This window comes from Podarcis bocagei (assembly GCF_964188305.1).
Source record: "Podarcis bocagei genome assembly, chromosome: 2".
Taxonomy (NCBI): domain Eukaryota; kingdom Metazoa; phylum Chordata; class Lepidosauria; order Squamata; family Lacertidae; genus Podarcis; species Podarcis bocagei.
The window spans coordinates 35,416,080-35,488,168 of record NC_138126.1 but is presented as its reverse complement, the minus strand read 5'-3'; the positions used below and the strand labels follow the sequence as shown (position 1 = coordinate 35,488,168).

General features: G+C 42.4%; 1 protein-coding gene across 1 annotated transcript; it reads left to right on the top strand.

Moving 5' to 3' along the window:
• Positions 1-14,035: 14,035 nt before the first annotated feature.
• Positions 14,036-67,211, top strand: RYBP (RING1 and YY1 binding protein). Its single transcript, XM_081184372.1, has 5 exons — positions 14,036-14,749; positions 16,075-16,200; positions 58,476-58,652; positions 59,101-59,199; positions 62,953-67,211. The coding sequence occupies exons 1-5, from the start codon at positions 14,718-14,720 to the stop codon at positions 63,203-63,205; spliced, it is 687 nt and encodes a 228-aa protein (XP_081040498.1). The 5' UTR covers positions 14,036-14,717; the 3' UTR covers positions 63,206-67,211.
• Positions 67,212-72,089: the final 4,878 nt, after the last annotated feature.

The window sequence follows — 72,089 nt, the reverse complement described above, 5'->3', positions numbered from 1 at the left end:
TAATAATTAAGATAAATAAAAATAAATAAATGCTCTTGTGTCTTTATGCAATGTACGCGATTCTCCCTCTCGTTTTATCCTCGCTGCAATCCTATGAAGATGATTAGGCTCAGAGACGGTGTCAGACCCCAAGGTTATCCAAGCCGTTTCACAGCTGAATGGGGAACTGAACCCAGGTCTCACTGGGCTTAGTCCAGCACTTCGCCACGCTGGCTGTCCAGTGATGAGGAAAACCAAGTTCCTGGATGGATCCTCAAATTTCATTTAAGCAAACGTTTAGTGAGAATACTCACCTGCCAAATCCCTCATTAGCAGCTAGAAAGATGGTGTTTCTAAGAACGCGTGACAGTCTAAGGCAAACATGGAAGTGGGGCTTATATTAACCACATTGGCCAATGAAGCAAAGTGTTCCAAGCTAACATTTATAGTTGGCATCAAACTGCTTGCACAAATACTGGCATTGATTCCTTATATTTCATAGGAGTTTAAAATAGCCTGTGTGGGCAGTCCAGGTGCAGGTAAATAATCCTCGGATCTCTGCAGTCCTGTGCTGGTGAGAATCCAGACACAACACAGAAGCAATTAGCTTGATGTTTGCTTTGAGGAAAGCATGTTTTGAAGGCAAAGAGAAGCCCCCTGTCTGCTGCATTTTCCAGAGCCACATACATTAGACTTGGGTTTTATTCCATCTACTTAGAAGCTGTAGCAAGTGCTATTAGGTGAAGGGACATGAAAACCATGCATTAAATTCTGGGGTGGTGGTCACTATCCTCACATGCTCAAGGAACATTTCCATAATACTGTCCACATGGATCATTGCTAAATGTTGTTTAGTCGTTTAGTCGTGTCCGACTCTTTATGACCCCATGGACCAGAGCACGCCAGGCACGCCTGTCTTCCACTGCCTCCCGCAGTTTGGTCAGACTCATGTTTGTAGCTTCGAGAACACTGTCCAACCATCTCGTTCTCTGTCGTCCCCTTCTCCTTGTGCCCTCCATCTTTCCCAACATCAGGGTCTTTTCCAGGGAGTCTTCTCTTCTCATGAGGTGGCCAAAGTATTGGAGCCTCAGCTTCACGATCTGTCCTTCCAGTGAGCACTCAGGGCTAATTTCCTTAAGAATGGATGCGTTTGATCTTCTTGCAGTCCATGGGACTCTCAAGAGTCTCCTCCAGCACCATAATTCAAAAGCATCAATTCTTCGGCGATCAGCCTTCTTTATGGTCCAGCTCTCACTTCCATACATCACTACTGGGAAAACCATGGCTTTAACTATACGGACCTTTGTTGGCAAGGTGATGTCTCTGCTTTTTAAGATGCTGTCTAGGTTTGCCATCGCCTTTCTCCCAAGGAGCAGGCGTCTTTTAATTTCTTGACTGCTGTCACCATCTGCAGTGATCATGGAGCCCAAGAAAGTAAAATCTCTCACTGCCTCCATTTCTTCCCCTTCTATTTGCCAGGAGGTGATGGGCCCAGTGGCCATGATCTTCATTTTTTTGATGTTGAGCTTCAGACCATATTTTGTGCTCTCCTCTTTCACCCTCATTAAAAGGTTCTTTAATTCCTCCTCACTTTCTGCCATCAAGGTTGTGTCATCTGCATATCTGAGGTTGTTGATATTTCTTCCGGCAATCTTAATTCCGGCTTGGGAGTCATCCAGCCCAGCCTTTCGCATGATGAATTCTGCATATAAGTTAAATAAGCAGGGAGACAATATACAGCCTTGCCGTACGCCTTTCCCAATTTTGAACCAATCAGTTGTTCCATATCCAGTTCTAACTGTAGTTTCTTGTCCCACATAGAGATTTCTCAGGAGACAGATGAGGTGATCAGGCACTCCCATTTCTTTAAGAAATTGCCATAGTTTGCTGTTGTCGACACAGTCAAAGGCTTTTGCATAGTCAATGAAGCAGAAGTAGATGACTTTCTGGTACTCTCTAGCTTTCTCCATAATCCAGCGCATGTTTGCAATTTGGTCTCTGGTTCCTCTGCCTCTTCTAAACATTACTAAATACTAAATTGTAAATGTGTCAGATGCTGCCCTTCTAGTTTGTCTGGAAGGTTGTTATGGCATAAGTAATAGCAATATATAATCACAATGATCTGAAGAGAAGTGAGATTCATTAAAGCGATCCCTGACCGTTAGGTCCAGTCGCAGATGACTCTGGGGTTGCGGCGCTCATCTCGCTCTACTGGCCGAGGGAGCCAGCGTACAGCTTCCAGGTCATGTGGCCAGCATGACTAAGCCACTTCTGGCGAACCAGAGCAGCACACGGAAACGTCATTTACCTTCCTGCCGGAGCAGTACCTCTTTATCTACTTGCACTGGTGTGCTTTTGAACTCCTAGGTTGGCAGGAGCAGGGATTGAACAATGGGAGCTCAGCCTGTTGCGGGGATTCGAACCGCCAACCTTCTGATCAGCAAGCCCTAGGCTCTGTGGTTTAACCCACAGCGCCACCCGCGTCCGCGTTGTTAAACTCCTAAGCCTAGCAAACATGCTCCTGCCAGTAGAAATTTGACTGATGAAACACATCACATGCTCACTTATTTTGTAGGACTAACAGCACATTACATAGATAAATTTCAGTTCTGGTGTGTGCTTAATGTTCCTATTTCTTTGCCTTTGTGGAGAAATCATTTCCTTAAAAAAAAATCTCTTTATTGGAGCTGGGTTTTGTTTCGATACAATGTGTGGAAATGAGGGTAGGGGCATTGTAAGAAGTCTGGTCTGGAAAAACTGGGTTCTTTTAAGTACGTACTGAGATAGTGGGTTGCAAAATCACACTTTTGATTGGTTTCCGGGTAGAAATTGTTGGTCACTCATTGGATGGGGAAAGTGGTCTGTGGGGGAATTCTATACCACTCAACTCTGATTGGTTGAAGGATAGAATCATAGAATCATAGAATCATAGAATCATAGAGTTGGAAGAGACCACAAGGGCCATCAAGTCCAACCCCCTGCCAAGCAGGAAACACCATCAGAGCACTCCTGACATATGGTTGTCAAGCCTCTGCTTAAAGACCTCCAAAGTAGGAGACTCCACCACACTCCTTGGCAGCAAATTCCACTGTCGAACAGCTCTTACTGTCAGGAAGTTCTTCCTAATGTTTAGGTGGAATCTTCTTTCTTGTAGTTTGGATCCATTGCTCCGTGTCCGCTTCTCTGGAGCAGCAGAAAACAACCTTTCTCCCTCCTCTATGTGACATCCTTTTATATATTTGAACATGGCTATCATATCACCCCTTAACCTCCTCTTCTCCAGGCTAAACATGCCCAGCTCCCTTAGCCGTTCCTCATAAGGCATCGTTTCCAGGCCTTTGACCATTTTGGTTGCCCTCCTCTGGACACGTTCCAGTTTGTCAGCGTCCTTCTTGAACTGTGGTGCCCAGAACTGGACACAGTACTCCAGGTGAGGTCTGACCAGAGCAGAATACAGTGGCACTATTACTTCCCTTGATCTAGATGCTATACTCCTATTGATGCAGCCCAGAATTGCATTGCCTTTTTTAGCTGCCGCGTCACACTGTTGGCTCATGTCAAGTTTGTGGTCAACCAAGACTCCTAGATCCTTTTCACATGTACTGCTCTCAAGCCAAGTGTCACCCATCTTGTATTTGTGCCTCTCATTTTTTTTGCCCAAGTGCAATACTTTACATTTCTCCCTGTTAAAATTCATCTTGTTTGTTTTTGCCCAGTTCTCTAATCTGTCAAGGTCGTTTTGAAGTGTGATCCTGTCCTCTGGGGTGTTAGCCACCCCTCCCAGTTTGGTGTCATCTGCAAATTTGATCAGGATGCCCTTGAGTCCATCATCCAAGTCATTGATAAAGATGTTGAATAAGACCGGGCCCAAGACAGAACCCTGTGGCACCCCACTAGTCACTCTTCTCCAGGATGAAGAGGAACCATTGATGAGCACCCTTTGGGTTCGGTAAGTCAGCCAGTTACAAATCCACTGAGTGGTAGCATAGTCAAGACCGCATTTTACCAGCTTCTTTACAAGAATATCATGGGGCACCTTGTCAAATGCCTTGCTGAAATCAAGGTAGGCTACATCCACTGCGTTCCCTTCATCTACCAGGCTTGTAATTCTGTCAAAAAACGAGATCAGGTTAGTCTGACATGACTTATTTTTCAGAAATCTGACATGACTTATTTTTCAGAAATAAATTTCAGAAATTTATTTTTCAGAAATTTTCAGAAATTTTCAGAAATTTATTTTTCAGAAATCCATGCTGACTATTGGTGATCACAGCATTCCTTTCTAGGTGCTCACAGGATAGGCTGGCTGGGATATAAATAAGCCTCTTCTGCTACTGTTAGGAGAGACCAGGGGATAGAGGGAGCCAGAGTTGACAAAGTAGAGTGAGCATGGCTAGGAATAAGGTGAGGGAGAAGATTGGTGCTGGAGAAGAAGCAAGATGGGCAAAGGGCTATCTGAGGCTAGGGAAAAGCCTTTCAGTATAGTCTGCCCAAAAGAGCTAAATTGCTGTTTTAAGCTCCAGATTAGTAGTGAAGCCATATAAGGGTGTTGAGCAGTGAGGAGAATTCACTAAGAAGCTTCTGGAGCTGACATGAGTGAGAATTGCCTGGAAGTTTAGCTCCAAGAAAACCAGCTGAGCGGCACAGTACTTGGTAGTGAGATTATCATAGACCCATAGAATTGTAGAGTTAGAAGAGACCCTAAGGGTTGTCTAGTCCAACCCCCTGCAATGCAGGAATCTCAACTAAAGCATCCATGACAGATGGCCCTCCAATCTCTGCTTAAAAACCTCCACGGAAGGAGAGTCCACAACCCCCCGAGGGAGACCATTCCACTGGGAAGAAGGACTAAGGATAACTGGCATATAAATCAAATAGGGTTAGGGACTACGTTTTATCAGCCAGCCTTATATAAACCTTTGTGACTATTGTTTAAAGTTACAGTAACCTTTTTATAGTAAATCCAAGTAAGGCTCAAATAATCAGTAAAAAATAGAAGTATAGTATTCACCTTATCATACCCTTATTGTTTATAATAAAGAATCTATTATTATCTTTAATTATAGAAGCCTGGCTGGCTGCCTAAATTGCAGCAGCTACTCGGATATAGCTAAATACATTGGTAAACAAAAAAAATACTTTTATTTGGTGGTAGTAGTTAGAAGGTGAATCAGCTGTGATAAATAAATGCTGGCTCTCCATGTATAAAATAAAAGGTGGACTTGCTGCAGCCCTAGATGTGGCAGAAATCTTACAAGCAGTGACCAGGGTGTCTAGATTTCAAAAATAATCTTTGATAGGTAGCCCAGTGAGTAAGAAAAATATGAGACTCCTGTACCTTTAATACACGTGTAAATAGGAAATTTCAGCATGTATAGCTTATATGATAAGCAACACTTGCTGAAATTACCTCTTCTACACATATATTAAAGGTGCGGGAACTCTGTCATTTTTCATCTGGTCATTCTACTTGGGGCAATATTCACCAATTGATTGATTTATAACCTATCTCATCCCCATATGTTAATTGTTGAAATTAACTATATCTGAATGTTAAAACCTTTCATTGCACTGATTATGCCCAACTTCCCCTATAGTGCTGTATCTCTGGCCACTGAAAGCCCATTTAAATATAAATATATTACACTGCTTTCAGAGAAAGGGTTGGAGGGTAGAGATTAAGAATGCCACTCTGTTGCCCACTTGCCCTGACTAGGTACAAAAATAATAAACGTACGTAAGCAACTGTTCCATATCAGTCATAACAGATCATATGTGCTTTGAACAATACATGCTGAAACAGGGGGTTCCTCTTTGGCTAGGAAGACAAGAAAGGAGATTCTGACTAAACATCAGGAAGAACTTTCTGATGGAAACAGCTGTTCAACAGTGAAACAGACTCCCTTGGAAAATGGTGGACTCTCCTTCATGGGAGGTTTTAAAGCAGAGTTTGGATGGCCAACTTTCATGGGTGCTTTAGTTGAGATACCCATATTTCAGGGGGTCCCTTCAAACTCTACAATTTTATGATTATTGGGTCAGTGGTGTTGTGAACTGACCCAGAAGTGCAGGTGCACTTTGGGACAGACAAAAAAGAAGGTGTTGTAGAGGTAAGCCTGGAGAAAGCTCACTTGTGATACATTCTGAAAGCATTTTGGTGGCTGCCAGGAATCTGCTAGGAGGGCGCAGTCTATGGGCCCAATACTGTAACATCTGAGATCATGTATGGATGGATTCGCACTAAACATACATGCTAGTATCCATATCAGTGCAAGCTATTCCATTAAGCATATCTTTAGGATTTAGGTGCCCAACCAAGATCTTGTCGGTCCTTTTTCATGCTTGTATGATTCCATCACACCCTGTTAGTATCCTTGTATTTATTTTTTACATTAATATTGCCCTCAGCAAGTAAGGAAAAGCACTTGCATGAACTTTGGCAGAATAGGGGAAGGGTTTAAAAGGTCAGCATAAATCAGCAGGAATGGCAGCACTTTATAGTATCCTGTAGTAACTGAAAACTACTGATGCAGAAGTGTGACCTTTGATAACAGCCACATGAGATCACAACAGACCACCTTATACCAGTCTAAGGTCTGTTCTACGATTGCTGGACTTAAACTTACCTGATCAAGCTACCAGTTAAGAAAACAATACCCAGATGGAATGTGCTAATTACACATTTAAAAAGAGCATTTCATAAACAGGAAAATTGCCTAGTTCTGTGCATGTTTTAACATTACACGAAATCAGACTGGTGGGGTGGCTTGGCAAGCTTTCTGTGTGTGACATTATAGTATTTGCTAAGAAACCAAGAGGTCCAGGGAAACTACATAATTCATCTTGCAGATTCAGGGGAGGAAAGAGAAAACTGTGAATTTTGTAGGAGAAAACATCAACTTTTGAGAGAAAAATTTTTTCTTCAAAGCATCTTTCCAGGCATCTTAGCGCTTATTGCAGTTGCATTGTTTTTGTACAGACTGTCATTGAATATAAAGGAGAGTGTAAGTTACATTTTTAGCTAGCTTCCACCCCCTCATTTGAACAAACAACTTGACATTTTTATTGTTAGAGTGATTCTGTCCAGATCAATTACTGGCTGTGCATTCTCATTGGCGTTTTTCTCTGTACTATTTAGGGAATTTCTTCCTTCTGGTGAGAAATTCAGTGGACCTTATCGGAGGTCAGTATTCTCCAGAGGACAGACCTGTGGTGAAAATATGTTTGTTTGTTTTTTACATCTTTATGGGCCACTGAAAATAACATTGGGGTAGCAACCAAAGTGCTATCTCCAAAGCAGAATCAGTACATGGCTTGGATTGTTCCAAGGTCTGTTTATTTCAAACTCCAAATTCTGTTTCGTACAGTGGCTTGGCCACCCAGATGCCCATGAAAATCTTATAAGCAGGACACAATCAACCGTCTCCTGTTATTGGTTGCAAGGACTGACTGGCTGAAGTGTCCGGTCTCCGAATGTGGCTTGAATAGTTTGCTAGAAGTCTGCATGTTTGTTCTAATGCACTATTAGTCCCAACTCCAGAATTTGTGTGGGGGTGGGGGTGGGAATAGAAGTGCTAGACTCGGTGCAAATCATATTGCAAGTGATGCCTTTTAATTGCTCATTTATGGCAACCACTGCTTCAATACTATCCAGGTAGAAGATCTCTTTCAAGGTTCATCCTCATCTTTTCCACTTCTAGCACTTTCTCTGCTTCTCCTTCCCGACTGCTCTGGCAAACAACCCTCACCCCAGCCCATTCAAAGCAGCTTGCAAAATTAGCTGCATAGATACGAATAATAACTTAGCTTCATACACATAGCAGGAACGTTGTGCTTCCAAATGATTTAAAACATTTGATTTACAGTGCAAACTACTTGCAGTGTTTCTAGTTGAGGTCTCCAATGACTTTTTACTGCTGGGCCAATCCACCAGAATTGTTCCAGGCACTGTTCTCCATAGCTGTCAACTTACAGATTTGAAAATAAGGGGCCAGCAGCCTCGAAAATAAGGGATCAGCAGCCAAAATAAGGGATTTTAGTCAACCAGCTGAAATACGAAGTTAAAAGGAACCAGATAATTTTGGAAAGCAGCGCCGGTTTTTAGCCCTTCATTTCCATAGGTTGCTGCTCAAGACACCAGCTGATGAAACACTGCAATTAAATAACTACAAGCAGCAACCAATTTTCGCGCAAAACAAAGTCCAAGCTACGAAGATGCTGCTGCAGTTCTGTATCTTTTCTCTCGTGCTCCATCTGCAGCTCTCAGTTCCATCAGGCGGGGCAGGAGGAAGAGAGGGGGTGGGAAATAGCGTCCGAAGTAAACCCGCAGATCAGACCATCTATGCTAGTCTACCACTACAAATCTATGGGAGAAGCGCTTGCGGTCCTTCCTCCGCTTTCCCCCTCTATGGTTAGCCCTTGGAATACCTGCCCATGCCGCCGCCGCCGCCTTCCCCCCCCCGAACTGCTTTCTCTATGGTTGCCCTCACTCTCCTCTCAAGGCTTCTCAGTCCTGGCGGGGAAGGGCTCCCAGGGGCCGAGGCTGGTGAGAGGAGGGCAGCCAAGCAACCCAGTTGGAGCCTCCCTCCTCCCTGGGTGGCAGGAAGGGAGGGAGAGGAGCTGCTTCCTTTGAAACCCGGGAAATTTAAGGGACATCATCAATAAGGGACAGCAGCGGTACATGGCGTTGGGATAAGGGAGTTTCCCGCCAAATAAGGGACGGTTGACAGCTATGCTGTTCTCCCATCTTGGCTCCCTCTCTTGTCTTGGATGACCCAACCCCTCTCTTACCCCGTCTTCCTTTTTCTTGCCCCACACCATCTCCTCTTTGATAGGTCTTCTACCTTTACTTTTTCTTTCATCACTATGATGACGCTGTTCCAAGACTCTGGGAGCCCACGTGAGAAATCAGGTCCTCTGAGGATCAGTCAGAAGAACTAGCTATATTTAGCCTGGAGAAAAGAAGATAAAGGGCTCTTTGTTGCCCCAGAGGAGCAGAACTAAAACCAATGGGGAAAAATCACAAGGGGAAAGCTTTGGGGTTGAATTTTAGGAGAAAATTCCTAACTTCCCAAGAAATGCCTGACAGGGAAACAGAGTGCTTTGGGAGGTGGTGGGCTTTCCTTTGCTGTAGGTACTTAAGCAGAAACTGGATGTCCATCTGCCAGGAAGGCTGCAGTTGCAAGATTCCTGCACTGAGAGCAGGTGAATGGACCAGATGACCTCTAGTGTCCCTTCCAACTCTAAAATGGTGTGAATCTAGGACTTTGACTTGCCTGCACTAGTCTGCAGCATAAGTGAGCAAGCAGACCAAGGGCTGCCTGGTATGTTTCTTACAAGCAGGTGCGGTGAATGAGTAAACAGGTTTTGCTCTTCCTCATGCTCACTTTCTCTCTCTCTCTCCTCCCCCCATCTTACTATACCTCTCTTCTCTCGTTCCTCCTTACTCATCACCATGAAGACACTTGAGTTATTGCATGCCAGGGCTGTGGCAAGCCAAGCAGCCTCCAGAACTTTGCTAGAAACCAAATAAAATTTTATCACGGGAGGCTCAGAAGAGAGGCTTTGTTTTGTACTCAGGATCTAGCTGGTTCTCATTTTTGTGGGTAGGAATAAAATTTCTCACAGATCAGATAGGTTAGTGTGTGGTTTGTTCCATTTCTTTGCATCACGAGGCCTATTATTAAATTTGAATCAGGAAGGTACTTCTAATATGAGGCATAATTGTTTACTCTTTCTCTGTGCTAGGAAAGTGCATGCGGCTTTTGAGAAATGTAAGTGCACAAACTGAGTCATTTCAGATTCAGATGCAAGCTTGTTTTCGAAGGCAGGTATAGAGCTTGTTAGCCAGCAACTGCCCTATAATTATTTATTACATTTCTGAGTCACATTTTCCAAATTTTTTCCAAGAGTGCTCAAGGCAACCTGGGCATCTTAGGATGGAAAGGGATAAATGCAATGACGCTAACTACCTTATTTCTTCCATATGTTCATTTTAAAAATTAGGAAAAGCAAGATAGTACAGCTATAGTACAAGATCTGAGCTTGGGTCTGCCTTTCTTCCTAGAATCATAGAATCATAGAATCATAGAGTTGGAAGAGACCACAAGGGCCATCGAGTCCAACCCCCTGCCAAGCAGGAAACACCATCAGAGCACTCCTGACATATGGTTGTCAAGCCTCTGCTTAAAGACCTCCAAAGAAGGAGACTCCACCACACTCCTTGGCAGCAAATTCCACTGTCGAACAGTGGAATTCCTGACTGGTTACACTAACTATTGCAAGAGGAAGGGGAGGAAATGATTGAAGCTTCTTCTTAAAGGAGTTATTGAAACATCCTTTGAAAAATGGGAATCATTCAGTTTTGGGACAAGAGTGGCTCCTGTCCTGTTAGCACTTCAAACGGGATGCCTTTTCCCCATATTTGAGCTCCTCCTCTTCAAAATTCTGCAGGTAGAGTTCAGTGGAGAGCGAGAGTTCATTGGTAGGTGTCAACTGCCTCCCTTCACTGTCCTCATCACTACTCCTCATCACTACATCCTCCCAGGGACGCGGACTTATAAAAAATATTGGGGGGGCCCGGGAAAGCTCATGAATAATAAATAAGCTCATGAATATGCAAATAAAGTGGCGCCACCTCCTTGTGAGCGAATAGGGGAGAGCGTGCTGCGCCTATTAATCAGCTCCGAAGGAAATTGGGTGGAGCTTTTGCTCGGGAGGGAGGGCAGGAGGCATGCAGCCCGACCCTGTGCATTTTGGGCTGGGGGAGGGGCGGCGATGGCGCTCTGCTGGAGGGGCGCCGGAGATTATTGGGGGGGCAGAGCCCCCCCAAACGAATTTTTGAGGGGGCTCGGGCCCCCTCAAGCCCCATGGAGTCGGCGCCTATGCATCCTCCCCAACCCCAGGAGCAGTCCCTCCATTCCTTGACACTATCAGGCGTGAGAAGGAAGCAGTCAGCCCAAAATGGTGGCTGGGTCACTGTTGGTGTGACTGACGAGGAGCCCAGTCCAGTGTGAGTGACAATAGAGAGAAAGGGGAAGAAGCAACTCCCTCTCTTTCCCTCACCATCTCCTTCCTTCTCTCTTCTCGCTGGTGCTCCTCCTCAGTCATCGCTGCTGCTGGTCTAGCATGGTGAGGGTCCACCACTGCTTGAGCCCCTCCGCCACCCTGACCTGACCTCTCCTCCCTCCTCCTCCACGCTTGAGTCTCTTCTGCCACCAGCATGGTGAGTCAAGGGGACTATGTGAGTCAAGGGGAAGAGTAGGGCTGGGGTGGTGAGGGAGGCTGGATGTGGGGAACCCCCCTCCACAAACTGGAGATTTGGTGTCATGGGAGTGTGTGTGCCCTCCAATCTCCAACCCTTCCGACCTGTCCTGTATTTTGCCCGACCAAAGGTGGCAACCCTAATTCACTACTCTTTTTTTGACCTGGTTGAGAAGCCCAGTTTAGGCATCTTACATAAATTAAGTTTCTTAGTTTGGAGTCCTACACACAACTATTTTGTAGTAAGTCCCACTGAATTCTGTGATATCATGTTTAGCATTGGGATGCATTGAGTTTTTTGGGAGGGAGGGAGATTCACTTGCATTTGTTTTACTTGAGGGGAGTAGGTGGAAGGTATAGATAGACCTGAAAAATAATAAAATGATTATTTCTCCCTTGGTCATCCAAGTAGCCATTTTTCTTTTTCTTTCCAAAAGATGTGAGTCAGTGAGGGAGACATGTCTGCCTGTACATGTCTGCTACTGGATCCCACTTAAAGCAACATTTGGCTGTGGATCTGTGGTCTCAGCCTGCAGCAGAAGCAGACTGAAACCTGAACTAGCCACTCAAACCAAAGCCAAAGGGTTCTTTGGCAACCTCAGAAGGTTACCATGGTGTAGGCCAAATCAGATATGCACAGAAGCCACATATACTGGAATGATGTTGCGCTGGCACAGGAGGCTGTGGGCAGCCTACAGCAATGAGAAGTGTCCAGAGCTCCTGCAACACAGTGGGATTTGGCAATTTCTGGATATGCTGCTGGTGAAACTCTGACATTTGGTGGGCTTACAGGTGCCCTTTGGATTAATCAAGCCTTTGTGCAGCAGGGGTATGGAGCCATGTGGTTCCTCCCACCTCCTACTGATTTGTGGCAGAGTATCAACCATTGCTTTGTGTAAGTTGTGCACGGACAAGACATATTTTCTTCTCCACAGGAAGAGGATTGTCTCCAGGGTGCTTCAATATGTCTCTAGTGGTCCTGTGCTTCTCTTCTTCTAGAGGGGAATAATGAAAACCGTATTAATATTGGAATGGGAAGCGTATTCCTCAGTCACTGGGACTTTCAGAGGATGAATGCACTTTTCAAAATGTGGAATGAGCAGTGATGTTCATTATTTCAGCTTCTGGTGATTGAATCAACCTACATATCTAAAAGGAACACAGGCTAGCAGAGCAATCATGTGCTACACCTTTCACTGTCTTTTGCTAAAGGGAAAAACAATTTTAGGATGTAAAAAGGAAGTGCACTGGGGGAGTGGGTATGCGCACGGGGAGAATGTCTGGAATAGTATTTTCTTCTGGGGATGTGTAGCTCACTAAGAAAACATGACACCTGGTGATAATGCTCATTTCCTGTTGGGTATGAAATATACCCAGTGAGTATATCACATTCTCCACTTGCATGTACTGGCAGAAAGGCAGTATATAAATGTGGTAAATAAATACCCATGTATATATTTAAGAGAAGTGGCCCAAATGCTTTGGGAAACTGAGAAGCATGCTGTTCATATGAGATGCTAGCTTGATGACACACTTTTTATTTCATGTGTGATTTTATGAGGGTTAATTAAGTAATGCATGTAAGTGGCACATTCCTCCCGCAATAGGTGGCAGACTGAAGGGGTTCTACAAGATTATATTTTGGGCATGGGGCAAGTCTCTCACTTACACCTACTTGGTGTAAAGAGAGACATTTCCTATGTCCAAAGTATCATTATCTTGTGTTAACAAATCTATAATAATTACTGCAGCCTGGTACCATCTTCAAAATCACTAGTCATGGTTAGAATCCATTCTTCACCTATAGGCCTTAGTCTGAGTAGGCACATGTGATCTCCTTGCTTGGGGCAATCCTATTTTGGGGGCCCAAAATAGCTCCCTGGTCATGACGACAAGGTTGTTTGACTTGTTTGTCCAGAATAGGGCTTGTAATTTTGAACGCCACCACACAAACTTCATTTGCAGCAGCTTGCAGTGGTGTGTAAAAGTGCAGGTTTTGCTCAGGATGATGTCCACAGGTTTTGCAGGCAGAAAGAATACTCCTGTTAAGCAAACTGAAGTTGGGAAGGGTGGAGATTTATAACCCTTTAACCACTTCGGGAGTGCGACAAGATGCTTCAATGGTAATTATTCCACATGTCTGGCGCACAATCCTGGGAGGGTTTATTTAGAAGCGAGTTCCGCGGTATTCATAAGAGTGCTCCCAAAGTGTGTTCAGGATTGCAGCCCAGGTAACCTTGAGTGTGCGGCCTCCTGAGAGTGACACACGGAAGGGCAAATGTTGACACGTTCTTCTTGCACTTGATAAGTGGCTGAAGGGACATAGGCTGCTCCTGTGGGTGGCTAATAGACCCCCCTACACCGGAGCATCGCTACCTCTCTCCCACTTCTTTGTGGGCGACTGTCTGAGGGGAGGAAGCAAGAGGCCTGCAGGCGGACCCAAGTTTCACATCGCACACCCTCCCCATAGCCTGTGTTCTCTTTCCCTCTCCGAAGGGGAGCTGGGCCATTTCCTACTGCAGTGTGGGTGACGTTATTCTCTTTATTGGACCCCCCCCCCGCCGCCACCTCGCTGTTCAGGGGGCGACTTTGTTCCCCCAGAAAAACAACCAGGGGGTGAAACACTGTGCGGTTGACAAGGGCGGAGCAGACACGGGGCCACCCTGACAGGCGGGCGCCACATTTCGCACTCCACGCGAGTGGGCGAGCGGCAACTCGGGCGGCGCGTCACGCTTCTCGCGCGCCCACCGCACCCCACCCCCGCGTGACTAATCCACTTATATGCGTGTGTGTGTACACGCACACGTCTGAAAGGGGGGCCGCGCTCGACGCGAGCAGCTACGACCGAGGCGGGGTCACACGCTGGCCTTGTGGGTGGCCAGGCGCCGCCCAGCGACGGCGACACGCTTCCCTCGCTCGCTGGCTTCTTCCACCGCCAAGCCTTGGGAGGGAGCGGCGTCCCTGCAGCCTTGCCCTCGTCGCCGAGGGAGCCGATCCTCCTCCCGGGACGGAGCGGGGTGTGCGTGCGCTGTGTGCACCGGGGGGCTCAGGGGTGGTGGGTGCTTGGAGGGAGCGTGTGCGTGTTTTGGTTGTGGGGTGTGTGGGGGGGGGGAGAGAAGCTGCACGTTCCCCTTCCCTCGCCCCAGCGGAGCCCAAGGCCGGGCTGCCCGGATTGGCCGCGGAGGGCCGCCAGCTCCGCCCGCTGTAGCCGTGCTCGCCTTGGCTGGGAGGAGGAGGAGCAGCAGCGGCGGCGGCGGCGGGGGGAAGAGGAGCCGAGGAGCCGAGGCTGCGCTCCGTGCGCTGCCTAGTCTGGAGCGGGGGAGCCTGGCAGCGGCAGGAGCGGCGGCGGCGGCGGCGGCTCAGGAGCAGCCCGGATCCTGCTGGTCTTGAGGAGGAGCCAGCCCTGCGAACCCTCCGCTTCTTGCGCGCGAGGCAGAAGAGGGGGCCGCCACCCCCGCCGGCGCCCCAACCGATCCATGACCATGGGCGACAAGAAGAGCCCGACCAGGTAGGAGAAAGCGGGGCCAGCGAGGGGGGGGGGAGTCGGCAGAGGAGCCGAGAGGAGGTGTATGGGGGGGGGGAGAGGCTCCCTTCCCTAAGATGGAGACGAGGGTGGCGGTGGGGACAGGAAGGAGCGCGCCGCGCGGGTGCCAGCCGAAAGCACCCACCACCACCCACCCCGCTTTCTTAGGCTCGGGGGAGGGGGGGTGGGGACGGCTAGGCCCCGGGGTGGCGGAGGAGGTGGTGGTTGTAGTAGTGGTGGAGGGAGGGGGCTTTTTAAGATGGAGGAAGTAGGTAAAGAAGGGGAGAGAGAGAGAGCTTGTTTGCCTTGCCTGCCTCCCAGCCAGGTACAGAAAACTCCTTGTTTTTCCAATTGTGCTGGGAGGCGAAGCTGTAGGGGCAGGAAAGCCAGAGAGAGCTCCTTGTGTGGCTAACTGCTAAAAGGAAGGGGGGGGACGGGAGGTTTGTGTGTGTGTGTGTGTGTTTGTGTGTGTGTTTGCTCTGTTTTGTGCCCAGGGTGGCTCTTAAGATGGAGGGAGTGTGTAGAAGCAAAGAGGAGGAGGAGGAGGAGGGCGAAGTGTTTGTGTTTCTCTCTCTGTTGGTGCCAGGGCTAATCTGGTGTTAGAGCAGCTATGGCGGCTGCTTCTCTCTCTCTCTCTCTCTCTCTCTCTCTCTCTCTCTCTCTCACACACACACACACACACACACACACACAGCTCCTCGTCTCCTCACACTGACTTCTTCCAGACAAAGGGAGATTTAACAAGGTAAAGGAGACAGACAGACAGACGAAGGGGGCGCATGGAGGGACACGCCTACAATCCTTTAAAGTACAATCAAGCGCACACACACACACACGCACACCCCAAGAGGGAGGGTAACAAGCTCGGATACCTTCCACCATCGCCTTTTCCCTGCCCTTCCAGATTCAGTGGGTAGTCGTTGTTGTGTGAAAATTGATTGCCTTGAGATTGAAGGTTGGAGGGGGAAATGCTCCCCTTTCCTCTCTTGCTACGACGGGGGTATGGCATGGTATGGTGTTGGGGGAAGGTTGCGGGGTAAGGCATGAGAAACGTGTGTGGTGAGAAGAGAGAACAAAGTCGGATTTTTGGCTTGATGGGTGCTTTGTACGCTTTCCTCACTGCTCCATCGAAAATTTGATTACTTTTTAGGCAAGGAGCAAAAAAATAAATAAATAAAAGGCAGGCAAAGCAAAGCAGAGCATAGTATGAAACAGCTTTGCTTTATGATCTCGTTTCTAACATGTTTTATTCTTTCTTTTCCTCCTCCTTCTCTCCCCCCTCCCCTTTCTTCCTACACATACTTCTCAAGGCCAAAAAGGCAAGCAAAACCTGCAGCCGACGAAGGTTTTTGGGATTGTAGTGTCTGCACCTTTAGGAACAGTGCTGAAGCCTTTAAATGCAGCATATGTGATGTCAGGAAAGGCACCTCTACAAGGTACATTGTTCATATTCTAATGTGCTACTCGTCCCTTTTCCTCCTGTAACTAACTGTAATGCTTCTGACTTGTTGATTTACCATGGCGGTGGGAACGAGAAATGACTCCCTTTGAAAGAATGTTTAAACCTGTGTTTTGTGTTACAAGTGTTCATGTACACATTAAAAACAAGTGTTTGTAGGTACTGTATCCTGTATAATAATTATTTGATGCTATTTGCTGTATGTCATGTTTGTAGGCAAAAAGAGGCCTCTGGGACTTTCAGATCAGTCAGGTTTGATTGGAAGCTGGTTTTTTTCTATGACATAGCCTTTTGGCTATAGTCTGAGGAGTGCCTTTTTTGTTTTCTGAAGGTTGATAAAGAGGCACAACAGAAGCGCAACTTCAAAGTCCAGCTTTGTTCTAATAATAATGACTTATTTTATGTAAAATAAAGGAACTTTGGAAAACCGGTTTCCTGAAGAATACTATGGGTTATGCATACTTGCAGAGATGTTCAAGTTATGTGTAGGAGTGCTGCCATATGACATCTAACACATGGATTTATGTCACAGAAACATAGCAATAATGCAGATTTATGAGATCCTGAGATAGCTTTTTTGATTAACTTGTATGTATTAGTGATGGATTCCCCCCCCCCCCAAAAAAAATGTTTAAAGTGTTAAGTATGAGTTAGGTAATTCTTTCAAAGTTTTAGGCTGACAAGTTGTCTTAACTGAATTGGGTGTTCTATTTTGTATGCTCTCCTTAGTACTTTTGGAAAGTTAATCAGCTTTGTCATATGTTGCATGCTTTTTATGTTAGAATAATCACAGAATTTTACCATGAATAGACTTTCTAATGTGAAGACTCTGCAGAATGGCAGACAGCAGGTTGTGTTGTTGATTGGGAGCAGTTGGTAATGTATTCGTTAAGTATTTTGAGCATGGCAGAGTGAAAGCTGAAAATGCATGCCTCCAGTGAGAAAAACTTTCTGGATCATTGAGGCTTCTTGTGACATGAGCGAGTTAAGTAGGTGTCAAATGTCCACTCGTGTACATACTGTGCATGTATTTTGAGTATTTCTACACTTTGTACTGTTTTGGAGGACACTGATTTTAAGTCTAATATATATCACGGTCTAGAACATGCGTTTGTGTGTGTGTGTAGACTTCAGTCACGTTCATTTAGGCTTTAGTATTGTCAGTGAATCCACCTGTGGCTCTTGCATACAAACCTGTTGATTTCTTTTGGGGTTGTATTGTTCTATACCTACTTGTAGCATCAGCATATTGTAGATTGTGTTTAATAAGGATGGGCAAGATGTACTTCCTGTGTCAAATTTAATTTAAGGTGTAGTAAAAAGTTTCCCACCAGTTTCATTCTTACAGACTAGAGCAATGTTTTTAAGTTGCATGAAGTAAGCTTTGAACTCTTTCTGATTTGTGTATATGTAACATTTTTGTTGTATATAATGCTTGAGATCTGTAATTGGGAAGGCCTGACTGTTAAGAGTAGACTTTATTGGGGAGCTGTTGTAGTGCTCATGAGGGACTCGGTTTTGTGAGGCAAAATTTATTCCAAGCCTTCATTTTACAGTTTTCAGAACAGTCCTCACAATGGATACAGACGTTGTGCATCCCCTTTGTGTAGCGTAATTTGATTAGTATCCTTATTTGTTAAAAAGCATATTTTTGTCTCTTAAGGAAAAACAACCTGTCCTGTAACATGGGTTATTGGGGAGGGGAAGAGACAATAATCTTAATATGGAAACCTTATCCCATTTAATTACATATTAAATTATTCAATTAATAATGGAAAACGTTCAGCTTAGGCATAGTTGTCAAGTGAGCATTAGAATTAGAAAAATGTTTCGTTACTTTCTCATTATGTGTTCCCTGCAGCAGAAAGCTTATGTTGACCTCTTGTTAGGTTTCTAGCTATATTTCTGCCTCTATGAGTGCGGTTTCACCAAAGTCAGTATGATTGCATTCACTTAAGATATAAATGGGAAACTTGTTGCTCTTCAGTATGTTGGAGTTGGACCATCAAGGCCAGCCAGGGAGACGGAGTTTAAATTCAACAACATATGGAGGGCTACTAGTTCCCCACCCCATATTTAAAGTACGCTTTCAGTATGTCACTATATGCTTTTAAAGTAAGTGCTTATCAATGATATTTCATAATAAATATATAATAAAAATGCATATTTAAGTATTATTTATAAACCAACTCAGTATTGGACATAAATTTGTAAATAACTCAAATGATAGTAACTGAACACTATCTAAACTCTGCAGTGAGTTTTGGTTGTGGCTTGGGAGTTACTGTATATGACGCATGTTGGTGTTTCAGGAAACCACCTGCATTTTTTTCATTGACACTTAATGTACAACAATTCTATGGTTTATGGTTTGCTATTACTCAGAATATTTGTATCTGATGATACGATCAGTGTGCATGCTTGTATTGTAGAAAATCTCAGTTGCGAATATCTACTAGGATTGCTTAAGGACCAGTAAGTCAGTCCTCCTGAGTATCAGCAGCAAGATACCTGTTTTTGAGTGATACTGTTAGGGATAGAGACATGAGCTGGAATGTCCAACAACAGAAAGCATTTATTATTTATCTAAATACTTGAATAGGGAATGTAAGCTCTCTTAAAGATGATTTGCACCACCTTCTATATTCCCTCGCCTTACCTGCTCAGTCCAGGGCATCTAAATATTCTAAGAGTATTGAAGGATTTAAGCACTCATTCTGCATTATGTTCTAAGCTAACCATATGAAATTGTTAGGATAGGATGGTAGCAGTAGTCTTGGTGGTTAGGTTTATTTTTGATCTGGGGTTCAGAATATGTCTTTTGTGCACCAGCTAATAGATTTTGGGTTCAGTTATAAAGGTTAATGTGGATTGTGAGCTGATTAATCTTTGAGATATTGTGTTTTGGGGAAGGAGGTAGGTGGTCATGACCAAAAGTGAAAGTCTCACTTGGTTTTCTCACTCAAGAAATGATTCTGCTGTTTGAGTTATTTTCACATGAAATAGTGAATGATGTGGCAGAGGAATAAAATTTACTTGAAGCTGCACCTGGAAATGGTTTACTGAATGTACCTGATGCACTTTAAATTTCAGAAGCATGGCTTGGCATGTGAAAAGGATCTTGGGATTGTAGTCAAGCACAACCTGAACATGAGTCAGCAATGTGGTGCAGCTGCAATAAAAGCTAATGCAATTTTAGTCTGCATTAATAGACTCAGTTTTCAAGTCATGGGAAGAAATAGTTCCATTTTGTTTATTAATGACACTTATATGCTATCCCATAACATAAAGGTATCTGGGCTGTTTACAATAATTAAGAATAAAAACAAATTATATACAAAACCCCCATAAAATCAAAAGTAACGTTATTTTGCACTAGTCAGATCTCATATGGAGTGCTGCCCAGTTCTGCACACTGTCTAGGCAAACAGGAATGAGTAAAGAGGAGTCAAGATGGTAAGTGGTATGGAAAGTAAGTCCGATGAGGCAAAATCAAAAGGAACTGAAGGGTGATGCAAAGAACTTTTCAAATACCTAATAGTCTGTCTCACAGAACAGGGCAAAACCTTTTTTCCTGCTCTTCCAGAGGGCAGGACTGTATGTTAACAGGCTCAAGTTGCAGGGGGGTAGATTTTGGTTCAACATTGGGAGAAACATTGGGTAAGAGCATTTCGAACAATAGTAGAACCAGTTACAGTGGTGAGGTAGGCTCTGAATAGCTGAGTCAAGGAGCAAATTCTTAAAAAACTAAAATAAGCAACCTTAAAGGTGTGACTTGCGTAAACTCAACAACTCAGTCAGTTTTAACAACAGTTCACATCATTCAAGGAAAAGTAGGCTCTCTATGGAGTTACCCCAATAATTTTATTGTTTTTCATGTATTTTGTTTTGCCTTTTCATATAGCATTTTCTATACCGCTACATACAGTTCAGAAAAGTTATACTGCAGTTCTGTACCACAGATTTGGAAAGAAGCTCCCACTGATTTCAGCGGAACTTATTTCTGAGTAAACTCATACAGGAGTGCTACTTGTGACTAAACTTTTGCTTCTATCTTTTCAGCATTCAGTTCTTGTTTTCTTTAAACTCCTTTATTGACCACATTCCTATTGTTAACGATAACTGCAAATTGTTTTCTGTGATTAGTTTTAATAGCTTCAGCTTGCTTTTTGTGCAGTGTGCATGTTCTTGCTTTTTGTGTGATGTGCGTGTTCTTGCTGTCATATTGTCTTTTTCCTTGCAACCTTATCTTTTGAGCTATCTTGTTTGTAAATTCAGCTCGGTGGTTCTCGGTTGACACCATCAGTGTAAAACTGAATAGGATTCTTGTGTTCATAATTAGTTTCGTATTGCTATAACTATACGTACCGGGAAAAGTGGCACTTTGCAGTTGTTTTTAACTCTGTAGTCCAAACCAGATGCAACATCAGTGGACATGTTAATTTAAATTTAATAATTTAACTAAAGCAGGAGTAAGGTACCTCTAGTCTGCTGGCAAATTGCTGCCTTCTAGGTCTAACTGTTTGTTCCTTAGGATTCTCCCCAGGCAATGCCCCTCATCATTCTGCACTCGCCTGAAGTGCTTTTGCCTAGCCTGCAAAACTGGGCAGAGCAACAGATGTGATTCTTACCTTTTACATTCCAGCCATGCAGAAGCTACAAGTTTCTATACATCCCCCTCCATTTTTCCATCTTTCTTAAAGAGAAGCAAAGAGACAGAATAAAAATTCGAGGGCACATTCCAGTTTGTAACAAATGAGACCTATTTCCCATTTTCCTTCTTCTACATCTTAACCACCTTTTGTCTTTGACCTGGAATGGTTAGGCATTAATTTCCATTGAGTGAATTAAGATTTTTTTGGAAGCTGATTGAATATGCTGAGAGACCTGTCCTTAAAATGGTTGTGACCAACTTCCTTGGTAAGCACAATGTAAGTAAAAGTAAAGTACAGTGCTACTTTAACAATCCTTTCCTTTTTATATAATACTACAGTGGTACCTCGGGTTAAGTACTTAATTCGTTCCGGAGGTCCGTTCTTAACCTGAAACTGTTCTTAACCTGAAGCACCACTTTAGCTAATGGGGCCTTCCGCTGCTGTGCGCGATTTCTGTTCTCATCCTGAAGCAAAGTTCTTAACTGAGGTACTATTTCTGGGTTAGCGGAGTCTAACCTGAAGCGTATGTAACCCGAGGTACCACTGTATAATTGATTGCAGCACAGTTTGCCAATACAGTTGAAAGCACAGAACTCAAGTTATTCCCATGTTCTTGGTGTGTCTTGCATTTTTTATCTCTATAATCAAGACTTCCAGATTATCTTATGTGCACATAAGATAGTTATGTGAACAACTATCTTGGAAATAAAAATTCAAAGGTGGAAAAGCATGAGAGAGTAAAGAATTGGATTTTTAAGCGTGTGGATTTCCCCCCGGAATAATCCTTCTATATTCTTAATAATCAGTAGGCAAGAATGTCCTTTTTGTTTACAGCCTATCTCTGCAAAGCTTGCATGCTCCCCCCCCCAATAGTAAAATTTAAGAGCATTCCTATGTGGGGGGAAAAATACTTTTTAGAATTGGGCCATAACTTGACTTAGGGAAAATAGGCAGAAAACCTTTTGCCTATTTCTAGAATCCTTATGCCTCTTTTATGGGTTTCTTTTTCTAATGAATTTCCCTACACCTTAGATCAGTATTAGAAACTTCCATTGTTCTAGGGGCATTTTGCAACAGAGATTTTAATAAGCGTGAGCAGTTTTTGAGCTCTGGGCGCAGTATTGCGCTTAAGATTTCAGGTTAAAACTGCAAAGTGGAAGGAAAAAGGAGCTTTTTCTGCCTCCCCACTTCCAGCTACTGTCTGAAGACTGGAGAATAGACTTTCTGAAGAATATTATGGGGGTGGGCAGGGGAAGGACTAGACCATGTAAAAAATGAACATAATATTTTAGCTGCCATTCATTCATTTTCAGCTTTGTATTCTATTCTTGTTATTAATCTGTTGTTTGCGCCTGTAACCTAGGTTTATTTTAGCTCCTAGCTTTCATATCCCATTTTCTAACACTGCCTTAGATGGGGCAGTGTTGGAAAGGGGAGGGGGAACTACCTCAAACAACACCTTGGTGTCCAGCGAGGCTGCACTGTCTTGCACAGGAGGTTGGCAGAATGAGTATCCAGAACTACATAGCTCTTTTGGAAGTTATAAAGGGGTGTGTGCTTGACATTTTGCCCCTTCAGATAGCTTTGGAAATAAACCCCAAATGCCTTGGCTGAAAGCTGTCATGGATTAAATAAAGGATTTCAAAGTTGGAAAGTCTTGAGTGCTGTAGGAGTGGTGTTTTCTTTTATGGACATAAAGTACGGGCAGTTCATCCTTTTTGCTGGTAGTCCTTGTTGGTAGGCCCCTAAATGAAAACAAACTCCTGTGCGTATCTTCCTTTCACTGTTCTGACAGTTTCATTGTTCAGTAGGCTAGTCAGAAAGCCATAAAATTCACCTGTGGAGAACTTAGGTCTAAATAGTCTTTCACTTCAATCCTTTTTTAAAAAAGGAAAAAGAAAAATGGAAGCCGGTCATGTGACTTAAAAGATAATAGCTTTTTGTTATGCAATTTGGTTAAAAAACTGCTATATCACTGCATGTGGAGATCCCCTGTGATGTGTGTTTGTCTTTAGATTTAGTGACTGTGTGTCTCTTTCAAAGTGTAATGCTTAAAAACAGTGAAACCCAGTGACCTACTTTATGAGGTTTCATATGGTTCTGTAGGTCAGTGGGTCTCTTTGCAGAATGTAGGTCATTTGGAAAGGTGTGTGTTTCTTCCATAACAAGTAGCTTTTGACCTGCCGTTGAATTTACACAGGTTAGATGTGCAGCTTCAGGGTTCTCTCCCCCTCCCCCCATAGAGATATTTTTGACTCTGGTCCTGACATGTTACTCTGCTGTATGGCAAATAGTTTGGATGTAATTGGATGTATTTTTAAAAGGTGACATGTTCTAGACAAACCAAGAGAACCTTTATGTGTCTATATTTTGCTCAGTAATAAACAGAAAATATATAGGGTCTGTTATACAATATCCTAAGCAAATGCCCAATGTATCTGGGAAGGGGGGGGTCAATGATTTTTGTATCATTAGGTTTCCAAACTTCCTGAACAAATAAACATTGAATCAAATTTGTTATAATCTTCAAAGCAGTTTTCAAGAAAGCATAAAAATGTTAATTCAGTTTAAACAAAACCTGATCGGTAAAACAGCAATAAAAATTAACAATAAAACCTCAGAGCAGTAAAAATATCAATAATCAAGGAATAGATGACCAAATTCTAACGAGATTTAGGAATGCCTGAAAAAAACGTTTTCCTTGGTGCTGAAAAGATGTACAATGGGCCTCACTGAAAGGGATTTTCCAAAAATAGAGCACCACATCGGAAAAAGATTTCTTCCTTCAAGTCTCATGTCTAATATCTGAAGGCAGGGCACCAAAATCTTGGCATATAGGCAGGCTCTTTAGTTTAAGCTTATTTTGCATTGGAAAAATTATCACCTACTAACCTTTCTAGTGGTTTAAAGAAGTTGAAGAAACATGATCTTGTTTCTTTATGATTATTTGGTGTCTTCATCCTTCATGGATCTGGAATTATACAATGGAGGAAGTCAGGTGAAGAAAGACAGGACATGAATGCAAGCACAGTATAGTTTAGTTTAATTATCAAAGAAAAGCTCCTGTTGAACTTTGCTGCAGTTCTAATTTGACTGGAAACCCCCCCCCCTCCCATATATTTGTGTCCTGTGTTTCTGGGCTAAGTTTCATAAGTTCCTGTATAATATTTGATAAGACCTGGAGAAGTCTAGTCAATGGGCCTTAATTTTGCTTACCACACTCATAGGTTTCATGTAAGAGACACCAGGACTTAAACTGGAAAACTTAACCTTGGCAGTGTTTGGTAGCTCCATTGTAGGTTAGGTTTGACTCTAGCAAGAGGGTCTGATGTGGTGACTTTTATAATATCCATATATCACTCTTGCTAGATATAAACTTCAGCAACAGCAGTTTGGAGATCCTTGCCTAAACAGTACAGTAACTTGGCTTCCGGCTGCCACTGTTTCTTGCCTTTTTACACCAATCTCAGTCCATCTTCTGATTGTGTTTTTGGCTTATCTATGCCTGCCTCCTAATTCCTTGTTTCATCCTGCTTTTTGACAGATTCTATATCTATGCTTTCATTCTTTGATTCTTGTTTCACCTCCCAAATGAACCTATGGCTATTGGTTTTGGTTCACCCCAACAGTCTCCTAATCTGTTGTTAACAGACCGTTTGGCATCTGACTCCTAACTGCATGGATCACATATTGTTCCTCTCCTCAGGTGTTCTAGAATAGCTCAGTTCTCAGATTTTTGTTGACAAGCATGTAATAGATTTTAGTGGCATTTAGTGCCATGGATTCAGTCTGAGACAGACTGATGTTACCTTTTAAAGATATATCTGCATTGTCCCCTCCCAAATACAGTGGTACCTCGGGTTACATACGCTTCAAGTTACATACGCTTCAGGTTACAGACTCCGCTAACCCAGAAATAGTGCTTCAGGTTAAGAACTTTGCTTCAGGATAAGAACAGAAATCGTGCTCTGGCGTTGCGACAGCAGCAGGAGGCCCCATTAGCTAAAGTGGTGCTTTAGGTTAAGAACAGTTTCAGGTTAAGTATGGACCTCCGGAACGAATTAAGTACTTAACCCGAGGTACCACTGTACTTTGAGTTGTATTTAGCGTAGCGCTAACCATGTAATTCTGCTTGCCCAACAGAGCTTCCCCTCTTCCCCTTGCAGGTCTTCTGAATCTGTTCCAGGGACTCCTCCAAGTTAACTTGGAACATAGTACAGTATAGATTGAATAGTTTGAGTGATAGCCATTGGTGGTCATACCGAGATTTCAGTGAGTAAATGTGATGAAACATTGGATGTCACCCTTTGTGTTGTCGTTTGAGGGCTACTTGTAATTCTGTAAAGCTCAGGGGTCCAAAAACTTAGACGCATTGTTCTTAGATTGAATGTACAGTTGTACCTTGGCTCCTGAACACCTTGGGAGTCGAATGTTCCGGCTCCCAAACAATCGAAAACTGGAAGTGAGTGTTCCTGTTTTTGAACGTTCTTTTGGAAGCCAAACGTCCGGCGGGGCTTCTGCGGCTTCCGATTGCCTGCAGTCAGTCAGAAGCCACACTTTGGTTTCTGAATGTTTTGGAAGTTGAACGGATTCCGTTCAGCTTCTGAGGTACAACTGTATATGACTTCTATGCATGGCTGCCAAAGGTAAGTTTTCTGTTTATTCACTTATTCTGTTTATTCTGCTCATGTTGTTTGACCAGCTACATTGTGACATTATTAATTTTGAAAGTGCTTGCCTAGCTGAGGACTTTCTCTTCCTAAGATTTCAATAGAAGAGGCAATACATTGATGGACGATGGCCCTGTGATGGAGTCAATCAGCCGGCACAGTCTCTTGTCCCTTGGGCATACTTGTATGGAGTACATCATTAGCTGAAGAAGGGGAGGCTTTCCTCTGTAATGTTAATGCTGTGTATTAGCTCTCTTGTCCCTGTGCTACTATTACAGAGCCATTGCAGCTCCATTGGGGATAGGGAAGGAGAGCAAGTACATAACTTCATCTGGTGTCATGATTATTTTTAGTGTTTTATTTAGCAAAGCTTATAGAAGTTGCTGTTATCTTCCAGACTCCTTAGCAGAACAGAACAAAGTGAAAAACTTAAATTAATATTAATCAGAGATGTTGCTGCGTGGTAGGCAACATTTGCACGTTTCAGCGTGTTTCAGTGGCATTCTGAGCAATATTTTATTTGTCCAAATGTTGCAGGATAAAATAAAAGTGTAAGCCAAGGAAGAGAAATGTTGCCAGCACACTTGTGTGCATTGAATGTTGTCTTGAGAGGCGAGACTGGCAAGCTATTTGCCTGGAAGGACTTGTTATACATTAATTAAGTTGGCAAGGTGCTAGCTAGCTGCAAGACTCAACTGGGCTGTTTTTTAAGAGTAACCACTGCTTTTAATTTTTTATACTCAAAATATATGTTCCAAGACAATGATTTTTTTTTAAAAAAACCTACCTAATTCATTTAAGAGCAAGAGAGTAAACGTCCTGATTATTTAGAATCAGTTGACAGCCTCATAAGTAAATAGGTTAAAAATTATATGATAACCCCTTCATTGCATAAGATGATAGGTTTTTCTATTATCTAACTTGCTGAAATGGCTATAGATTAAGGATTCAAATTGACCTTGTATGAATGTATTAAAGTAGGTTATCTGCCAAAATGGGTTAACTACCATGTACCTACTACCAGAGTTTGAAATTAGCCAATTGCCATATATGTTTTGCTACTGGTGCGGTTCCAATTGCACATACAGGTTTCTGGGTGCTAGGTTGGTGACCACAGTTCAAAAATGTCTGCCTTACTCCATAGTTAATAGCATTTCCATTTCCTCTATATGGGTTTCTTCTTCCTGCATACTGGGACATGTGAATTGTTGTAAGAGCAAGCTACAGTTAACCAATGTAGTTAAGATCATAGAATTGTAGCTTTGAAATTGGAGCTCCTGAAGGTCATTTAGTGCAACCCCTTGAATTCCATTGTGGCAACCTAGAACCAAGGAGCCATTTGGTGCCTAGCATATATACCTGAGTTTCTAACACTGCCCACTACAAAAACCCAAGGAGCCATTTGGTGCCTAGCATATATACCTGAGTTTCTAACACTGCCCACTACAAAATTTCAGTATACCTTCCAGGTGTGTGTAGACAGCAACAGAATAAACCAGTTTGGTGAGTGGTAACAGCAAGGAAGTTTGGTGGATAGAATAAACCAGTTTGGTGAGTGGTAACAGCAAGGAAGTTTGGTGGAAGTTTCCTCACTTAATGAGGAAACAGTTGCTTGAGAACAAATGCTGCTTAGCCCGTAGCTGTTTGGTTGTGGATGAACTTGCCAGACCAGGCTGATGACAGATTTGGCATTTATCCTGAGGAAAAGTTGGTTTCAGATAATACATGCCAAGTTTTTCCTCATTTTTTTTATTTAAAACCTGGGTTTCTAAAAAGCAAAACATTTAAAAATACATTAATCTAAAGCAGCTTTTGTGAATCTGTGACCTTCTGGTCACAGTTGGGACTACAGCACTCATAATCCCTGATGACTGAACATGCTGACTAGAGGTGTAGGGCTGTGGGGAGCTGGAACCCAACATTTGGAGGGCCATGCAGTCTCGCATCCCAGATAAAGAATGATTTTTACTGTTCTGAACTGTTTTTTGAAATGCAACCCAAATACCGAGGCATTTTAAAATGTAGTATTAAGTCACACACCAAATAGTAATCTTTGTGATGGTTTTGCTTGCTGCTCTCTGAAGTGTGAAGGAGCTCACTTTTAAATTTGCCTCACTGATGCATGGCCCACCCACCTGTGTTATCCATTTAAAGCCGTATCATAGCACTTTAAACAGTCATGGCTTCCCACAAAGAATCCTGGGAACCGCAGTGCATGCATGGAGGGTGCTGAGAGTTGTTAGGAGACACACATAGCAACTATTTTCAGGGTTCCCTAGTAAAATGGAATGACCACCAAACCAGCGTTAGAAATTAGCCAGGCTCATTTTGCTACTAGCGCAGGTCCAGTTGCGACCACGTGGAGATCTCTGGGTGCTAGGTTGGCCAACCAACATCTCCATCTGGCTGGCCCCTCCAGCTTTCTTAAGCAGGTAAGGAGAAGAGTTTATTTATTGCATTTCTATCCCACCCTTTTTCCGAAGAGTACATGGAGTTCACCCCCCCTCCTCAGTTAATCCCTACAAGCGACCCTGTGAGATAAGTTAAGAGGCTGTGACTGGCCCAAGGTCACCCAGTGTGCTTCATGATGGAGTGGTGGTTTGAACCGTGATCTCCCAGGCCCTACCTAGTCCGACACTCTAACCACTACACCACACTGGCTTCTTAGAGTACTACTTCTGTGAAGCAGCTGTATAAATTAAATAGGGGGAAAGCAAAATGTCACTTAGAGAAGGATGTGAAATATTTTCCTTGAAGCTTGAATTTGCTTTATTCTGGATTGTTTTATTTGATATTTTAATGTGTTGTAAACAGCTTTGAGATTTCTTCCTTTAAACTATAAAACAGTATAGAAAGGAAATTGATAATAATAATAATACAGTCGTACCTTGGATCTTGAACACCTTGCAGGTCGAACGTTTTGGCTCCTGAACGGCGCAAACCTGGGAGTGAGTGATCTGGTTTGTGAACACTCTTTGGAACCCGAATGTCCAACGGGGCTTCCGCTGGTTCTGACTGGCTGCAGGAGCTTCCCACAGCCAATTGGAAGCTGTGCCTTGGTTTCGGAACGTTTTGGAAGTCGAACAGACTTCTGGAACAGATTCCGTTCAACTTCTGAAGTACCACTATAGTAATCAATTCCACTGCAAAAAAGCGCTTGAATATTTGATTGTAGTGCTCGTAACCTAGGTTTAAGGTGGCATTTGGCGATTAGCTTATACAGTATATCTGAGTTTTTAACACTACCTTAAACCTCCCTGGTTTAATGTACCTCTGTGGCAGGAACATGAGTCTCCTGTTGAAACTGTACCCAGGCAAAATGGAGGGGCTGCAATTGTGTGGTTATTGCAGGTGGGATTTGGGAAGTCATCCTATTCCAGAAGAGGTTGCACTACACTTGCAGAAGCAGGTTCATAGCTTCAGAATACTTCTGGAGTCACTCACTTGAACCCCAAGTGTCTTCAGTGTATGGGAGAGCTTATTCCCAACTCTGGCTAGTTCACCATTGGTGGGGGCTGGGGGAGCCATTTTGGCTCCTTGGGTTAGATTGCCTTTTGAGTACAGTCTGGAGGCTGCAATTAGTTCAAATTGTGGCTAGGGTGCTTATATATACTGCTTATAACCATTAATCTGAAAGAATTGCACAGGTTACCTATTACCTTCCAGCCTCAATTCAAGGTGCTTATAGTGATAGATAAAACCCTTGGGCTCCAAATATCTGAAAGAATGCCTCTTCCTGAACAACTTGCCCATGCATTAAGATCTGCCGAAGGGACCCTTTTTGTGGTTGTCCCACTGTAATGGGGGGTGGTCTGTGAGAGGGTCTTCTCTGCTATGGCACCAAGCCTGACCTCCCTTTAGATGCGTGACATGCTTTATCCTTACTTTCATTTCAGGCAAGCACACTATAGATTGAGACACTTGTATTGTGTCCTGCTACAAAGTTAACTTCATTGACCACAAATATGTGTATTCATATGCTCTTAGTTTTGAATATTGTTAAACAGTTGATTTGAATATTTTGGTATTTACTTCCCTGGGAACTCTGTGGGAAAATGGTTTATAAATATCATTTAAAAAATAAAATAAAAAAATGAGTGACTGATAATCCCATTTTTATATGTAGGAAGTGGGACTTGAGACAGTGACTTGTTCAGAGCTATGCAGTGAGTCCTTTGAAGAGGTGGGGCTTGACTATGTCTCTCTCACTTTATTTTGTGCTACTTTCATAATTAGTGTATAATGCTTTTAATTTTTCTTGAAAATACTAAGGTCCCAAACTAGGGCTAATTAGCTTTTCCTTTTGGGAAAAGATAATTAATGACTCTAGCTGTGATAGCCAGTTCTGCCTCCATTGTTGTTATCAGTATACCTCCCAAAATAAGTTGCTGGGAATCACAAGTGGGGAAAGTGCTGTTGCACTCAGGTTCTGCTTGTGGAATTATTGTTATCTTTATTGTTTTCATTTAAATTTGTATACTGCCATTCATCTGAGGATTGAATTCATCTGAGGATTGAAAATACATAACATAGTAACAAACAGAAACACCCCCCCCCCCAGTTTAAAAGGCTATTGGTTATTTAATTAGCCAAAGGCCTGGGAGAAGAGGAATGTTTTTGCCTGCCGCCTAAAGGTATGTAACAAAGGAGCTAGGTGAGCTTCCATGGGGAGAGCATTTCGTAAGCGGAGAGCCACCACAGAAAAGGCCCATTCTCATGTTGCTGTCTTCTGGGCCTCTTGCAGAGGAGTCTCATGAAGAAGGCTCTCAAATTATCATTGCAGGGTCTGGGACAGTTTGTATGGGAAGAGGAGGTCCTTGAAGTAATTAGCAGCCAGTTCCAGAATTGGCAGTATATATGCAAACTATCTTGCACCGGTGAGCAACCTGGCCGCTGAATTCTTCACCTGCTGAAGTTTCTTGAGAGGCAGCCCCACATATATATAGCGCACAGCAGTTATTTAACCTAGAGGTGGCCAGAGCTTAGGTGACAGATGTAACTTATCCCTTTCCCATAGGTGCTTGTTTGGCCACTGTGAGAACAGGATGCTGGACTAGGTGGGCTTTTGGCCTGACCCTGTAGGGTTCCTCTTGCATTCTTAATATAAAGCAAGGGTGGTGAGCCTCCAGCCTGCAGGTAAATTTTGGTCTGCCAGGAGGTGTAGTCTAGCTTGTAATGAAATTTTCCTAAACCCTTCTCACCTGTCCCATCAGCTGTTGTCAGCACAATGGATAAATGATATTAGCTGATGGGTAGGGTTAATTTTTTTGTTGGCTGTGCCCTGGTACATGCAGCCAAAGTAGCAGAATTTAACTCAACGGTTCAATCCAGCTTTGTCAGTTACCATTATTACCCCCTTCCCCACACCTCAAATTTCACAGGTGGGTGGGATTCCCTGCACACCTATCAGTGTCACAACATTATGATGCCCAAAGGTTGACAGGTGAGTGGTCCTGCCCGTGTATCAGAGTGGGCCTGTGCAGAAGGGGGAGTGTCATGCCAATGCAGTGATGCTTCCTTCATTTCTGCAGCCAGCGGGAGGCTGCTTAGCCGGTGGAGTTGAGTGGAAGGAGACCTCTGCTCAAACACACACCCCCTCCCCAGTATAGGGTTTTTTTTTTATTGCTCCTTTAGCTTTATTATTTTTTCATTTTATAAAATGTATATTCAGTGTCAGTTGGCATTCATGGGGTAGCTAAAAATATATACAAGAAGGTGGTAAGCGTATTGCTTCAAGCAATTATTTAATTATTTATTTTGGCATAAACCGTTAGCACATCTGGATTCATTGTCTGTGGAAACTTCTTAAAAGTATTAGGACAATTGTTCTGTGAGAAACGATGCAGTCAGCTGGTGTTGATTTATATTATAATTGCTACTCAAGTCTAACAGTTGAGTGGTAGAGAAACTTACAGTGACAGATTGTGGCATAGCGTAATTCATTGGTCCCCTTCCCCCAACAAATGCTGGAGAAAATCATGCACAGAATTACTGTTCTTCATGTGGTTGGTTCTCAGAGTTGCAGCCAAGTCACTATTGCAGTTGTGATGCATTCTGTGACCATTATGTCAGGATAGGTGCAGGGTTGTCAGTTCTTGTCAAAAGCCTCTGTTCTCGTTACATGATAGGAAAACATCATGTCATGTCATATAGTGTGATGTGAAACAATCGTGTCACAGCATCACAGCATGACACCTTCTATAGCTAATCTATTATAGTACAATATCGGCTAAAGCTCTTGACATCAATTTCTTCCTTGTAATACTTCAAAAGAGATTTCTAAATATTTTCTCATGAGGTGCAAGCCCCCCCCCCATTCAATACCCGCGAAACCCTCTTTTTTCTTTACTTTAGAGAGTGCAAGAGGGTTTCCTATGTCACACTGCACTTTTTGTGCAGGCTTCCTGGCTCATTCTGCTTTTCTCTCCTCCCACCCATTCAAAGAGGGGAATTTCATATTGAACTAGACTTTTAAACAGGCATATTCTTGCTTCAAAGTTCAGAGCAACAGGACACAGACACTACAAGGTATGCACAAAGGACTAGGGGAAGAGGGGAAGGAAGGTCTTAACAGCAACCACAAAACTGTTACCAGCTAGTAAGCCAAGCCAAATTTTTGTGGACCACTCTTTGCAAATAGTGGTAGAAAGTTAAACGTGTGCTATTCACACAGATACCGTATTTTTCGCCCTATAGGATGCGCTTTTCCCCCTTCAAAAATGAAGGGGAAATGTGTGTGTGTCCTATGGGGTGAATGCAGGCTTTCGCTGAAGCCTGGAGAGCGAGAGGTGTCGGTGCGCACCGACCCCTCTCGCTCTCCAGGCTTCAGGAAGCTATCTGCAAGCCTTGCGCGCCCAGGGGGAGTTCCCGCGGGCTCGCAAGGCTTGCTGGCGGCAGCCTGCAGCCCGAAGCATGGGGCGCCCTCCAGAGGACGCCCCGTGCTTCATGCAGGTGTCCGCAAGCCTTGCGGTCAACAGCCTGTTTACAAGTTTCTCTAGGATTTTGATCTGAACATTTGTTACTGTTAGAAGGCTTGATTAATCAAAATGCTGAAAAGCCAACAAGTACAGTGGTACCTCGGGTTACATACGCTTCAGGTTACAGACTCCACTAACCCAGAAATAGTGCTTCAGGTTAAGAACTTTGCTTCAGGATGAGAACAGGAATTGTTGTTCTTCGGCGCAGCAGCAGGAGGAGGAGGAGGCCCCATTAGCTAAAGTGGTGCTTCAGGTTAAGAACAGTTTCAGGTTAAGTACGGACCTCCGGAACGAATTAAGTACTTAACCCGAGGTACCACTGTACCGGTATTCTATAGAACTGAATAAAATAATTTTGTATCTGGAACTATGAGCTATTGCACCATCACTTAGCTTAATTCCAGAGAGAACCATGCTATTTTTAGCCTGCTTATGTCTGTAGGCTAAAATCCTACCAGCTTTCTCTTCTGGCTTCTAGTAATTTTGAACATGAAGTAAATTACTGTCATACTCCCCCTCCCCCCACCAAAGGTCAATCTCTGTGGTACAATCTAAACAACAACTACTGGATGCCCTTGCAGCTTCTTCTCTGCTGAGCTTGTTTGATTCTACCTTTGGGTGAGATATATAGGCAGTAATGTGCCATGAACAAGCAAGAGGCAAGGCCCAGCTGATGAAGTGTTTCTGCCCCACTGACAAAGAGTCAAGGCAATAAGGAATGGAGTGAGTTCAGTGGGATGCCAGGGCAAACTGCTTTGCCCCTCCCTTTAGTTTATTTTGGACCGTGGAATTTGTTAGGTCACCACTTCAATAAACTACAGAGATGCATGGAGCAAGCTAGAAGGGGTGTGGGCACTATTCAGTGTACTTCCTGGAATGTCACTTGTACATTTATCTACCAGTCAGACAGAAGTTGTGAGTGTGTGTTCATGGCATTGAGCTCCTGGAACAAGGAAGAAGACATTGGGCTCATAGTGGATAGCTTAATGAAGATGTTGACCCAGTGTGTGATAGCTGTAAAAAAGATGAATTTCATGTTAGGGAGCCTTAAGGGTTGGATTGAAAACAACTGCCAATATAATAATGCCATTATGCACATTGAGTGTGATTCCATGTTTGGAATACTGTATACAGTTCTGGTCACCTCCCTGCGAAAAGGGAATTGTAGAGCTGGGGGAAATTCGGAAATGGGAAACCATAAACGATCAAGGGATTTGAGCAACTCCCCTTTGAAGGAAAGGTTACAGCTAGTTTATAAAGCCCCCAAACTTTAATAAATGATGGTCTATTTGGTTTCTGATACCTGAACAGTAGGAATACAGTGAAGATTTAGAGAGCCTTCGATTTAGACATCTGGTTGGCCACTGTGAGTACAGGATGCTGGACTAAAAGGGCCTTTGGCCTGATCCGGCAAGGTTTCTCTTGGGTTCTTATCGCTGCAAGAAGACATTTTATGCGTGGCCTGAATGGAAGAAACAGCTGGTTGATCTGTATTTATTTGTTGTATAGCAAAGTATGGCCTGGATTTTGTTTATCATGAAAACTTCTACTTTACCTTCCTTTCTTTACAAACAATGAAAACATAATGAGTAATGTGGTATTAAAGCAGTCATCCCAATAAGTCCGCGCAGGCTACACCCTTACCTGGGAGTGAGTTTCATTGAACTCAGAGGAACTTAACTTCTTAGTAAACATGGATTGTTCTGCACATAATATTTATGATCACCCCAAAATATTTATTAGTTCATCATTTGTGGTCTGCTATAAAATATACCGTATTCTTTTGTAGAACTTGCTTGCCTGCCTGCTTAAAGGCAATTCTCGGCTCACTTCAGGCAAATGGCTATTTTTCATAATGAGCTCCAAAAAACTTGGTGTTTGTGCAAAACTAACAGTTGTGCAAATCTAACAATGCTTAATCAGCATGTGCGTTTGTATCCATAGTAGGAAATAAAGAGGTGTTAGGATCTAGAAATTCCTCTTTTGTTCATACTTTTTGGCAGAATCAAGTTTTTTAATAGATTACAGTAGAACCTCGACTTACCACCGCCCCTACTCGTGAACAATCTGACTCGCTACCCCAGCAAACCCGGAAGTAAATACAGGGTTTGCCACAATTTTAGCATGCGCAGAAGCGGCTTCTGCCGACGGCACATGCGCAGAATGGCGCTTTTCCCAGCGACCGGGATAGACTCACAAACAGACCTCCGGAACGGATTCCGTATGTGAGGAGAGGTTCCACTGTATTCTATATTCTGTATATGTGTGAAATGGACATAGCATTTCTTTCAGGCTGATGTGTAGAATACCACTTGAATGGAGAAGCCTGTTTAGCATTTTAACTAACAGAAATAAGGTGTGTAGGTTTGATTGATGTCCAAGGAAAGGTGGGGATGGGGAGAGGCTAGGGAACATGGAATAAAGGCAGGTCTTTTCTTCAGCTGGAACTCTCCGGAACAGAGTTCAACAATTTTGGTTGGTTGTGGTTGTTTCCCCTAAAAAAGGTCAATAAGTTCTGGCAAAAGGGAAGCAAAAAATAATTTTAGAATTAGAAGTTTTTCTTGCAATACATACTGTCATTTTTTGGAAGAAAATATTAATACTTAAATATAAATTGTTTTCCTGTGAACTTTTAATACACAGAGTGAAGTTATAGTTAACCTAGATATATTTAGAAAAATTTAAAATTTAGACTGCTTATAAGGACTCATAATGTTTTAGCCTGCTGAAATAAAATGAGATCAAACAGCTTTCATTTATTTACTTAAGTTATGATTTTGCAGGAGACTGGGAAAAATATTTTGTTTCTCATTGTGTTTTGTGCTAAAGCCACTTTTTAAAAATTCTAACTTGCCCCAAAAAAGGTGCACAGCATGGTTTGCCAAGTAACTTTTAAAACTGTGTTTCCTCATACCATCATTGCAATAAAAATGTTTCAGCCTCAGAATTTTAACAGAACATCAGAAGCCAAGGAGAGCACCCTTCTTATAGGCTGTCTTGGATGGAGGGCAAGGAGCAAGGTCTGATGCTGTTGCACTATTGGTGAACCTTTGAGTGAACATGCTTAGGATTATGCTGCACCAGTCTTTAATTTTAATAGCCAGCCAGATCTGCCTTTTATTTTATTGGTCCATTTTTTCCTATTAAAAAGCCAAAAATATTGTAGCCCCAAATGCTGTCCAACCCACACCTCTGATCTGTATGGGCTTGCCCATGTGGGCCATTGTTTCCGTTCCTCCTGGTTTGTTGAACTGTAGCATGGCTAATTTGGCTGTAAGTTAGAGGGGAGGCATGGGTTAGTGGTAGAGCATGTGCGTTGCACGCAGAAGATCCCAAATTCAGTTACTGGGATCTCCTATTCAAATGATCAGGTACTAGGTCAGGCACCCCCAAACTCGGCCCTCCAGATGTTATGGGACTACAACTCCCATGATCCCTAGCTAACAGGACCAGTGGTCAGGGATGATGGGGAGTGTAGTCCCAAAACATCTGGAGGGCCGAGTTTGCCTATGCCTGTACTAGGTGTTAGAAAAGATCTGCTGCTTGTGATTTGGGAAAGCCAGTCAGAGTAGACCATGAGCTGTGCTTACCAGATTATAATTTGTGATTTTCCTGTTTCAGAAAAGTCTACTAAAGTAACCATTGATAGTTTTATCATTTCTGTATTCTCTAGTTAAATGCTGTATCCATTCTTTGTATATAAATAAAAACCTTAAAAAACCCCAGGCAAAACATATAAAAAAAAGTCCTATGAGTGGGAAAATTAGAGTATAAGAGGGACTTCAGTTTTTTTGCATTCTTTTTAACCTGCTTTTTGCAAATAGTAAGAAATCACATTCTTCCTGACTTTTCATCTGTTGCATAACACAGGAGGGAAAATTCATGTTTACTCACATTTAAAAAAACACCAAACAAACTAATTTTAATGGAACTTACAAAAACTGCAAAGTTTGTAAGCCTGGAGCTCTTGCTAAGACGGCAACATTTAGTTACGCTTCCCATCAATGCTCTCCAGATGACATATTTAGGCTGACAATTCCACACGTGTTGTGGGTCAGGCACACTGCCAAGTGCTTAGCACTTAGCCAGCAGGAGAGGAAAAAATAGGAATCCCAATAATCCACACATCAGCCTGTGTTATATTCCTTGGTCAGTGGAGAGGCAGAGCAAGTGAACTGCGGAGAGATTGTGGGTATTAAGTGGGTTGGATAATGAAAGGCTACACTGGCATTGATGTGAGAGTCTTTAAATAGAAAATGTCTATAACTGATGGTGCCAGGATGGTTGGCATGAATTTACAGTTGGCACAGCCTCACAGCAGAACTGCGAGTTCTTAGCGAGAACTCCTCAACTTGGTTTCTAACACTCGTATTGTTAGAATGGAAGAGTTCCTCTGGTATGGTTTTCCATTAGGTTTTTACATATACAGTACAGTACCTTGTTGAGAAAGGTTTTCAAAAAGTGCTAATGTAACAGAAATAAAGCATCTTATGTGCTAAGCTGTTCTGCAGATTAGAGGACAGAAACTGAGAAGTTCCAGATGATATATTCAATTAAGAAGGAAATTCAGTTCATGTTGTGTTAATGACTTTTTGTGTTCACTTGAGCTCCAAAATGCTGGGAGATTTGCAACTGTTAAGTGTCCATGCCCCGAATAGATGTATTATTTAGGCAGTATGTGTAAGATATGGTATCTTATGTTGAAGTTAGTTCAGTCTTCACCGTTACCTCAAGAGATTGATGGATGTCACTGGCAGAAGGGTAAATTGGTCTGTCTGCTGGAATAGACATATGGAGTTTATGCAACTGAAACTACCATTCTGCATGACCAGTGCCCAAATGGCAATCAAACCACCCACACAAAATAGTGGGAAATGGAAGGGACCTTGAAGGTCAAATAGTTCAACCCCCTGATAAAGCACTGAACTTCTGGTTTTATTGTTTTAACTATAATGATTTTAAATTGTTTTATTGACTGTTTTTTTTAAAAAAAAATTAAGGATGCTTTGATGCCTGAATGGAATTGTTGTGTATTTTCTCCTAAATCTGTCACCAGTGGAGTAAGTTTTCATTTTAAAGCTTTGTACCTCCTTGCAAGGTTCCCAGTCCCCAAAAGTCCCTGCTGTTTTTAGAGAGCAGATATGCTAATTAAGTATAGAGAATCAATTCTGGTGGACTGCTGTTCATTTCTCATACCTTGTCATATAATTTGTTCAGAGCTCTCTGAACTCTATTGCCCCTTCCTCAGGCTTTTTCCTTCTCCCAATGAGGGCAACATTTTGATGGGAGTTCAGGTTTACAACAAAAGTTACGGAAAGAGAAATACTACTACTAATATAAAGTATGTGCAGTTGTTCAGCGTTCTAACCCCAGTCCTTACACATGGCTTGCATTTTACTAAGTTTGCATATAGTTACAGTGCAATTCAGTAACCTAAAACTTAAATCCTTCCTGTGGCATAGACATAGTACTTCAAAGTAACTGACGGTACAGGATTTTACCCTGTGTGAAATGTACAGATGGGGTTAAGAGGAATGTTTCACTTGTGGCCCTGCACTAGGCAGGGGGTTGTGGTAGGTGACCTTGAAGGCCCTTCCCATTCTTGCCAATCTGTGTGGATAGTATTGTTTGCCAGTTGGGTGCTTTTAGTGTGGAATTGTAGTTTCTGTTGTGTAGACTTCATAAGTCTATTCACACCAATTTAGGACTTAAGTCTAGCTCTCTTTGACACTGACAGGCATCTACCCCCAAAGTAGTGGTGAAGCTTGAACTAACCACAACACAGGATGTTGTGTCATACCCATATTGTGTAAAGAATTTGTAGAATTTCTGCCTGGATTACCATTACATGTTGCTGTGGTGAAGGAGCACGATGTTCTTCAGATGCAGCAGACTGACATTTTTAGCGAAAACTGTGTATTTTATGGGTATGTCAGGCAAAAATCCTTAGTTGTTCACATTTTGAATGTTTCTGAAAGCTGCACCCGTAGAATTGTGGGTTTCCTGTTAAATACACATTTTCTTTGTGCGGGTATTCTGATTCAGCTCCTCATTTTAGAAAGAATTTGTGGTCTAAACAAAGAGGGCATTTTGTTTTATATTTTGCTCTTACCCTGTGTCTCTCAAACCACTTTTACTCATCTCCTGCCATTTCCCTTACCCTTATCATTTTATGCTTATCTCCTTCCCCTAAATTGCAATTTTCTATCATCCGTCCTATTACATTCACTTCAGTTTACTTCAAAACCCCCAATATTTTATTTATCTGTCTAATTCCCTTCAACACCTCCCCTGGTGACTTTCCCTCAGAGGGAGGGAGCCCCCCTCCCCAACCTCTCTGTCTCTTGGCCACCTTTGCAGAATTGCTGGTCATGGCACTGGGTCAGAACCAATAGGCTACTGCTTAGCCAGAAAATTATGTTCGTTTACCTCCTTCCCCTACTTAACCTTATCTCAAAACAGGTTCATACTGAGCGTGTGCAGGGGACACCCTCATGAACTGTCACCGATTATCAATCATAAAAATCAATTTTCAGTAAAAAAAAAACTCCAAACATGCTACACTATTAGACAAAAGTGCATACTAGGTATTTCTTTTGACCTAACACAACTTGTTTCTCAGAGCATGCAACACAAATGGAGAAGTCTATCCAGAAAAACCACTCTAACAAAGTCTTATGAAGGTGCACCACCTGTCAGATTCCAAAGTCTCTCATCAAACATAATAGCTCATTCGAAACAAGCCATTTCTTATCCTTTCTGCCCCAAATTTGGCATGACCATGCCATCGTCAAGAGTACTGTCGCCTACTCTGCCAAAATTCAGATCAGTCTATTGAACTGATTACTAACTACAGTGGAACCTCGGGTCACATACCGTCCTCCTTAAGAACGCTTTGGGTAACAAGCTCCACTAACCCAGAAGTAGGTCTCCTAGTAGCGAACTTTGCCCTGGGATGCGAGCGGAAGTCGTGCAACAATGGCATGGCAGCAGCGGGAGGCCCCATTAGCGAAAGCGCACCTCAGGTTAAGAACAGTTTTGGGTTAAGAATGGACCTCCTGAACGATTAAATCTGCAAAAAAATTGAGTCAGAAGTCTCCCAGACTTGCACATTTTGAGAACATATTGCAGCTTTCTGTTCTGTTAACTTTTCCTAGCATGTGCTCTGTAGTTTATGTTCTGTTTTATATTTGAGCCTGTTTGAATATCACTCCCCCTAACTTCTCCCCATTGACATACCTCCAACTGCTGTGGACTACAATTGCATTCCCTTTCTGCTCATTTTCAACCCAATCTCTTAACTGAGGAAAAACATGAGTGCAAGGTCTGTTCCCAGATTTCTCCCTTGAATAATCCATATGAAGTGTGGATTGGGGTTGACAGGTCTTGTTGCTGAAGATATTTATATCAGCATTCTCACAAATTGATTTGAGAATCTTGTTAAGAAGCAATATATAAATTTAAGACTTATTTTTTAAAAACTTACTATAGAAAACTTGAGATGCAAAGAATGCAGGAGAAATTGAATGTTACACTATATGCATAGGAGACCTGCCTTTATACGTGTTTCCTTTCTATTGGCAATTGTTGAAGCTTTGCTTTTAAATTTAAGGATCATGCTACTGATTATAATTGGTCGTGAATTGCATTACCTAAATTGCTTGAAAAGAAATGTCTTCGAAGCATGATTTGCAAGTGGCGTCCCAAGAGATTTAGACATTGTCTTTTCTGAAAAGGTAGACTCCTCAGTCTTTCATCTTAATAATGAATTTAGCCACCAACAATGAAAAACAGAGGAAAGGCAAGCATTGTCTCTGCATATCTCTGCAGGCATTGTCCTCATGTTTTGTAATCACAATAATACTGGTGGGATCCGCCTGTTCATTACAGTATGACTCAATCTGCAGGTTTCATTTATTAGTCAGGTAAAGCAAAGGAGGTGTGCTTGTAGTGACATAACATATTTGCTGTATGTAGCAACACTGGTATGTGAAATGTTCAAGGAGAAGATTTTAGTGGCAGATAAATGGTAATTCAGTAGCCTAGCTTGGCGGGAATTCCCAGAACGTATGTGAAGCAGTAGTGGCCAGTGAGGAGAGCAGCTGTTGCACACCTTGTCTTCTGCCAGCAAAGTTTCTACAGTTACCAAGAGACAGAGAGGTCAGCCAGTGGGAAGGTTGGCACAGGCCTGTCAGTAAGTGGCAGCAGCTCTGCTGACAGGAGGCTGGGTGGGTGGTGTTGCTTTGCAGATACTGACTTTCCTCTTTAAAAGGTAAAGGGACCCCTGACCATTAGGTCCAGTCGCGGACAACTCTGGGGTTGCGATGCTCATCTTGCTTTATTGGCCAAGGGAGCCCGCGTACAGCTTCCGGGTCATGTGGCCAGCATAATTAAGCCACTTCTGGTAAACCAGAGCAGCGCACGGAAACGCCGTTTACCTTCCTGCCGGAGTGGTACCTATTTATCTACTTGCATTTTGACATGCTTTCGAACTGCTAGGTTGGCAGGAGCATGGACCGAGCAACAGGAGCTCACCCCGTCGCGGGGATTTGAACGTGGGTAGCACTGTGGGTTAAACCACAGAGCCTAGGGCTTGCTGACTTTACTCTTTTCTTTGGCTTCATTTTGTAGGCATTTCTTTTGGATCAGGACCCTCAGTTTGCTTTTATGAAATGAGGAGAGTGAATAATTATTGAGCTTGTGGGTCGGGGGAGAGTGAACATAACAATGTGTTTTGTTAGTATTGTTTTATTGAAGATTTAGGAATTGCAGGAATAACCTGCAATTATTATGATCTGTTATTTTGTCGTCGTCATTTGCAGTGGAGGCAAAACATTTCTAAACGTTTCCTCCTCAGAATCTCAAAGCCATACACTCTTTCCTGTCCTACACACTTATAAGCTGTGGATCACTCAGCAGATCCTAATGCAGTAGTATAGCTATCACAGAGAAGTTCGGTTTCTGTGCTTGGCTGAATATGTGTCCACTTCTTCCACCAAACCAGGAAGATAGTCTCCCAAAACTCAGACATAATGGAGGTTGACTATGTTTAATCTGGTGTGATGAACTCTGCACATGAGCAGAGATTATTATTTCACATTTTCAGGACTGAACCAAGCATTGCAGATATGTTCTGCTGTGCTCTGGTGTACCCTGGCTCAAATGAAGAAAAAAAAACAAAACATTTTTTGTCTGTTGGTTGGAATACTCAGTTCTTCTAATTTAGAGAAAATTTGTTCTGGATAATGAATAATTAAATTGATTTTTTGGGGGCGGAAAATTGTATGTAACTGGAAGCAAGTTTTACTTACATTTTAAAAGTTTTCAGTTTTTTTGCGATGGATGTTTAGATGTAAACAATACATGAATTCAGAAACTTGCGTCATGTGGTATGACTTAATTTCTAAATAAGAGGTATGGAGTCAGTTTTGTCTGAAAATCATACTTAGGCCCTCTCTAAATGGAAGCTTTTCCCCTGCCCACAGATGAGAACAATTGTGTTGTTTGTTCTTTAGAGAGGAGGAGACAATGACACTTTGCACATGTGCTATACAAATCATATTGTGATGAAAACAACAAGGTTTTTGTTTTGTTTATATCCCACCCATCTGGCTGGGTTTCTCTAGCCACTCTGGGCAGCTTACAACACATCAGACATGAAAAAACAAAATATCCTATACAAGCAACAAATAAATCAATAGAAACCACCAACAACAGTTTACAGTTATACCCAAATCAAAGTAACTACCAACCCCAACTAAATATTTATCCAACACCAACCTGACAAAAACAGAGGAACCAAAATTAGAACCTTTTAAAACATTTTAGCCAGTTGCCTCAACCCAAGAGTTGTTCCAGCAACGTCCGAGTGGCCTCCCAGGAGCCTCTTTTAGCTGTTCAAAGTGAGTGTGGGCCCTGCCCCCTAGGCCAGGTAAAAAGGGAGCGGTCTTTCTTCCAAGACTCAGGCAGCAGCAGGTTAAAAACTTCTCACCCTACCAAGTCAAAATGTTACCAGCTGCCACTTGTAAACCTCTTTGGGATTCACTTGAATGGAAAGTGGCACAGAAATACACTTAATCTGAAATACTAAATAAATGTGAGTGTTGGAATATTCAGGCCAAAAGTATTTCTTTACACAGTGCACAGTTAAATCATGGGATTAGTTCCTGCAAGAGGTGCTGATGACCACCAACTTGGACGGCTTTAACATAGGATTAGACACATTCATGAAGCATGAAGCTATGTATGGCTGCTAGCCATGATGGCCGTGTTCTTACCTCCAAATGTAGTATGCTTCTCAATACCAGTTGCTGGGAATTGCAGGTGGGGAGAGCCCTCTTGCTCTCGGGTTATGCCTTTGGCTGGTTGGCCATTGTGAGAACAGAGTACTGGACTAGAAGGGCTTTTGGCGCCTGATTCAGCAGGGTCTTCCTATATTTTTGCTCTGCTTGGCAATGAAAAGGGTTTCCCAGAATGATTTGGAACCCGCTAAGCAAAGGAATGAGAGGGCAAGAGATGCGGGATAAAGCAAACTGTTCTCAGAGTTCCCTCTTTTTATGTTCTGGTTTAGCTGCCATTAACTGTTTACTCCTTTCTCTCCTCCTCTCACACCTGCTGCCGCTGCGTCTAGCGAGACATAGACAGCCACTTACTGCTCGGTTGTGGAGAACTGGCAGTGTTCATTGGTGGCAGTTTGGGCAGGGCTGCATGTGCTGTAATGACTGTGATGAATGCTGTGGGAGCAGAGAAGAAAAGCTTGGCAGGCTGCTGTCAGAGCCTGTGGCGCACATGTGAAATTCTCCAGCAGCAGTCTGTATTGGAGCAGCTGTGAAATCATGGAGAGAAGCCAGACAGCTTGGAAACAGCCATTCACCACTTAACCCTCAGCCGTGGGAGCCCATTTACAGAGGGGATAAATAAGGCAACATTCTACTCCTACCCCCTGCAATGTCTCCCTCATGATTCTAAGCCTCTCTTTCCTGATCTATCAAAGCCCCTTGAAGCACCCTTGGAACACTTGAGGAACCTAAAGCAAAGTAATCCAGTTAATAAAATGGACTTAGTTTTCTTATAGAAATGGCTAGAATTTCTGTTACATGCCTTCAGAAGATGACTGTTCAAAAGGAAAATACAGTATATGACAATCCAATTAAAACTACTTCTTTTTAACTTGATGAATTTTCAAGCTCTGAATTCTCATCATAGAAATTATTGTCCTAATTGTGGTAATAGAGCTAATTATTTCATTGATTGTGGCATCTACACAGTCTCTGTTTGAGTCATCTCTACCTATTGCTTTCATTCTGCGTGAGAACTATAGCTGCAGAGCTAGAATTAGCCTACAGATGGAATTACTTATTTTTCACTAATTTTTAGCTGATAGTAGAAATGTGAGGTGCTTTGGACACATCTGTATTTGCTTGTAGCAATGACGTCTGTGATGGGTTGGCTGAGCTGAAATGTTCATTTGATGAGTTAATAAAGCAGTTCAACATCTGGGAAAGAAGGAAAAGTTCAATTGAAACACACAAGGTGGGGTCTGGAAAGAGAGAATAGGGTTTCCGAGGATCGGAGAGCCCAAAGAAAATGAGGCTTAAAAAATGTGCAGAATAGGCAGTAGATGGAAGAAGCTTGGGGGAAAGACGTATACAGCTAAGTGGGGCTAGGTACACAATTAACAGCACTCCCAATAACTTTAAGGAAAAAAGTGACACAAACACAACTACTTTGAGAGTGGGTAATTTAGAGTAGCAAGGGAAAGGGCATTTGATTATTTCCACTGCTGCATCACACTGTTGACTCATGTGGTCCACCAAGACCCCTAGGTCCTTTTCACATGTACTGCTAAGTAAGCCAGATGTCCCCCATCCTATATTTGTGCACCTGGTTCTTCCTGCCTAAGTGCAGAACCTTACATTTGTCCCTACTGAAATTCATTTTGTTCAGGTCATTTTGAATTCTGATTCCGTCTTCCTCATAAGGTTTTTCTAAATTGTCGTGCAGACTAGACTGTAGGTATAATACTAGCAGCATATAAGTCAGGATTCGTGCATTTTTGAAACTTTTGGTCATCTTCCTTTTTTTGAACATCACAGCTGTAGGGGAAATGTACTTTTTGTACAGGGTATTTGTAATACAAGATGCTTGGCCAATCACAAGCGGGTAAGGGGGTGGCTCACAAGGGCCTAGTGCTACTTTTTGCCATGTGCATTTTCTTGGAGCAATCTGGTTTGTTTCTGGTGGGAGAGGATGATCGCTGAGGCTCCCATTTTGACCAGTAGGGTAATTTTGAATAAATTACAAAAAATATAAATAAAACATGTTCTATTTGCAAACAAAACATTTAAATGACTACTTTTTTACTGGTAGGACATGGATGTAGCCAGGATTTTTGTTAGCGGGGATAGGCTTTGGGGGGGGGGCAGAACCTCAGATTTGTATTGTATTGATTTTTACTTATTTGGGGGATGGCAGCTGCCCCCCTGCCCTCCCTTGGCTACGTCCATTGGGGAGGGGCACAGGAAGGAAACCAGGTCGGAAGGGGGCCATGGTTGGAAAAAGGTTGGGAAACACTCGGCTAATCTATTTTGTGTCCCAAGATGAGAAGTGAATGTAGAATTTCGGTTTTCAAGATTGGGCTAGAAGCTGTAGAATGTACAGTTCTTTACTCATGCTTAAATCAGTGTTTGCTGGAGCTGTGTCCACTATTACTAAGCAGGCATTGTGTTGTCTCTTTTGTAAAACATATACAAAATAGTATGTGTTTAATTGGCATATATGACAAATGTTAGCTTTTTCTCTATTGTGCAAAATATCCTAACAGTTTTCAGACCACAGTAAGCAAGACCCAAGTGCATGCTTCATAATAACCGCTCTGTAAACTTCTGATGAAAGGTGGGCTACAAATTTAATAAACAAAATAAAAACTACTACTACTCTGAGTTTGTGACATGTATCTATTTTCTTTCTTTATGGAAAGCTTCAAATATATATGTATCTGCTCCTGAAGTATACAAAATTGATTTTATTTTGTGCGTAACAGAGGTGTAGGAAGAGGGAGTACTTTCTTTCAAAGAAGGAAAAGTTGAAAAACTAAGTCAAAGATTCAGTTTGAGAGGCATGAGCCTTCCATCCCTCCACTCTTCCCTGTTTCCTATCTATGAAACTTTTTCCTCACCCTCACCTGGTTCACTTGATTTTATAGACCAGTGAGTGAGAAGCTGCTAATAATAATAATAATAATAATAATAATAATAATAATAATAATAATAATAATTTATTTATACCCTGTCCATTTGGCTGAGTTTTCCCAAATAACTCATTTGCTCAAAGGTAAAGGACCCCTGACAGTTACGTCCATTCGCAGACAACTCTGGGGTTGTGGCGCTCATCTCGCTTTACAGGCCGAGGGAGCCGGCATTTGTCCGCAGACAGTTTTTCCGGGTCATGCGGCTAGCATGACTAAGCCGCTTCTGGTGCAACGGAACACCGAAACCAGAGCAGTGCACGGAGACCCTGTTTACCCTCCCGCCGGAGCGGTACCTATTTATCTACCGTATTTTTTGCTCTATAAGACTCATTTTTCCCCCTGCTAAAAAGTAAGGGGAAATGTGTGTGCGTCTTATGGAGCGAATGCAGGCTGCACAGCTATCCCAGAAGCCAGAACAGCTTTCGCTGCGCAGCGATCCCTCTTGCTGTTCTGGCTTCTGGGATTCAGAATATATTTTTTTCTTGTTTTCCTCCTCCAAAAACTAGGCGCATCTTATGGTCTGGTGCGTCTTATAGAGCGAAAAATACGGTGCTTTCACTTTTTGGCATGCTTTCAAACTGCTAGGTTGGCAGGAGCGGGATCCGAGCAATGGGAGCTCACCCCATCGCGGGGATTCGAACCGCCGACCTTCTGTTCGGCAAGTCCAAGAGGCTCAGTGGTTTAGACCATAGTGCTACTCGCGTCCAACTCATTTGCCCAGTTTTATCTAAATCACACCTGAGAGAAAGCAAAGCCCCTTTACACAAGAAAGCAGTTTCCTATAAAGAATGAACTATTTTTTACTGAGATTTTCCTGTGTAAGCAACACTAGGTTTTTCTGCACTCTTATGATGTACTGGAAAAGGCTGGCTGGGGTCAGAGGACTCGCACAGGAGAATAGCATACTATTTGGTCTGGTGTAATTAAACTCTTTTGAGTGGAATCAGTTTGCTTTTTTAAAAGGTTTAGAATCCTATTTGTTGAATTGACAAGTATTTTTCTGTGTTGAATGTGTATCAATTTAGATTTTGTGAGTTTAGCTCAGTTTTTTCAAGAAGATGACATGATTAATTGGGTTCTAAATAATCTAATACAGATCATTAATTGGGCTTTAAATAATCCAATACAGATCATGTTTATCATTCTCAGTACTTAATGCAGCTAGTAATTCTGTCAAATTTTCATTGACATGGGAAGGAAGTTGAAATCTGCAGACTGGTACACATTTAACTGTAGAGATCCTGTGGGGTATGCCTTTCTGTTAGTCTAAAAGCATTAAGAAATAACAGATTCTATCAACTTTTTTCAGTATTTGAATAATGCTAAATTATTGCTGGTGCTCATTCCATTCTGTCAGATATATGTGAATTTCTGCATATCATGATTTTTCTGGGTTTTGTTTTAAAAACAGGGTTTTGCATGAAATGGCAGATGAAGACAAAATTTTGACAAGAAATGCCCATATTGTATAGCAGTATTTAAAGTAGCACCTGCTAAGCATTCTTCAGTGGCACTACTTGCATCAAAGATAGAATGAAGTGAAGTTTAGAATCTCATATCAAAGCATGATTGTATCCATAGGTTTTGGAATTAATACTAATTTATATTATCTAATGTGCTGTACAGTTTTTGAAACAAGCAGCATTAAAAAATTACACTGATTTTTTCTGAGCCACTGATTCATTTTGACAGCAGCAATTGAAAGAAAAACAAAATACTGTATTTCTTATGGTAGATGAGTGTCTTTATGTTAGGGAGGGGGTGGAACTCTCAAAATTGCTTTGTTTCATTCTGGTTTGGCTTTTACAGAGTATTTTATTGAACATGCTTTGTCTGGTAATTTTTATTAGGCCATTCATAATTACAAATAATAAATAAAGTTTACTTTTCAAGCACATGGCAAAAGTTTATCTGGTTGTGTAGTACACAATTGCATTGTAACAGAGTTCTTCATGTGGAGCACAAAGTTGGGCGAATGTAGTTCAATTTTCCAAAGTCAATAGGTAAACTTGTGATTTGCTTTGTGCTTTGGGTTACAGAAAGAGAATCACATTCATAAATGTTTAGGGACCCTTCTTACTAAAATACCTTCATAAGTAGCACTTTGGCAGCTCTGTGTTTTCATGTTTTGTTGCTTCATCTCCGAGGAAGGTTATATCTGTAACATTGCCATTCTGTCTGGTTATACCCTGTTTGGTGGCTTTTGAACTCTTAGATGAGTGCTGGAATTATCCAGATCTGTGAAAAGAAAAATTTATAACCATACTTTAAAACATACAGAAGTTAAAATACTAAAACAAATCCCTTTTAGATTAAGCTAAGCAGAAGCCAGAGGGTTTTCCTCTGACTCTCAGAAATGGCTCCCAGGGTTCTCTGTGATGTTCTTTATAACATACCTGGGAGATGCTGCTGGACTCCAACCCATATCAGTCGCAGCCAGCATGGCAAATAGGGATTATGGCAGTTGCAGCCCAACAACACCTGGAAGGTACCAGGTTAACCTTTCCTAGAGGCGGCTTCCAACAAAATATTATAATACAATGGTCTGTTAAACATTAAAAGCTTCCCTAAACAGGGCTGCCTTCAGATGTCTTCTAAAAGTCTGGTAGTTGTTCTTCTCTTTGACATCTGGTGGGAGGGCGTTCCACAGGCCGGGTGCCACTACCGAGAAGGCCCTCTGCCTGGTTCCCTGTAACTTGGCTTCTCGCAGTGAGGGAACTGCCATAAGGCCCTCAGCGCTGGACCTCAGTGTCCAGGCAGTACGATGGGGGTGGAATATGGTCTGAAATGAGTTGGGCAGCAGCAGCAGCAGCGATTCCATTTGCAATCTAATAGGCACTCCAGGAAAGAGGCATCAACAGCCCTCAAACAAAATGCTCTTTATAATTAATTCATTATCATTAATCAGCACTATTATTTATACTGTTCAATGCCAAAACAAACATCCAAACAGATTTAAAGTAGTAGACATATGTTTTTACATAAGGCAACTAAATTGATAAAGCCTACCTGTTTAGTGTGAGGGCAGCGTAATGAATTTGGGGAAGTGTGTACATACATTCAAAATATGGCAGGAGTTATTCTAAAATTAAACGTATGGGGAAAGAGGCAAAAGACCTGGTAAATTGTATAGGTTGAAAATATGCCTGCATTGTATAGGGTGGAATAGAATAGAGGGTTATTATGAGATGGTGTCTGGCCCCATTATGAAGAGCATCTGGTTTGGAACAAATTATCCCCCGGGGATGCAGGGGAAATGTATATTATTGCTCAAATGAGGAGGATAGAATTTGGCATTGAGAGTTCAGGGACACATAATAGTAATTCAGAGAGGTCATAGCACCATAGGGTAAAACGTGTGCCAAAGACATTTAGAGAGATACAACATGTACAAGTTATCTATATGCTAATGCTAGAAGCTTCTGAGTCAATATGGATTTTTGGTCTTAGAGGACTGCACAGATACAGTGGGAATAATGGAAACCTTGTAGACGGAGTGGGGATGAAAGCCCTTTGAAGCAGCTCACTATTCTCCTTTCAGCCTCAAGCTAGTGGCACCAGGGTTGGGGAGACAACTCTCCTGTACTCCTCCACTGCCTCTGCCTCTTCACTTAAAGGACAAGTACAAGCTGCTTCAAGCAAGGCTTTTGCAAAGCACATTAAGGGAGCCTCCAGCACTAAGCAGGACACAGACACCCCAATTGGCCAATGCAATGGAAGGGGGAGCCAGCTTGTTCTGGGCACGTGCCTGAGCTTACTGCATGGAGGTCTCTGGCACACCCAAACCCAGCACTCAGCAGGATCATACCATCATAGAATCATAGAATCATAGAATCATAGAGTTGGAAGAGACCACAAGGGCCATCGAGTCCAACCCCCTGCCAAGCAGGAAACACCATCAGAGCACTCCTGACATATGGTTGTCAAGCCTCTGCTTAAAGACCTCCAAAGAAGGAGACTCCACCACACTCCTTGGCAGCAAATTCCACTGTCGAACAGCTCTTATTGTCAGGAAGTTCTTCCTAATGTTTAGGTGGAATCTTCTTTCTTGTAGTTTGGATCCATTGCTCCGTGTTCGCTTCTCTGGAGCAGCAGAAAACAACCTTTCTCCCTCCTCTATGTGACATCCTTTTATATATTTGAACATGGCTATCATATCACCCCTTAACCTCCTCTTCTCCAGGCTAAACATGCCCAGCTCCCTTAGCCGTTCCTCATAAGGCATCGTTTCCAGGCCTTTGACCATTTTGGTTGCCCTCCTCTGGACACGTTCCAGTTTGTCAGTGTCCTTCTTGAATTGTGGTGCCCAGAACTGGACACAGTACTCCAGGTGTGGTCTGACCAGAGCAGAATACAGTGGCACTATTACTTCCCTTGATCTAGATGCTATACTCCTATTGATGCAGCCCAGAATTGCATTGGCTTTTTTAGCTGCCGCGTCACACTGTTGGCTCATGTCAAGTTTGTGGTCAACCAAGACTCCTAGATCCTTTTCACATGTACTGCTCTCAAGCCAGGTGTCACCCATCTTGTATTTGTGCCTCTCATTTTTTTTGCCCAAGTGCAATACTTTACATTTCTCCCTGTTAAAGTTCATCTTGTTTGTTTTGGCCCAGTTCTCTAATCTGTCAAGGTCGTTTTGAAGTGTGATCCTGTCCTCTGGGGTGTTAGCCACCCCTCCCAGTTTGGTGTCATCTGCAAATTTGATCAGGATGCCCTTGAGTCCATCATCCAAGTCGTTGATAAAGATGTTGAATAAGACCGGGCCCAAGACAGAACCCTGTGGCACCCCACTAGTCACTCTTCTCCAGGATGAAGAGGAACCATTGATGAGCACCCTTTGGGTTCGGTCAGTCAGCCAGTTACAAATCCACTGAGTGGTAGCAGAGTCAAGACCGCATTTTACCAGCTTCTTTACAAGAATATCATGGGGCACCTTGTCAAATGCCTTACTGAAATCAAGGTAGGCTATATCCACTGAGTTCCCTTCATCTACCAGGCTTGTAATTCTGTCAAAAAATGAGATCAGGTTAGTCTGACATGACTTATTTTTCAGAAATCCATGCTGACTATTGGTGATCACAGCATTCCTTTCTAGGTGCTCACAGACTGTTTGCTTAATGATCTGCTCCAGAATCTTCCCTGCTATTGATGTCAGACTGACTGGGCGGTAATTATTTGGGTCCTCTCTTTTCCCCTTTTTGAAAATAGGGACAACATTTGCCCTCCTCCAGTCTGCCGGGACTTCGCCTGTTCTCCAGGATTTCTCGAAGATGACTGCCAGTGGTTCTGAGATCACATCTGCCAGTTCTTTTAATACTCTTGGATGCAGTTCATCTGGCCCTGGAGACTTGAATACATCTAAACTAGCCAAATATTCTTGTACTGTCTCCTTAGTTATTCTGGGCTGTGTTTCCTTTGCTGAATCATTTGCTCCAAATTCTTCAGGTCGGGCATTGTTTTCTTTATCGGAGAAGACTGAGGCAAAGAAGGCATTGAGGAGTTCAGCCCTTTCTGTGTCCCCTGTTTGCATTTCACCATCTTCTCCTCTGAGTGACCCCACTGTTTCTTTGTTCTTCCTTTTGCTACGAACATACCCATAAAAGCCTTTTTTGTTGCTTTTAACCTCTCTAGCAAGCCTGAGTTCATTCTGTGCTTTAGCTTTTCTGACTTTGTGTCTACACGTGCTGGCTATTTGTTTGAATTCCTCTTTGGTGGTTTCCCCCCTTTTCCATTTTTTGTACACATCCTTTTTTAATCTTAATTCAGTTAAAAGTTCTTTAGATAGCCACCCTGGCTTCTTTAGGCACCTTCCATGTTTCCGTCTCATTGGTATTGCCTGACGTTGTGCTTTTACTATCTCCCTCTTAACAAACTCCCAGCCATCATGAACTCCCTTTCCTTTTAGTATTGCTGTCCATGGGATCTCACCCAGCACTTCCCTAAGTTTTATGAAGTCGGCTTTCTTAAAGTCAAGAAATTGAGTCCTAGTATGCTTGGCTGCTCCTTTCCGCTGTATAGTAAACTTCAGAAGAGCATGATCACTCGCGCCTAATGATCCTTCCACTTCTACCCCACTAACCAGGTCATCAACATTGGTTAGGACCAGATCTAAAATGGCTGTTCCTCTTGTTGCTTCTCCCACTTTCTGGACAATGAAGTTGTCTGCAAGGCCAGTGAGGAATCTGTTTGACCTTATGCTCTTGGCTGAGTTTGACGTCCAACAAATATCCGGGTAATTGAAGTCCCCCATTACTACTATCTCCCTTCCTTTTGCATGCTTGGCCATCTGTTCCAGGAAGGCATCATCTATGTCCTCCGTTTGGCTTGGGGGTCTATAGTAAACTCCCACAATGAGGTCTCTGTTATTCTTCTCTCCCTTAATTTTGACCCAAATGCTCTCACATTGGCTTTGAGGTTCTAAATCTTGGATCTCTTCACAGGTATACACATCCCTGACATATAACGCCACTCCTCCTCCTTTCTTGTCTGGTCTGTTTCTCTGAAATAGATTGTATCCCCCCATTATTACATTCCAATCGTGGGACTTATCCCACCAGGTTTCAGTGATGCCTATTATGTCATATTTAGTTTGCTGTACCAAGAGCTCAAGCTCATCTTGTTTATTTCCCATGCTTTGCGCATTAGTGTACAGACATTGAAGTCCATTAATCATTCCCCCGTGTCTCTTATTTAAGGATTTTTTCCTCCCACCACTAGGTCCGCGTGCTGTTTGCTCCATTTGGTCTATGACATTTGGATGATCATCTTCATTAATTGATAGACTCCTACCTTCAGGAGCACTGTCTCCCTCCCCCACATTAGTCAGTTTAAAGCCCTCCTGATGAGGTTTCTGAGATTTTTGGCAAAAACATTCCTCCCAACCGTTGTGAGGTGCAGCCCATCACTTGCCAGAAGTCCATCTTCAAGAAACTGCAGTCCGTGATCTAAGAATCCAAACCGTTCCTGTTTACACCATTTGCGAAGCCAGCTGTTCACTTCCACTATTTTCCCCTCTCTCCCTGGGCCACGTCGTTCAACTGGGAGGACAGACGAGATGACAATTTGTGCATTTAGTTGCTTTAATTTCCTGCCTAGAGCCTCGTAGTCTCTTTTGATCTTCTGGAGGCTATTGCTTGCAGTGTCATTGGTTCCCACATGAACCAAGAGGAAGGGGTATTTGTCAGTGGGTTTTATGATTCCTTGCAGTCGTTCAGTTACATCTTGGATCTTAGCCCCGGGGAGACAGCACACTTCCCGAGACATCTTGTCAGGCCCACAGATCACTGCTTCTGTTCCCCTCAGTAGGGAATCCCCTATCACCACTACACGCCTCCTCTTGGGTTTGGTCGGGGTTCTTCCGTGAGCTGTCCGTTCCAAGGTCGCCTGCACATTCCCTGAGGACTGACTTTGCTGCTCGTCTTCATATACCTGATCGACTGTAATGAGGGAGAGATCCTCAAATGGAGTCTGCTCTTCGTCTTCCATGCTAGGGGAGAGGACCTCAAAGCGATTGTGTATTTCTAAACAATCAGAGTGAACCCTGGGCCTCCTACTTCTTTGAGTCACGTTTCTCCATATATCTGGCTCCTGTGTTGATGAACTAGCCTCCTTCTCAGGGGAGTCCCCTGTCTCCTCCTTGGTGGGGACGGTGTGCTCTGTTGCTTCCAAGAAGAGCTCCAGCTCTCTAATTCTTTGGAGCGTAGCTACACGTTCCTCCAGTTGCTGGACTTTGTCTTTTAAAAGGGCAATCAACATGCAATTGCTGCAGGTGAAGCTGCCTGCAACCTTTGGCAAGATGGCAAACATTGCGCAGGAATCGCAGGCGACTGCAGCTGTTCCCTCCCCTTCCATCTTGAGATCGTGTTGTTGGGGGTGGCTACAGAGGTCCTCCATCATAAAAAGCTTGAAGACAGGACAAATAACTTCGCCCACAAAAAAAAACCTAGGTCTCCCCCAACAAACGTTTGAGACTAGCTCCCCTAAATCTAAAAGATGGATATAACTGCGCGCGCCGCTGCCCTACAAACTCTGATAAGCTCCTCCCACAGCTAATCCCCTGCCTCAACAGAAACCCTGCCCCCTCTGACCTTTACACAGGGAAAAGAGCTAATCAGCCACAAGAAACACACACACACAAGAAAACCCTTTTTGCTCCTTCTTCAACTGCTGCCCTACAAACTCTGAGAAGCTCCTCCCACAGCTAATCCCCTGCCTCAACAGAAACCCTGCCCCCTCTGACCTTTACACAGGGAAAAGAGCTAATCAGCCACAAGAAACACACACACACAAGAAAACCCTTTTTGCTCCTTCTTCAACTGCTGCCCTACAAACTCTGAGAAGCTCCTCCCACAGCTAATCCCCTGCCTCAACAGAAACCCTGCCCCCTCTGACCTTTACACAGGGAAAACAGCTAATCAGCCACAAGAAACACACACACACAAGAAAACCCTTTTTGCTCCTTCTTCAACTGCTGCCCTACAAACTCTGAGAAGCTCCTCCCACAGCTAATCCCCTGCCTCAACAGAAACCCTGCCCCCTCTGACCTTTACACAGGGAAAACAGCTAATCAGCCACAAGAAACACACACACACAAGAAAACCCTTTTTGCTCCTTCTTCAACTGCTGCCCTACAAACTCTGAGAAGCTCCTCCCACAGCTAATCCCCTGCCTCAACAGAAACCCTGCCCCCTCTGACCTTTACACAGGGAAAACAGCTAATCAGCCACAAGAAACACACACACACAAGAAAACCCTTTTTGCTCCTTCTTCAACTGCTGCCCTACAAACTCTGAGAAGCTCCTCCCACAGCTAATCCCCTGCCTCAACAGAAACCCTGCCCCCTCTGACCTTTACACAGGGAAAAGAGCTAATCAGCCACAAGAAACACACACACACAAGAAAACCCTTTTTTTTTTTTTTTACCATGTCTCCCTGGGCACCAGCTGATGTGACAAGGATCCTGCTATAGGTTCAAGTGTACAAAAAAGCTTTCTACAGGGAATTCTCTCTCACGCACATGAACCCGGCCAGTTTGGAAGAGCATGTAACAGACAGTAAGGCACTACCAATGGGAAGGTTTCTTCCTTTGAAAGGAAGTGGGGGGAGCTCCCATTAGTAGCACCTTGCTGCCTGCTACCTGCCTTGCAGTCCTGACTTTGGGACTTCAAAGCACCAAATCCGCTGAATTCATTTGTGACCCACTCCTGTCAAATTTGGCCCATGACAATTTTTTACATTTTGTGGCTAAAACTTGAATTTACATTTACTTTGGATAATAAGGATTTTTATGCAGTGTATTCACTTGGAATTATTTTCTTCTTTGGAACTTTGCTAGAAATTTGGGTTACGTTTTTAAACCTTTACTTAGTTTTCTAGAGAGGGTCATAGTACTGCCATTTCATTTTAAAATCTACTTTTCTAGTAGAGTGCCCTAGTAGAACCATGATGCACAAAGCAGAAGTAGGGGAGACCAGAGCCTATCCTGTGAGTATCTCAGTTGGTAGACCCATGAGACTCTACATCTCAGGATTATGGGTTTGAGCCTCAAGTCGGGCAAAAGATTCCTGCCTTGCAAGGGATTGGACTAGATGGCCCTCATGGTTCCTTCCAACTCTACAATTCTATGATTCCTCAGTGCTGAAGTAGTTTTCAGGTAGTATTTAATGTAGTTTCTTTTGCCAGAAAGTCATGTTTGCAAATAAATCCATAGATGTTATTAGCCCGTGAAAACATTTATCAATAACGGTTTTCCATGCTAAGTAAATATCTATTTTCAGTGTTTTCTCCAGTAAGCATTGGCCTCATATTGTTGTTGCATATTGTTTCTCTCTGTCACGTTTTGATGTTTAAAAAGAAATCACATGTTGTGCTAGGTATTCTGTAGACCTAAGCAGATTAGACTGGTTTCAAATTATATAGCAAAAGCATTGCAAACTGGGTAACACCAGCAAAAGGAAATCAAGATCCCGTGAAGTGATGAAAATGTTTTGGTCAGCGAGGGAGTGGAAGATTGACACCTTACTTTTCTGCTGATACTTTCACAGTTCATATCTGCATCCTTTACTGGAAGCTCCCATTTTAAATAAGTACTAAAAATAGCCAAGGCTCTGTAAGTTTGGGTAGGATAATCTAAAAAATGTGGTGTCAGCTCTGCAAGGATATAGTGTTTTGTGGGTGATTTCTCCTTTATTATACAATACTTTATTGTAAAGAACAAGGCTGTGAAAGATCAAACTAGTAATGTCCAGTTAATCTATTTTGCAAAATATGAGGGATATTGCAAATCCTGAGAGCAAATGAGATATTTGCATGCTGTTATTTCTTTGACAACGGAAATCTATATGCTTTGTATATATACATGGCACTTCAGGTGATAAATGTTTAGCAAGGCACTTGCAGTGGCAAGTGAAACCTCATCCAGGACTCAGGAAATCAGTAGCAGTAGTCTTCTCTTAATTGTAATTGGGCCTGTCATTTTTGAATATCAAGCAAATGAAGTGGCTTATTATTAGCTCTTGTTCCAGCTGAGAGCCAGTGTGGTGTAGTGGTTAAGAGTGGTAGACTCATAATCTGGTGAACCGGGTTCGCTTCCCTGCTCCTCCACATGCAGCTGCTGGGTGACCATGGGCCAGTCACACTTCTCTGAAGTCTCTCAGCTTCACTCACCTCACAGAGTGTTTGTTGTGGGGGATGAAGGGAAAGGAGATTGTTAGCTCCTTTGAGACTCCTTAGGGTAATGATAAAGTGGGATATCAAATCCAAACTCTTCTTCTTTTTACTTAGAAGAGTAACTGGGGTTTTTTACTGTTTATTTAAGTGGAATGTACTTATTTAATTTGGGGGGAAGAGGTCACTCCAGGTTTGAGGATACACCCTCCCCAAATGACCATGCCCCTAGTAGACATATCAGAAGAAGAGCAGAAGGAGAAGTGCTGGTACAGGTGAGGAAGATGCTACTTCAATTCCCTCAGTGTCCCTCACATTGTGTAGCTCCACGTTAGAAAAGGATTGTTCAGCTTGGAACATCTCAGCACCAAGTGAAGAAGAAAAGCATTCTGAAAGGGGCCCATCCAGTGTAGTGCAGCTGCCTTCGTAGTTGGGTGGGACCTTTCAAATTATTTTTTCCCTTCTGCTTGGCACTGTGAAAAGAGCTGTGAGGCACTGCTGCAAGCAAGGGAGTCTTCACCAATGCTCCCACCCTTGTAGTGTTGCTCTTCAGCGACTCTTCTCAGAGGCATTGCTTACTCAGGCGTCTGAGCTTCTCTGGGTGCTCTGACCTTGCTGCCTGGCGCCTAAGAGGAGTGCTAGATGCAGTTCATGTGTGTTGTGTCAGGAGAATAGCACTTTAATCTTCTCCCCTGAATCAATTTCAGAGATATTTTTCTACCCAAGCATAATTCAAATGTGTCTCGGGTCTAGTAAATTGTCCCAAAATAAAGCCATGTACTGTAGAGAATATCAGAAGGAGGACCTTCTGGTTGGGTTTTGGTTGAAAAAACACATGGGATCATATTTTTTTAACCACATTATGTTACCAATGAGGAAGAATATCTATTTCTATGTAAATCCTGCAATGAAAAGTGCATCTGAGGTGGATTTTAACCCATTCTTTTTTTTTAACACACGAAAGTTTTATGCCATTCACCAGATCAATTTCCATTCTCTGAATGCACACTGCCAGAATGATATCTCACACTGCTTTACCTACTGGAGTCTGTAGATGCCTGTGGTTGCAAATAAAAACCACACCATCACCTCCAAGTACTTTGGCTTGAAAATGTGTTGGATCTATAGACTGAAAGATTGCTAGCTGTTATTACAGCAGCTACTTATTAGTCAGTACAACAACAGGCTCCTATCAACTTCAGTACATCTTTTATGTGCAGAACTTGCTAAAAATGCCTTTCATATTTGTTGCTTTCTTGTTGGCCATGCAGGTTTACATGTCAATATGTTATAATGATCATGGAAGTTTGCAGGAAATAATGTTAAGACACAGTGCCAGTTGGAGGCTGGCAGAGACAAGACTGCTAATGGCACACTCAATGTACCATTTGTTTTAGATTTGCTCTGATTGACAATCGCTGTGTTGTAGTTGTCAGGCTTGTAGCTTTAGGGAAGAAGGATTTATTCTGAATAATTACAGTTGAATGAGACATTACTAACTCTGCTTTATATGTTTAACAATTTGCTAGTGTCCATTTAATGAAACAATACAAGCAGTCTGAAAGCTGTCTGTTGGCATAGCACTTCAAAGTGTAGACTGAATGAGTGTGATTTCTTGGCCTTCGGTAATCAGTGTGGCACATCTTCATCCCCAAACTTCTGAAGTGGCAGTTTTTCAGAAACCATGATGGCTAGAAATTTCCTAAAGAAGGGGAATACAGTGTGGCAGGTTCAAGTTCCAGGGCTGCTTCTGTTTGGGCACATAATGGGCAGGGTTTCATTCATTTATATTCTGTTAAGATCTGTAGAGGGATTTTCACTAAAATCAATGATGACAAGGATCCTCAATTTTATATACAGGGAATATTCAGAAAGTTCTTAAGTACCATGAACCATTCCTTTAACATGTGATTGTACCACTTAGAAATACTGCTTGTTTTGATAGGTTTGTTTTATTGATGTTTGGTTACAGTCACACACACCCGTTTTATAAATAAAGTCACTGACTTTTTTCTCCCCATCTCACCTCTTAGGAAACCTAGGATAAATTCTCAGCTTGTTGCACAACAAGTTGCTCAGCAATATGCTACACCACCGCCTCCTAAAAAGGAGAAGAAAGAGAAGGTGGAAAAGCAGGAAGAGAAAAAACCAGACAAAGAAAAAGAAATTAGTCAAAGTGTTATAAAGAAGAGTACCAGCAAGAAGACCAAGTACGTTTCTGGACCTTCCTTTCCCCCCTCTGTATCCTCATGCAAATGATCTCATCAAATACGTTATGCTTAATTCCTAGAAATGTACACTTTTGTTCTCTCAGCCTTGAAATATCACTCAGATCCAGAATACCTTTAATTTCCAGGCACATTTCCACTGACGCTCAGATGATTTTATTCAGTCATTCTTCCCTTGTCTGTGTCACCACAATCTCTTGATTCACTTGACATGTTTTGTCCTTTTCCAGGGTGGGTGGAGAGGAAAGTATATTATTATCTTCTGTAACTGTAGCCTGTAGCTTTATTGACTAGTGGGAGGGTTGCATGCGTTCATTGTATCGTGGCTGGGTGTGTGAAGGCGCACTCTGGCACAAGTTGTCAAAGTTTCAGAGTTGATATTTTTACAGTATAAAGCCCTTTAGCATTTCTTCTTGTCTCCTTCTTTCAGGCCAAAGTCCGATATTGTGAAAGATCCCCCAAGTGAAGCAAACAGCATACAGTCTGGGAATATGACAACAAAGACCAGTGACTCAAATCATACCTCAAGGTAACTGTTTTAAAGTAAAGAACTGCGTGATTATAGGCTTGCTGAATTAGCGTTTCTATTTGGAGTGGGAAAATTTTTAGGTTCCATGCTACTGAACGGGGAGTGGGGTGGTAATTTTTCCTTGCAACCCATGCATTAGCTTACTTCCTTGAATCACTAGGTTCAGGGAATGGAGTGTGACAAGGGGTTGTGCCTCAAATTATTATTATTACTTTGCAGTGCCATTTTTTGGTAGTTGTGGTGTTATAATTAGGGATAATTTCAGCTCACCAATTCAGACACTGTATTCTAGATTGTGGACACTGAATGTTGGGTCTTTCTATAACTTGTGTGTGCTGGGACCTGCAGGCTGTCAGGCAGGCTAAAACCTATATAGTGGTAATTGCAGTTTCCCTTTCACAAGATCACCCCCACAGTAGAGGCTGCAGCCTCCTTTGCGAGGTCTGATTCCATTGCCCACCAATAAGCCTCTCATCAAAATGGGAAAGAAAGGATAGTTCCTTTGAGGCTTGGGTGTCAATACCCTAGAAAAAAATGTACATGTGGTAAAACAAATAGGAAGCTTAACACCATTCCTTCTTAAAAGAGCTGCCACAGGTGACTCTGATTGTCAATCCTTTTTTCAGTCCTTCCTTTGCCTTCCACCCCCCCCCACCACTTGCTTATTCATTAGCATAATACCCACTTTCCCCAGAAAAAAATAAGAAAATTACCACAATGTCTATAGTTTTCTTTTAATTGCTCTTGCATGCAGTTGAGAGTGGGGGTGGGGTGGGGGAATCATTGCCAGAGAGAACAAGGAAGCAAATCCAGATTCCATAGCAACTTCTTTTTCTGGCAGTACTTATGAGTTACCTTGTTGAGATAACGTGAAATGACCATTAATGCTATCTAAATGCTGTTTCTTTCATTATAAAACATGCAGACAGACTGTCTTCCAGACAGTTGTAGCACCTTAGCCGATGTGATTTGAACCATTTAAAGCTTTATTTCAGTTGGTAAACCGAGTTTTCCTTTCTCTAATTTGTTCTTTGGGTGGAGGGGCAACTACCAGCAAGTTTGGCTTTAATGGAAAGCTACTGTGCTGGCAATTGTAGAGTAATAGGGTGAAAATGTTTTTAATGCTATGCAGCACTGGATATTCCTTTTGTTTTTAATCCTTTTAAAACTGAGTAGCTTCCTCAAGTACTTCAAGCTCTACTCATCTAGAAACGGTATTTGCATTTTTTTTCACAATATTTTGTTTCCTTGTTTTGGGTTGTGGCTACTACTTTATGGCATATTTTTAACTTTGACTTTTGAATACCCTATGAGCTTAAAGTAGGTAGCAAGCAAAATTACTGAGAGATGTTAAACCTAGATTTGAGCCATTCAAACCCTGACTTGAAATTCCTTTTCCTCTGCATGAGTAAAAGTAGGGTGCCATGAGGGTGTTCCTCAGCGTGGTGCATCATCAAGCGTAAGCACATTGAAATTAGGAAAGATGGGCTGTGGAAAGATGAGATGTGGCTCTCTGCTTTATTAAAGCATCCCAGCCTGTCTGAAATTATATGGCAGGGTGCAGAACATCCTACCTACAAGCCAAATTTGGCTTGCCTGGCCTCCTCACTTTGCCTGCTAGGCTGTTCAGGGCAAGCCACACCCACCTACAGGTGGCAGGTAAGAGTGGGTCTTGGCTAAAAGGGGTTTAGCAGACACTCCAAATTGGCAGCGTCTGCAAAGCCTCTTTTGCAGCACTTCCCAAGCATCCAACAACTAACTAATTTCTGGGTGGTTTGCAAATGTTGTGCAAGGAGCTTTACAAGCCCTATGCTTGATGCTTTGGTTTGCCTGACAACCAGCTGAGTCCCACCAGTGGAAGCCCTGTGCAAGGACTTCTGCTTGAGCAGCAGGGCTTTCCCCCGGCACCCCATTGGCTTGAGGTGGGCAGGTGAGAAGAACCTCCAGAACAGGCCAATGGAGAGGAGACAAAACTATTTCCCTATGCATTTGTTTTATTGCTGGAGACTGTGGGTCTAGGAGATGGTTTCCTGTAGAGTTGAGAATTTCAGGAAGGGGGAAGCGACCACTTAGTTACCTTGGCACAAAAAAAGCAATCTTTTTGTCCCCTTGGCACTAGGAACAAGGCTTAGTTGAAGAAGACATATTTCCCCCTTCATCTCAGTGACTTCTTTGTATTATTAATTTTATTGTATAATAAGATACTCATTTTTGAATCACTTCCTATGAAGCATCTCAAAGCAATTTAGCAGTACAATAAAAAGAATTTTAGAGCAATTGCATATATACAAACAATTTCAAATCCAATACAGATATGAACTGGGATTACTAAGAATTGATAAGGGTGAAAGGAGGTTCAGGGTCAGTATTCTTATTGTTGCTGGCATGGTTAGATAAGGTACTCAAAACTGCGGGCTATACCTAATATTAATCTTACTTGGAGTAGATCCATTGAAATTCCTGACCGTGGCTTAGATCAATTAATTTCAAAGGGTCTACTCTGAGTAGAACTTACTTGTATACAAACCTTCATTTGCAGAATAAAGTTTGGTGGTGCTGACTGTGTTCATATGTGTATTAAAGATTGATTCAGGATTATTGTCCACAACCCATACTTCCCAGCAGGAGATTGACCTCATATCTTTAGCTGAAGTGGTCATATATTTAAATTAAGGTCGGGGTGTTGCAGAATCGCCAAACTAGGAGAAGAGTCTGCATTGGACTAAATTTGGCATCCCTATAAAAATAACTCCTTTTAAAACTGCTACTGGTTCTAGTTGTATTAACCCTTCTTACCTTGAGTCAGCAATTTAAGATTTGAACTCCTCCCAAATCTCCCCATAGAGTACATTTTTTAGCTGCTGCAAAGCAGCCACTCACGGTTTCTTAAAATCTTAATTACAGTAGTTACAAACGCAGGACTGCCTTCAAATGAATCCACTTCTTTGTACTGAGTTGTTGTTACAGGATGAATGTACATGTAATATAAGCGGGTGCCTTATGAGTTGGCACGTTGATTGCGTGATAGCGTGAACTCTCTTAAGAGGTTCATGAGCTATAAACTGCAACTTTCTATTTCTAGACAGGACAGAACTAACGATTTGCATAATGACTGTGAATTTTTCAAACCTTGTTTTCTCCAGGCATATTCAGAAGGGACTATTGAGCAATTTTCTACATGGCTTATTTGGGTTGCTTCTCTGTATAAATTCCCAGCAGGTGGAAAGGAATGCCAAGTTGTGCTGGTGCCTGTGGTGTTTGTAGCGGCAGAGATCCCCTTTGCAAATGACATCACCACTCGCAGGTGCTTTCTTGTGGTTTTGTATTGCAAAATCACGGCTTTGGGGCACTTGAGAAGATAACAAATTCCAAGCACAGAATCCTTGTATTCCGGAAGGGACCCTGAGGCTTTTTTGATACCTAGATTGCTCTTGTCATATTTCCGTTCTTTCTGGCTAAGCTCCCAAAATTGATTCCCCAGCTACGTGTGCTCACTGAGGATTGAGCATGCTTTGGCGAAGCCTTTCTGGACTCATCATTTAGAGAGAGCAAAAGGTCAGGTGTTGAGTGGGGGGAGGGGCAGCAGTTGATTTGTTTAATGCATAGCCATTCATCAGTGCACTGATACCTCTGCTGTCTTTTGACCTGTTCCTTGTAAGTTAGCCAAGAGAAAAAACACACATTTTAACAGAAGGCTCATCTGTTGTCTGTAATTGACATTCTTTTTGATGATTCTTCTTTATTATTGTTAAGGCCCAGACTGAAAAATGTGGACAGAAGTACCGCCCAGCAGCTGGCAGTCACAGTGGGAAACGTCACAGTAATTATCACAGACTTTAAAGAAAAGACTCGCTCCTCCTCCACATCTTCATCGACAGTGACCTCCAGTGCAGGATCAGAACAGCAGAATCAGAGCAGCTCGGGCTCAGAGAGCACAGACAAGGGCTCGTCCCGCTCCTCCACGCCAAAGGGCGACATGTCCGTAGTCAACGATGAATCCTTCTGAGAATTGCACATGGAATTGTGGGGAACTCAATGAAATCAGGGTATGAAATTCAAATATTCCATCTGTCCACTAGGCTGTAGTCCTGGAAAAGCTGCCAGTGCCACTTTTTCTCTTCCTCTTCCTGTGCTTCAACATACTTTATGGACATCGTCCCCTTGAACTGATGACACCAGGATCGTTTGAGAAGGCTACCGGCATCCGGCCACCGACGAATTTCGCACCCTGACAATTACTTTTTGACACTTACGTATTCCATTGTTTTATATGATTTTCCTAACAATCATTTATAATTGGATGTGCTCCTGACTCTACTTTTTTATAAATCTGCTGTGCACAGTCGTCCCGCCCCCCCTCCCCGCCCCCATGAATATTGGAAGCTTTTTGTTTTGTTTTGGGTGAGGGGATATGATGCGGGTGGGAAGGGAGGGCTGCCGGAGGATTTTTATTTATTGTATTCACAAACTACATCCTCTCATTCTTCTCCCCCACCCCAGCATATCCTGTTGAGTTCAGTTCTCCCTATTCTTCCAGTTATACTGTGTACTATCAGTTTTGATATAAATTATATATAAATATAAATATAAATAAATATATATATATATAAATAAAATATATATATAGGGTTATTTGAAACCAATACATGGAAACGCTGGTGCTTGAAACACTGTGAAGTGAAACAATTTAAGATCTGGGACGGTGAGTGCCCTTTGGAAAGTGCTTAAACAAAACCGGAACCAGTTTTAGATTAACGAGAGTGTTCCTGGAGGTTCAAATGGAGATAGGACCTGGCTTTCTTCTTGTGCTTTGGCTGATGAGTACTGGACAAAGATAGACGTCTATTTTCTTATTTTCTGTTCCTTTTTTTAAATCCAAAAGGTGCTCCAGGTAACTTGCATTCCCAGTAGGATATCTACAAAACAATAAAATTCCAGCCTTTTCCTACAGTAGTGTACAAATTTTAAAAATTGCAGTCTACACTGTTTTCAGAATACCTAGTATTAATGTACATGATGGCTGCACATTAACGTTGCCTAGTTCTCGCATAACTGATCTCACTTTAACTGTTTCACAACTTTTTATCTAGCCATTTTCCAGCTCTGTATCGGTTATGGGGGTAACATTGAATATCTACGGGGCAGGGGATATCTGCTAGCATTTGTGATTTAAGGCAGCCAACAGCCTAATATTAAGGGTGCCACCCTTGCCCCTGCTATTATAACTAGGCCACTATGCCACACAGCTTATTCTCAATGCAAATATTTTATGTCTGACTCTGCTCTTTCATTTCTAATTAATTCATTGTGTATCCTGAGAGATCTCTTTTTTAAAAACAACAACAACAGTCTGTCATCGAATGATGATGTCTTTGGGTTTATTGGTGTTTAGACATGTCTAGATAAAATAAACTGCTATGGGGGCTAAAGTTGAGAAGAACTTGCATACCGGCAAGCTAGGAGCAGAATGGCCAAATAGCTTCTTATTCTTTTCTAGAAAGGTTTTTCTGAGTGTATGCTGCTTTCCAGTTTCAAGTTGTGTTGCAGTTTTTTCCTAGCTCACATGTTACCCTACTTAAAACACTAGAATGAAGTGATGGAACACTGTTTTAGAAAATTCATGGTGTGTGTGCTTTTTTAGGCGACCCAGAGTGCTTCGCTGTAATTTCAGTAGCCCCTTTCCCAATTATCAAAATGGATACCTGGTGGGCCACTTGGCAGAACTCGGTGCTAGAAAAATTACTGTACTAATTTCTTGCTTGAAATAAATTATTTCTGTTGTATAGAGTTGCATTTTTATCAGATTAGTTTTAAGTAGCAACAAACACAAGCTCCTCTCATATCAATTTTAAATTTTAACCTATGCTTAACTGAATAAAAGCCGCTCTGCTCAAAGAGGTAAGATTAGCAGAGCAGTGCCTTGACAGCTGCAGTTCAATTCTGAACATGGTGGGTTTCTCACTGTTCATATATCGAATTATTCTTTTTTGAACTCTTATTCTTAAAAGTATTTATTAAAAAGAAAAAAAGAAACAAGAACCAAAGGAAAACCAGATGATTCTCGTAAGCTCTGAAATACAATAGGTGTAGTTTTTAATAGTCCACATCAATCCACATTTTTTAGCATTGGTATGATATTGTAAAGACATTCCTTTTCCAAGTTTTCCTATTCCTTTAAAGGATCTCAGGGAGGTAAATTGGTCAGCCATAATTTATTTTTGGAGAGAGAGAAAAAATAATTTTTAAAGAGATGTTTTGAACTTAAGTCCCAGATGTGTGTATTTTGCACAGCTTTTTTTAAATGAATGAACCAGAAAGAATTAGGCCTGTATGCATTTGGCCCCTTCCCAGCAAAAACCTGATCTACAGACATGGGCAATAGGAGTGCATCTTTAGTGGCTTCCTAGAATAAGGCCTTTGGAGTAGGAAAAAAACTGTGTGTGTTGAATAAAATTGCTTAATATGGTGAGCACCACCCACCAAGCGCCGCTGCTCCAGTCATTTTAGTGCGGCTTTCTGTGGGCCGTCATTCAAATAGTGCATAGCAGCAGGGGTTGGCGGGTTCTGCCTGGTGGAATATGCCCTTTAGGTTAGGTAACAAAAGCTTTAACAGTAACAAACTGCTCACTGGCTTACCAATTCAATGAAATCCTCTTTGGGTTTCCTTTTGTTTTCTCCCTTTTTTAAAAAAAATAATATGTGCCTCTGGCATGTTAACCTGTTAGAATAAAGTATGCAAATCTGTCTTTGGCACAAGTGGTGTGACTGCTGAAACTGCATTTGGCTGAAATTGTCAGCTAAGCATTCAAACTTCTTTTGGGCCGCATTTTTAGCTGTTGCGTTGCGAACTCTGCAATCGATAACAACAACCCCTCCCTTTTCTTTTAAAGAAAAGCATGTTTAAAAATGGAATTTCCTTCACCTTTCTGCATTTCAGTTAGCCATACAGTAGTTTTGAGAGCATGTTTTTAAAATACTAGTGTAGAAGAAGGGCCAGAAATGCTTCGTAGCAAGTGGCACAGAAAGCAGGCGAGGACAAAGCACAGTGTTAACATTTGCAAGTTTCAATTTTTACACTTTATATATACACACAGACAAACACACACACACACACACACACACGTGCACACCATACGCACAACAGCTTGCTTGACTTGCTCAGTTTGAAATAGTCATGCAAAGGGAACAATAAGAATAAGAAGAAAACCAATTGGCTAGGCAGTTTTAATTGAAAATCTTTTGCTTGTTAAAAATCAGTTAGATTTAAAAATTGGGCAGTAGTTGTACTCATTGAGACACTTCCATCTGCCTTATCAGTACCATTTTCAGTCTACTTTTTTAAAAACGACAACAACCGTAAACGTAAATTATTGAAAATTTATTACTTGCTGACTATAATAACCTTTGCTTGTATGTAACCGAAAAAAAAATGGTTTTAAGAGCCAACATTTAGAATATGACAATGGAGCTGAACAGTTTTTAATGCGCAAGCAGTTCTGTTCTTGTGTATGACTTGTAACCTTAATTTACTGTGTAAAGATGGTTACATTATTTCTTTAGCTTTGTTTGTTTGGAGACAAATAGAGAATGCTTGTTTAAGTATGTCAAGACATAATTTTATCTTGTGGATTTTTACGTTAATGTATTATACGAGCTATATTTTTCATTTGCCCAGAAAGACAGCTTGTATAACGCTTTTGAAAGTTTTCTGCTCTGTAAAGTCTTTAGAGCTGACAGTCCTGTTAAGTTTGTTTAATCTTCATGCTAAAAGTGTCAATGGTGGTTTTGTGAACTGGTCAGAAAAATTCACAGGTCTTAAATGTTTTCGGAAAATTTATATTGGACACTGCTCTTTGTCTAGCAAATAAAAGATGTTAATATATTCCTGTTACCGGCATGTGCACGACTGTTATTAGAAGCCACTTTATCATTTTCCTGCTTTAAATAGAAATGTCTATTTATGAATTCTGCTTGTAGTTTTTTCACAAATAAAATAGTAACATTTAATTAAACCTGAATTTCTATTCTTTGGTGTTGAGGAAAGGACTAGTCAGTTTGCTGTGCTAGCATTTTTCTAGACCGTGTTTGATTTTGGTATTGCTTAATTTACTTTGTTTGCAAGAAAAAGTGTATATTTATTGATATTTCAATTAAGCAAATCTGTGTAGACAGCTGATCTTGTTAGATTGGATTGTGTGTCAAGCTTAGTGAAATGTTTTAGTGTGAACACATAAGCTAGGTTTCCTGCACTGTACTGAATTAAGCCACAGCTTGGCTTAGTTTGCTGGATGATGGCTGTTATGCCAACCAAGGCTCATGGTTTTGCGCTCTCCAGACTTATCACAAGTTGTGATGAAGGATTGTTTTTGGTTTGGGCTCATTCTTAGTCTGGAAAGTGCTAAACCATGAGCCCTGGTTCAGTCTTATGTGCTAAGCCAAGTGTGGCTTAGTATGATGCAGTAGGAAATTGACCCAGGAGAAGAGAAGCAAGATGGTTGTGTTCTCTGTCCTGTGAGCTCACATGTTTGTCCTAAGCCCTTGGTCTAGCTTGGCCTGATGTCCAAACCAGGTGACTTTGTTTCCTGTACTTAATCCTACGAGTGACAGTCTGTACTCAGAATCCCAAAGACCTTGAGACAGTTAGATAGCTGATCATTTGAAACGTTTTAAGGTAGCATCGTGATATGCTGACAGTTTCGTTCTCTGAAATACTGCTTTGTGGCCATGTAGTACATCAGTTTTTTTGTTTTTGTTTTTAAATTCTTTGTGCTTTTCTGGCTATTTCAGTAGTGGAAACAGGTTTAAACAGCAGCAGTAAAAGCTAGCTTTTAAACACTTGTGACTGGAAGAGCAAAGCCACATATTGGTTAGGCAAAATTTTACTGCCCATTAGTACCTGTCAAAGGTGGAAATTTCTGTTGAAAGGGAATTGCTATGTCTCCATTATTCAGTAGTAGAGTTTTGTTATCTTTTCAGCAACCAGAGTTTGAGTGTGGGTATAGAGTACTATTATACGACATATCTGCATCTGGCATAGCATGTTTATGAAAGTGACCAGCAGCAAAATCCTGGAAGAGATTACCAGAGCCATCTAGCCCAACTCCCTGCAGTGCAGCAATCTTTTGCCCAATGTGGGGCTCAGACCCACAGCACTGAGATTAAGGAGTCTCATACTCTACAGACTGAGCTATCCCATTGAGGAACTTACTCCTGTTTAAGAGAAATCACCCATAGTTTGGTCTTTCTATTTGTGCTAAGGCAGGCGTAGGCAAAGTCGGCACCCCATAGGTTTTGAGACTACAATTCCCATCATCCCTGACCACTGGGCCTGTTAGCTAGGGATGATGGGAGTTGTAGTCCCAAAATATCTGGAGGGCCAAGTTTGCCTATTGCCTGGGCTAAGGTAACCAGTATCAAGTAGTTACATGTAAATTACTGTTGGGTAAAATGGTTGTCTGAATCCAACCTGAACCTACTTTTTTTTTTATAGAGAAAAGCCACAGAATCAGGGCTGCTCTCCCAGGCTACATAACCCAGGCAGACTTTAATCATTACGACTGGGTGAAATTTCTATGAACAGCTTTTTCTTAAAAAGTAGCAAGAGCTGGTTATCAAGTGTGTCTTTGAGTCAGGAGCAAGGAGGCAATGTTAACTAGTTAGTCTTTGCCTCATTTATAGGAAAGGACAGTTTATAATACTTGTCAAAAAGTTCACAATCTGTTATAACATCCATAAAACTATTAACTCAAGATCCTCCAGTGGGTGAGAACCAGCGTACATAGAAATTGCTTCAAAGAGCTGTAGAGGCAGTGCTTAAAGGAGCAGTGTAAGCCATTACACGCTTTAATCTCAGTTGGAAGCTTGTCAAAATTTGTGCCAAGAATAAGGAGCTAGCTATTCCTCTAGGGAGCCCAAAGCACATGTTAGACACATCCTGGAACACGCCTTACACAGTTGACAGGCAAGAAAGGGAACAATTTGTATTAAATGAGCAAGATCTTAGCAATACGTTTTTTCTTGAGATCATACTTTTACTACAGAAATGTTCAGGTTCTCACAAACTTTTGTTGCACACATGATAAAAAGGTAAAGGGACCCCTGACCATTAGGACAAGTCGTGGCCGACTCTGGGGTTGCGGCGCTCATCTCTTTATACTCCCACCTAACTTAGTTATATATATATTTAGCTGGGAAGCAACAGGAGGCAAAGTGACTTCTAGATGAAAGTTATCGCTCCCATTGCAGCAAATGTGCGTTCCTATTTGTGTGTCCCATGGACTGCCTAGAAAGGAATAGGAAAGCTATGGCTCTCCAGATGTTACAATTCCCATCATCCCTCACAATTCACCTTGCTGACTGGGACTGATGGGAGTTGGGGGTCCAGTCACATCCGGAGAGCCACAGGTTCCCCACTCCCAGTCTAGCTTAGTGGGAGACTGGTTTTTGTAGAAACTGCAGGCTTTGGAATTGCTCTCCCAAGCTAATAGTGAAGAGGGTCACAAGACCAGTTATTCTCTGCGACTTCATACAGTGTGTATGTGCAGTGTTTTGCCTTTCCGACCCTACAGACATATTTTTTGGGTAGGGCACTAAAATAGCCAGTTTTCTAAAATTACTGCCCCATAAATTCTTCTAAATGGAAATATTCTAACTAGTCCTACGATTCCTTCAAAAATGAGCAACTACATTTTGGATGAACTTGGTGATTTTGAATATCTGTTGATATTTACAGGTCTCCTATATGTGCATTAAAGTTAGGTGTTGAAAATTGTGTGGATGAGCTGCGACCCACAGAGTCACAATAGATTTTCAGTTTAGCTTCTTGCTGTGAACAACTTGCTCGTCTATTCATTCAGAGGATTATAAATGCAGCCCCCAACTGTATTTTGAAGAAACATGCCCATAGATTTCCTGAAAATGAAAACACTCCCGAGAGATGCTTAACAAAATGATCCGGTCAGCATAGCCAGCGAACGGAAAACCCTGATCATTCTGCAAGCGCCGTGCTTGCTTGGTCTTCATTTCCTCCTGCAGGCAGGTGAGTCACAAATATCTGAAGCGTGTAATTTGACAGATTTCACTAAAGTACTGTGAAATTCCCTGTGTAATACACATTTGTGTGCCACACAACCGGTAGCATTTAGGAAGTATTAATTGGCTGCAGCTACCGGAGCTGGCTGGGATGTTGAGACAGGAAAGCTGCAAACTAGTGGAATCCCAAGTTTATGCCAGAGAAAGCTAGAAGGCAAAAGAGTGGTTAGTTTTTTATTTGGCTTTGAAAATGCAGTTCATTCTGAAGAAAAGTTCCTGTTACAGAGCTGAAAATGGCCATACCCTTATTGAAGGGTGGAGTTAATTTGAAATGTGTTGTTGCTGTTGTTCCATGTTCTTCACCTTGCCTACTGAGAGAGATGGTTGTGCGGTCAACCATTTTAATTCCTTTAGATGAGTGCACTCAATTGGGTCCGTGTAAACGTGGCTGAAACACCTTCCCTTCTTTATTTTTACAACTGTCCAATGCCGGGGGTGGGGAAAATATCTGTATTGCGCTGCACGTAACAGTGAAGTTTGTAACCTCTGTTCACTGAGCTGGGGTGATGGCGGAAGGATGTTCACAAACATTTCAATGACTCGGATAAGGAATGTTCGACAACGGCTCCTTCACAGAAGCTAGATTGCTATTTATCTGACCCCTAGGGACAGAAGTAGCATTGTGGGGAGGGGATACCAAGGAAGAAATCAGAGAGAGAGAGAGAGAGAGAGAGAGAGAGAGAGAGAGAGAGAGAGAACATGTTGATATATTGATGCTAGAAGCCTCAGAACCAAGATGGGTGAGCAGGAGTGCCTTCCAGATACCTTGGGATTTCAGGAAACAAATACTCTGGAGAGTCATGAAGAAAAGCAAGATAAGTAAATCACTCCAAAAGTTTGCAAGAGTTACAGGAAAAGGCTTATGAAGAAAGTAGGAAGATACAAGATGTTTTCAGGACTGAGACTCTGTGCCAGTGGAGCTATCGAGTTTAAACTGTGCTGGCGTGCCTTAAAAGTTATATAGCATTTGATGGGGTTCTGACCATTGTGGCACCTGCTGTCTCTCCAACACAGGAATCCAACACTAAAGAAACCATGAGTAAAGAGGTGGTGTTTAGCTGCGTTTAGGCACCTGTAAGCAATCCCAGTGTTCTTTTTCTATAGCTGTTTTTAGCACTTCGTTTCTACTTACCCCACTCTAAGTGGGGTTTTGCCTTACTTGTTTTCATGGGCAAGTTGAATAACTTAAGGTGAATGGTGTTCTGCCGTTTTTCCATTTTCCACTGGCATTGTTTCCTGTAAAGAGGTGCGTAGCCTCTGCTGCTGTTTTATTCCTAAACACCAAGGGAAGAACATAAGGAGAGCCTGAATCAGGCCAGTGAGCCATCTAGTCCTGCACCCTCAGCTCATAAGGTACTGTGGAAGTCAAGACAGCTGAACTCTGCTAAAAGGGCGCAGACAACTGAGGGTCTTTACAAACTCTGTTCAGGTGGCCATGCCAAACGTCTCAGGGATGTTTGCACAAAACATAACCCCACAGGGCACTTGCTTGGATGTTGTAATCCAAGAACTGGTCATCTGACTTGCAGAACTTGAAAGAGGCGTCACTATCAAGATGGCAACATGCCAAAAAACAAAACAAAAAACCCCTCTTTGGATTTCAGAATAATTGGGAGCAGATAAGATTTCATCCGACCCTTGGCTGAATGTGAGAATGTGGGAGTCTTGGAGATGGTTGGCCCCCATGATGGGGAAAGGGAAGCTGTGAAAAGGCCATGGTCTCATGTTCTGCATTGTCGGGGGAGTTACATTGTTCCTTATTTCACAATTGTGTAGCTGAACTGCAAGACAAGACAATT

Bases quoted from the DNA above. Each gene is read 5' to 3' on its own strand.
- RYBP (XM_081184372.1), top strand. From the start codon at position 14,718: ATGACCATGGGCGACAAGAAGAGCCCGACCAG. The intron at 16,201-58,475 runs GTACATTGTTCA...CTCACCTCTTAG, and splicing joins AGGAAAGGCACCTCTACAAG to GAAACCTAGGATAAATTCTC. The intron at 59,200-62,952 runs GTAACTGTTTTA...ATTATTGTTAAG, and splicing joins GACTCAAATCATACCTCAAG to GCCCAGACTGAAAAATGTGG.